At 53.5% G+C, this 69,606-nt stretch overlaps 4 protein-coding genes, 1 long non-coding RNA gene and 1 pseudogene across 6 annotated transcripts; 2 read left to right on the top strand and 4 right to left on the bottom strand.

The window, feature by feature from the left end:
- Positions 1-29,358: 29,358 nt before the first annotated feature.
- LOC118473407 (uncharacterized) lies at positions 29,359-31,244 on the bottom strand. Its single transcript, XR_004852797.1, has 2 exons — positions 30,447-31,244; positions 29,359-30,366 (listed from the first exon to the last, which is right to left on the bottom strand). It is a non-coding gene; the product is annotated as an uncharacterized lncRNA (long non-coding RNA).
- LOC103639253 (CASP-like protein 4B1) lies at positions 29,414-32,200 on the top strand. Its single transcript, XM_008662014.4, has 3 exons — positions 29,414-30,020; positions 30,122-30,257; positions 31,519-32,200. The coding sequence occupies exons 1-3, from the start codon at positions 29,623-29,625 to the stop codon at positions 31,708-31,710; spliced, it is 726 nt and encodes a 241-aa protein (XP_008660236.1). The 5' UTR covers positions 29,414-29,622; the 3' UTR covers positions 31,711-32,200.
- A 2,481-nt stretch (positions 32,201-34,681) lies between these two features.
- Positions 34,682-40,755, bottom strand: LOC103639252 (protein SCAR2). Of its 2 annotated transcripts, none has more exons than XM_008662013.3 (9): positions 40,276-40,755; positions 39,472-39,632; positions 39,190-39,313; positions 38,968-39,100; positions 38,775-38,842; positions 35,694-38,685; positions 35,533-35,616; positions 35,306-35,413; positions 34,682-35,212 (listed from the first exon to the last, which is right to left on the bottom strand). In XM_008662013.3, the coding sequence occupies exons 1-9, from the start codon at positions 40,428-40,430 to the stop codon at positions 35,171-35,173; spliced, it is 3,867 nt and encodes a 1,288-aa protein (XP_008660235.1). In that variant the 5' UTR covers positions 40,431-40,755; the 3' UTR covers positions 34,682-35,170. The 2 variants fall into 2 exon arrangements, with proteins under 2 accessions (XP_008660235.1, XP_020399639.1); XM_020544050.3 differs by lacking the exon at positions 40,276-40,755 and adding an exon at positions 39,763-39,922.
- Positions 40,756-43,104: 2,349 nt separating this feature from the next.
- Positions 43,105-51,022, bottom strand: LOC100283511 (spliceosomal protein). Its single transcript, NM_001156411.2, has 5 exons — positions 50,828-51,022; positions 50,044-50,216; positions 49,252-49,345; positions 48,776-48,852; positions 43,105-43,530 (listed from the first exon to the last, which is right to left on the bottom strand). Exons 1-5 carry the CDS (start codon positions 50,898-50,900, stop codon positions 43,246-43,248), a joined length of 702 nt encoding a protein of 233 aa, NP_001149883.1. The 5' UTR covers positions 50,901-51,022; the 3' UTR covers positions 43,105-43,245.
- Positions 43,537-48,769, bottom strand: LOC103639251 (uncharacterized; annotated as a pseudogene).
- Positions 51,023-66,753: 15,731 nt separating the features above from the next.
- LOC103639250 (sex determination protein tasselseed-2-like) lies at positions 66,754-68,174 on the top strand. The gene is made up of 2 exons (XM_008662011.4): positions 66,754-66,974; positions 67,107-68,174. The coding sequence occupies exons 1-2, from the start codon at positions 66,820-66,822 to the stop codon at positions 67,945-67,947; spliced, it is 996 nt and encodes a 331-aa protein (XP_008660233.1). The 5' UTR covers positions 66,754-66,819; the 3' UTR covers positions 67,948-68,174.
- The last annotated feature ends 1,432 nt before the right edge of the window (positions 68,175-69,606 follow it).

The following is a 69,606-nucleotide window of genomic DNA, read 5'->3' as shown; positions in this document are numbered from 1 at the left end:
CTCGGTATGCCGGGCATGTCCGAGGGACTCCACGCGAAAACGTCGACGTTTGCGCGGAGAAAGTCGACGAGCACTGCTTCCTATTTGGGATCGAGCTCGGAGCCGATCCGGATCTGCTTGGAGGCGTCGCTGCTGGGGTCGAGGGGGACGGACTTAACCGTCTCCGCTAGCTCGAAGTTGCCGACGTGACGCTTCACGTCTGGCACCTCCTTAGAGAGGCTTTCCAGGTCGGCGATGAGGGCCTCGGACTCGGCGAGGGCCTCGGCGTACTCCACGCACTCCATGTCGCATTCGAACGCGTGTTTGTACGTGGGGCCGACGGTGATGACCCCGTTGGTGCCCGGCATCTTGAGCTTGAGGTAGGTGTAGTTGGGGACGGCCATGAACTTCGCGTAGCATGGCCTCCCCAGTACCACGTGGTAGGTTCCTCGGAACCCGACCACCTCGAACGTAAGGGTCTCCCTTCGGAAGTTGGAGGGCGTTCCGAAGCAGACAGGAAGGTCGAGTTGTCCGAGGGGCTGGACGCGCTTCCCGGGGATGATCCCGTGGAAAGGCACAGCGCCTGCCCGGACCGAGGACAGATCGACACGCAGGAGCCCGAGGGTCTCGGCGTAGATGATGTTGAGGCTGCTGCCTCCGTCCATGAGGACCTTGGTGAGCCTGACGTCGCCGATGACGGGGTCGACAAAGAGCGGGTATTTCCCCAGGCTCGGCACGTGATCGGGGTGGTCGGCTTGGTCGAAGGTGATGGGCTTGTCGGACCAGTCTAGGTAGACTGGCGCCGCCACCTTCACCGAACAGACCTCCCGACGCTCTGGCTTGCGGTGCCGGGCCGAGGCGTTCGCCGCTTGCCCACTGTATATCATGAAGCAGTCGCGGACCTCGGGGAACTCTCCTGCCTGGTGATCTTCCTTCTTGTCGTCGTCGCGAGCCCTACCACCCTCCGCGGGTGGCCCGGCCCTATGGAAGTGGCGCCGAAGCATAGCACACTCCTCAAGGGTGTGCTTGACGGGCCCCTGATGATAGGGGCATGACTCCTTGAGCATCTTGTCGAAGAGGTTGGCTCCTTCGGGGGGTTTCCGAGGGTTCTTGTACTCGACGGCGGCGACAAGGTCCGCGTCGGCGGCGTCGCGTTTCGCTTGCGACTTCTTCCTGCCCTTCTTCTTGGCGCCGCGCTGAGTTGACGCCTCGGGGGCATCTTTCGGTGGGCGGCCCTGGGGCTGCTTGTCCTTCCGGAAGATGGCCTCAACCGCCTCCTGGCCAGAGGCGAACTTGGTGGCGATGTCCATCAGCTCGCTCGCCCTGGTGGGGGTCTTGCGACCCAGCTTGCTCACCAGGTCGCGACAGGTGGTGCCGGCGAGGAACGCGCCGATGACATCTGAATCGGTGATGTTGGGCAGCTCGGTGCGCTGCTTCGAGAATCGCCGGATGTAGTCCCGGAGAGACTCTCCCGGCTGCTGTCGGCAGCTTCGGAGGTCCCAGGAATTTCCGAGGCGCACGTACGTGCCCTGGAAATTGCCGGCGAAGGCTTGGACTAGGTCGTCCCAGTTGGAGATCTGCCCCGGAGGCAGGTGCTCCAACTAGGCGCGAGCGGCGTCGGAGAGGAACAGGGGAGGTTGCGGATGATGAGGTTGTCATCGTCCGTTCCACCCAGTTGGCAGGCCAGCCGGTAGTCCGCGAGTCACAGTTCCGGTCTCGTCTCCCCCGAGTACTTTGTGATAGTAGTCGGGGGTCAGAACCGAGTCGGGAACGGCGCCCGTCGTATGGCACGGCTGAAGGCCTGCGGACCGGGTGGTTCGGGCGAGGGACTCCGATCCTCCCCGCTATCGTAGCGTCCTCCACGCCTGGGGTGGTAGCCTCGGCGCACCCTCTCATCGAGGTGGTCCCGACGGTTGCGGTGATGGTGCTCGTTGCCGAGGCGACCTGGGGCCGCAGGCGCTGTGTTGCGCGTGCGCCCGGTGTGGATCGAGGCTTCCCGCATGAATCGGGAAGTCGCGACACGATGTTCCGAGGGGTACCCCTGCCTCCGGGAGGCGGAGCTCTCGGCCCGTCGGACCGCGGCGCCCTCCAGGAGATTCTTGAGCTCTCCCTGGATTCACCGCCGCTCGGTGGTTGATGGCTCTGGCATCGCGCGGAGAAGCATTGCCGCTGCAGCCAGGTTCTGGCCGACCCCACTGGAAGCGGGTGGCGGCCTTACCCTGACATCGTCGGCGATGCGGTGCTGGATACCCTGGGGTAGATGACGCATTTCTTCGGCCGGAGGTTGGCCCGCCCATTCCTGCCCGACGTCCCGGCGGATCGGCTCAAGTGCTCCTGCTCCCTCGTCGAGCCTGGCCTGCACCCCGCGGATTTGCTAGAGCTATGGGTCATGACCCCCCGCCGGAACGGGGACCACAGCTAGCTCCCGTAGGATGTCAACGCGTGGCACAGGCCTAGGGAGATCACCATTCTCCGGCATACCGAGATGGTTGCCCTCGGAGGGACCCCCTAGATCGACGTGGAAACATTCACGGCTTGGGCCGCAGTCCTCGTCGCCGAGGCTGCGGCTACCGTCGGAACAGTCGGAAAGGCAGTAGTCGCATGCGGTCATGAAGTCCCGCATGGCACTGGGGTTGCCAAGTCTAGAGAAATCCCAACAGAAGTCGGGCTCGTCATCTTCCTCGGACCCCGAGGGCCCGTAGGTCGAGACGTCCGTCAGCCGGTCCCAGGGTGACCGCATACGATACCCCAGAGGGTTTGGACTCGCCTCTACGAGAGCGTCCGCCAAAGCGAAGCCGCTTGGCGGGTCGAGGCTGAATCCAAGGGGCGTGAGATGGGAATCGATCGGTACCTCTTGGTCGACGGGCGGTGATGAAGTCACGTCAGGGACTGACTGCACCGTCGTCTCAGGTACGAGGGTGACGTCCAACAAGCCTTTCGCGAGCGTGCTGGCGTCGTCCGTTTGCTCGGAATTGGCGTGTCGCGGGGAGACGACGCTCGTCTTCGTCTCAAACGCGAGGTCGATGCCTGACGCGCCCCCTGTTGGGGCGCCGGCGTCGTCGACTTGCTCGACAGCCGACGAGGGGCCGCCTCCTGCTTGGCCTTGGTTGCCCCGCCTCCTCCTCCGTCGGCGGGGGAGAGGGCGGGGTGAGCTCGAATGTTGTTCTTCCACAACGCGGGGAAGACGTCGTCGATTCCGCCGCTGTCGGGCGGGCTGTCGGTCGCCATTGTCGCTGTCGCACGGCGGGGGAAGGAGTATCATGTCGTAGCTGCCATCGAGGGACATGAACTCAAGACTCCCGAAACGGAGCACCGTCCCGGGCTGGAGAGGTTGCTGGAGACTGCCCATCTGGAGCTTGACGGGAAGTTGTTCGTCAACACGCAGCAGGCCCCTACCTGGTGCGCCAACTGTCGGCGTTTCGAGACTGGGGGATTCCCTGGGCCGACGAGTGAAATGTCGTCGCGTGCCCTAGCCCAGATGGGTCGGCACGAGGCCGAGCGTGAAGGGGGGGAGAAAGGCAGCCGTAGACGGGCGTGAGAGAGGTGGAAATCCCGCGGCCTTCGTGTTCGTCCCGCGCCCAGGTCGGGTGCGCTTGCAGTAGGGGGTTACAAGCGTCCACGCGGGAGGGGGAGCGAGCGGCCTCACGCGAGTGCCTGTCCCGTCCTCTTCCCCGCGCGGCCAACCCTCTGTAAGAGGGCCCTGGTCCTTCCTTTTATAGGCGTAAGGAGAGGATCCAGGTGTACAATGGGGGGTGTAGCAGAGTGCTACGTGTCTAGCGGAGGAGAGCTAGCGCCCTAAGTACATGCCGTCGTGGCAGCCGGAGAGGTTTTGGCACCCGGTTCGTGTGGTGTCGTGGCCGTCGGAGGAGCGCTGGAGCCTGGCGGAAGGACAGCTGTCAGGGCTGTCGAGTCCTTGCTGACGTCCTCTTGCTTCCGTAAGGGGGCTGAGAGCCACCGTCGTCACAGAGCGTGCGGGGCGCCATCATTGCCTATCTGGCGGAGCGAGCCAGATGGGACGCCGGTCTTGTTCCCCGTAGCCTGAGTCAGCTTGGGGTAGGGTAATGATGGCACCTCCTGTCGACGTGGTCGGTCCGCGCCCTAGGTTGGGCGATGTGGAGGCTCCTCCGAGGTCGAGGTCGAGTCTGTCTTCCGTGGCCGTGGTCGAGTCTGAGCCCCTGGGTCGGGCGAGGCGGAGACCGTCGGCTGAGGCCAGGGCTGAGTCCGAGCCCTGGGGTCGGGCGAAGCGGAGTTCGTCGTCTTCTAGGGCTGAGCCCAAGTCCGAGCCCTGGGTCGGGCGGAGCGGAGTTCGTCGTCTTCTGGGGCTGAGCCCAAGTCCGAGCCCTGGGTCGGGCGGAGCGGAGTTCGCCGTCTTCCGGGGCTGAGCCCGAGTCCGAGCCCTGGGTCGGGCGGAGCGGAGTTCACCGTCTTCCGGGGCTGAGCCCGAGTCCGAGCCCTGGGTCGGGCGGAGCGGAGTTCGCCGTCTTCCGGGGCTGAGCCCGAGTCCGAGCCCTGGGTCGGGCAAAGCGGAGCTTCCTATGGTGCCTGAGGTCGGGCCTGACTGCCTGTCAGCCTCACTCTGTCGAGCAGCACATCAGTCGGAGCGGCGCAGGCGGCGCTGTCCTTCTATCAGGCCAGTCAGTGGAGCGGCGAAGTGACTGCGGTCACTTCGGCTCTGTCGACTGGAGGACGCGTGTCAGGATAAAGGTGTCAGGCCACCTTTGCATTAAATGCTCCTGCGATTTGGTCGGTTGGCGCGGCGATTTGGTCAGGGTTGCTTCTTGGCGAAGACAGGGCCTCGGGCGAGCCGTAAGTGTGTTCGTCGCTGGAGGGGGGCCTCGGGCGAGACGGAGATCCTCCGGGGTCGGCTGCCCTTGTCCGAGGCTAGGCTCGGGCGAGGCGTGATCGAGTCCCTCGAATGGACCGATCCCTGACTTAATCGCACCCATCAGGCCTTTGCAGCTTTATGCTGATGGGGGTTACCAGCTGAGAATTAGGAGACTTGAGGGTACCCCTAATTATGGTCCCCGACAAAAATACTTGGAGATATATCGGTGGAATATTTGGGTAGTATTTCTGAAAGAGTTTGAGGGTGATCACTGGGGAAATATTTGTAGGATATTTTGAGGACGATTTTTGTCGGGGACCATAATTAGGGGTACCCTCAAGACGCCTAATTCTCAGCTGGTAACCCCCATCAGCATAAAGCTGCAAAGGCCTGATGGGCACGATTAAGTCAGGGATCAGTCCACACGAGTGACTCGATCACGCTTCACCCGAGCCTAGCCTCGGCCGAAGGCAGCCGACCTCGAGAGACTTCCGTCTCGCCCGAGGCCCCCTTTTTATGGCGGACACATCACCGGCTTGCCCAAGGCCTTGGCTTCGCTCAGAAGCAACCTTGAGTAAATCACCACACCGACTGACCAAATTGCAGGGGCATTTAACGCAAAGGTGGCCTGACACCTCTATCCTGACACGCGCCCCCGGCAGAGCCGAGGTGACCGCCGTCACTCCACCGCTCCACTGGCCAGTCTGACAGAAGGACAGCGCCGCCTGCGCCACTCCGACTGCAGTGCCACTCGACAGAGTGAGTCTGACAAGCAATTAGGCCTTGCCAAAGGCGCCACGGCGAACTCCGCTCCGCCCGACCCCAGGGCTCGGACTCGGGCTAAGACCCGGAAGACGGCGAACTCCGCTCCGCCCGACCCCAGGGCTCGGACTCGGGCTAAGACCCGGAAGACGGCGAACTCCGCTCCGCCCGACCCCAGGGCTCGGACTCGGGCTAAGACCCGGAAGACGGCGAACTCCGCTCCGCCCGACCCCAGGGCTCGGACTCGGGCTAAGACCCGGAAGACGGCGAACTCCGCTCCGCCCGACCCCAGGGCTCGGACTCGGGCTAAGACCCGGAAGACGGCGAACTCCGCTCCGCCCGACCCCAGGGCTCGGACTCGGGCTAAGACCCGGAAGACGGCGAACTCCGCTCCGCCCGACCCCAGGGCTCGGACTCAGGCTAAGACCCGGAAGACGACGAAACTCCGCCTCGCCCGACCCCAGGGCTCGGACTCCGCCCTGGCCTCGGCCGGACGACTTCCGCCTCGCCCGACCCCCTGGCTCGGGCTCGGCCACGGCAACTGAAGGCAAGACTCAACCTCGGCTTCGGAGGAAACCCCACGTCGCCCTGCCTAGAGCACAGACCGCCACGTCAACAGGAAACGTCATCATCACCCTACCCCGAATCGACTCGGGTCACGGAGAACAAGACCGGCGTCTCGTCCGGCCAGCTCCGCCAAGAGGGGCAATGATGGCGCTCCACGAGCTCTATGACGACGGCGGCCCCCAGCTCTCTTACGGCAGCAGGACAACGTCAGCAGGGACTCGACCGCTCCAACAGCTGTCCCTCCATCAGGCTCCGCCGCACCACCGATAGCCACGACATCACGCCAGCAGGATGCCCAGATCTCTCCGGCTGCCACATCGGCATGTACCTAGGGCACTAGCTCTCCCTCCGCTAGACACGTAGCACTCTGCTACATCCCCATTGTACACCTGGGTCCTCTCCTTACGACTATAAAAGGAAGGACCAGGGCCTTCTCAGAGAAGGTTGGCCGCGCGGGACCAAGGACGGGACAGGCGCTCTCTTGGGGCCGCTCGCTTCCCTCACCCGCGTGGACGCTTGTAACCCCCCTACTGCAAGCGCACCTGACCTGGGCGCGGGACGAACACGAAGGCCGCGGGACTTCCACCTCTCTTACGCTCGGCTCCGGCCGCCTCGCCTCTCCCCCCTCCGCGCTCGCCCACGCGCTCGACCCATCTGGGCTGGGGCACGCAGCACACTCACTCGTCGGCTTAGGGACCCCCCTGTCTCGAAACGCCGACAGTTGGCGCGCCAGGTAGGGGCCTGCTGCGTGCTGACGAATAGCTCCCCGTCAAGCTCCAGATGGGCAGTCTCCAGCAACCTCTCCGGCCCGGGACGGTGCTTCGTTTCGGGGCTCTCGAGTTCATGTCCTTCGACGGCAGCTATGACATGATACTTCTTCCACCGCCGTGCGACCACGACAATGGTGGCCGACAACCCGCCCGCCGGCGGCGGAATCGACGACGTCTTCCCCGCATGGTGGAAGAGCTATATTCGGGCTCGCTCCGTTCTCTCCCCCGCCAACGGAGGAGGAGGCGGGGCCGTCAAGGCCAGACGGGAGGCCGCGCTTCGCCGGCCGTCGAGCGAATCGACGCCCCCGACGTCCCGACGGAAGGCACGCCGGACATCGACCTCGCGTTCAAGACGGAGGCAAGCGCCGTCCCCCCGCGGCACGATGACCCCGAGCAAGAAGACGACGCCGGCGCGCTCGCGGAAAGCCTGCAAGACGTCGCCCTCGAACCAGAGATGACGGCGCAACCAGTCCCCGATGTGACTACGTCGCTCCTCGTCGACCAAAAGGTAACGACTAACTCCCCTCTTGCGTCATTTCGACTCGGCCTCAACCCGCCAAACGACCTCGTTTTGGCGGGCGCCCTCATTGAGGCGAGTGCAACCCCACTGAGGTTCTGTATGCGATCGCCTTGGGACCGACTGACGGACGTCTCGACCTACGGGCCCTCTGGGTCCGAGGAAGATGACGATCCCAGCATCGGTTGGGATTTCTCCGGACTTGGCAACCCCAGTGCCGTGCGGGACTTCATGGCCGCATGTGACTACTGTCTGTCCGACTGTTCCGATGCAAGCCGCAGCCTTGGCGACGAGAGCTGCGGCCCAAGCCGCGAATGTTTCCACATCGAGCTAGGGAATCCCACCGAAAGCAACCATCTTGGCATGCCGGAGGATGGTGATCTCCCTAGGCCGGTGCCTCGCGCCGACATCCCACGGGAGCTAGCTGTGGTCCCCGCTCCGGCGGGGGGTTACGACCCACAACTCGAGCAAGTCCGCGAGGCGCAGGCCAGGCTCAACGAGGGAACGGGAGCGCTTGAGCCGATCCGTCGGGACGTCGGACAGGCATGGGTGGGCCAACCCCTGGCCGGAGAAATACGTCATCTGCCCCAAGGTCTCCAGCACCGCGTCGCCAACGACGTCAGGATCAGGCCGCCGCCCGCATCCAGCGGGGTCGGTCAGAACCTGGCAACCGCAGCAATGCTCATCCGCGCGATGCCGGAGCCGTCAACCACTGAGGGTCGGCGGATCCAGGGAGAACTCAAGAATCTCCTGGAAGGCGCCGCGGCCCGGCGGGCCGAGAGCACTGCATCCCGAAGGCAAGGATATCCCTCGGAACCTCATGCCGCGACTTCCCGATTCATGCGGGAAGCCTCGGTCTACACCGGGCGCACGCGCAACACCGCGCCTGCGGCCCCGGGCCACCTCGGCAACGAGCACCATCGACGCGACCGTCGGGCTCACCTCGACGAAAGGGTGCGCCGAGGCTATCACCCTAGGCGTGGGGGACGTTACGACAGCGGGGAGGATCGGAGTCCTTCGCCCGAACCACCCGGTCCGCAGGCTTTCAGTCGGGCCATCCGACGGGCGCCATTCCCGACCCGGTTCCGACCCCCGACTACTATCGTAAAGTACTCGGGGGAAACGAGACTGGAGCTGTGGCTCGCGGACTACCGCCTTGCCTGCCAACTGGGTGGAACGGACGACGACAACCTCATCATCCGCAACCTCCCCCTGTTCCTCTCCGACACTGCTCGTGCCTGGTTGGAGCACCTGCCTCCGGGGCAGATTTCCAACTGGGACGACTTGGTCCAAGCCTTCGCTGGCAATTTCCAGGGCGCATACGTGCGCCCCGGGAATTCCTGGGACCTTCGAAGCTGCCGGCAACAGCCGGGGGAGTCGCTCCGGGACTACATCCGGCGATTCTCGAAGCAGCGCACCGAGCTGCCCAACATCACCGACTCGGATGTCATCGGCGCGTTCCTCGCCGGCACCACTTGCCGCGACCTGGTGAGCAAGCTGGGTCGCAAAACCCCCACCAGGGCGAGCGAGCTGATGGACATCGCCACCAAGTTCGCCTCTGGCCAGGAGGCGGTCGAGGCTATCTTCCGAAAGGACAAGCAGCCCCAGGGCCGCCCGTCGGAAGAAGCTCCCGAGACGTCTGCTCCGCGCGGCACCAAGAAGAAAGGCAAGAAGAAGTCGCAATCGAAACGCGACGCCGCAGACGCGGACCTTGTCGCCGCCGCCGAGTATAAGAACCCTCGGAAGCCCCCCGGAGGTGCAAACCTCTTCGACAAGATGCTCAAGGAGCCGTGCCCCTACCATCAGGGGCCCGTCAAGCACACCCTCGAGGAGTGTGTTATGCTTCGGCGTCATTTCCACAGGGCCGGGCCACCCGCCGAGGGTGGCAGGGCCCGCGACGACGACAAGAACGAAGATCACCAAGCAGGAGAATTCCCCGAGGTCCGCGACTGCTTCATGATCTACGGAGGGCATGCGGCGAATGCCTCGGCTCGGCACCGCAAGCAAGAGCGCCGGGAGGTCTGCTCGGTGAAGGTGGCGGCGCCAGTCTACCTAGACTGGTCCGACAAGCCCATCACTTTCGACCGAGCCGACCACCCCGACCATGTGCCGAGCCCGGGGAAATACCCGCTCGTCGTCGACCCCGTTGTCGGCGATGTCAGGCTCACCAAGGTCCTGATGGACGGGGGCAGCTGCCTCAACATCATCTACGCCGAGACCCTCAAGCTCCTGCGCGTCGATCCGTCCACCGTCCGAGCAGGCGCTGCGCCCTTCCACGGGATCATCCCTGGGAAGCGCGTCCAGCCCCTCGGGCGACTCGACCTCCCAGTCTGCTTCGGGACACCCTCCAACTTCCGAAGGGAGACCCTGACGTTCGAAGTGGTCGGGTTCCGAGGAACCTACCACGCCGTGTTAGGGAGGCCATGCTATGCGAAGTTCATGGCCGTCCCCAACTACACCTACCTGAAGCTCAAGATGCCGGGCCCCAACGGGGTCATCACCGTCGGCCCCACGTACAAACACGCGTTCGAATGCGACGTGGAGTGCGTGGAGTACGCCGAGGCCCTCGCCGAGTCCGAGGCCCTCATCGCCGACCTGGAGAACCTCTCCAAGGAGGTCCCAGACGTGAAGCGCCATGCCGGCAACTTCGAGCCAGCGGAGACGGTCAAGGCCGTCCCCCTCGACCCCAGCGGCGACACCACCAAGCAGATCCGGATCGGTTCCGGGCTCGACCCCAAATAGGAAGCAGTGCTCGTCGACTTTCTCCGCGCAAACGCCGACGTCTTTGCGTGGAGTCCCTCGGACATGCCCGGCATACCGAGGGATGTCGCCGAGCACTCGCTGGATATTCGGGCCGGAGCCCGACCCGTCAGACAGCCTCTGCGCCGATTCGACGAGGAGAAGCGCAGAGCGATTGGCGAAGAGATCCACAAGCTAATGGCGGCAGGGTTCATCAAAGAGGTATTCCATCCCGAATGGCTTGCCAACCCTGTGCTTGTGAGGAAGAAAGGGGGGAAATGGCGGATGTGTGTAGACTACACTGGTCTCAACAAAGCATGTCCGAAGGTTCCCTACCCTCTGCCTCGCATCGACCAAATCGTGGATTCCACTGCTGGGTGCGAAACCCTGTCCTTCCTCGATGCCTACTCGGGGTATCACCAGATCCGGATGAAAGAGTCCGACCAGCTCGCGACTTCTTTCATCACGCCGTTCGGCATGTACTGCTACGTCACCATGCCGTTCGGCCTGAGGAATGCAGGCGCGACGTACCAGCGGTGCATGAACCATGTGTTCGGCGAACACATCGGTCGCACAGTCGAGGCCTACGTCGATGACATCGTAGTCAAGACACGGAAGGCTCCCAACCTCCTCTCCGACCTTGAAGTGACATTCCGGTGTCTCAAGGCGAAAGGAGTCAAGCTTAATCCTGAGAAGTGTGTCTTCGGGGTGCCCCGAGGCATGCTCCTAGGGTTCATCGTCTCTGAGCGAGGCATCGAGGCCAACCCGGAGAAGATCGCGGCCATCACCAGCATGGGGCCCATCAAGGACTTAAAAGGGGTACAGAGGGTCATGGGATGCCTCGCGGCCCTGAGCCGCTTCATCTCACGCCTCGGCGAAAGAGGTCTGCCCCTGTACCGCCTTTTAAGGAAAGCCGAGTGTTTCGTTTGGACCCCTGAGGCCGAGGAAGCCCTCGGCAACCTAAAGGCGCTCCTTACAAAGGCGCCAGTCTTGGTGCCGCCGGCGGACGGAGAAACCCTCTTGGTCTACGTCGCCGCGACCACTCAGGTGGTTAGCGCCGCGATTGTGGTCGAAAGGCAGGAGGAAGGGCATACATTGCCCGTTCAGAGGCCGGTTTACTTCATCAGCGAAGTGCTGTCCGAGACTAAGATCCGCTACCCACAAGTTCAAAAGTTGCTGTATGCTGTGATCCTGACGAGGCGGAAGCTACGACACTACTTCGAGTCCCATCCGGTGACTGTGGTGTCATCCTCCCCCCTGGGGGAGATCATCCAGTGCCGAGAGGCCTCGGGCAGGATCGCAAAGTGGGCAGTGGAGATCATGGGCGAAACGATCTCGTTCGCCCCTCGGAAGGCCATCAAGTCCCAAGTGTTGGCGGATTTCGTGGCTGAATGGGTCGACACCCAACTACCAAAGCCTCCGATCCAACCGGAGCTCTGGACCATGTTTTTCGACGGGTCGCTGATGAAGACGGGGGCCGGTGCGGGCCTGCTCTTCATCTCGCCCCTCGGAAAGCACTTGCGCTACGTGCTGCGCCTCCACTTCCCGGCGTCCAACAATGTGGCCGAGTACGAAGCTCTGGTCAACGGATTGCGGATCGCCATCGAGCTAGGGGTCAGACGCCTCGACGCCCGCGGTGATTCGCAGCTCGTCATCGACCAAGTCATGAAGAACTCCCACTGCCGCGACCCGAAGATGGAGGCCTACTGCGACGAGGTTCGGCGCCTGGAAGACAAGTTCTTTGGGCTCGAGCTCAACCATATCGCTCGGCGCTACAACGAAATCGCAGACGAGCTGGCGAAGATAGCCTCGGGGCGAACGACAGTCCCCCCGGACGTCTTCTCCCGGGATCTGCGTCAACCCTCCGTCAAGCTCGACGACGCGCCCGAGCCCGAGGTATCCTCGGCTCAGCCCGAGGTACCCTCGGATCAGCCCGAGGTACCCTCGGTTCAGCCCGAGGCACCCTCGGCCCAGCCCGAGGTACTCTCGGCCCCCGAGGGCGGGGCATTGAACGTCGAGGAAGGGCAGAGCGGGGCCACGCCAGACCAGGATTGGCAGGCCCCGTACCTGCAATATCTCCGTCGAGGAGAGCTACCCCTCGACCAAGTCGAGGCTCGGCGGGTAGCGCGACGCGCCAAGTCATTCGTCTTGCTGGGCGACGAAGAGGAGCTCTACCTTCGCAGCCCCTCGGGCATCCTCCAGCGATGCATCTCCATCGCCGAAGGTCGGGAACTGCTGCAAGAAGTACACTCGGGGGCTTGCGGCCACCACGCAGCACCCCGAGCCCTTGTTGGAAATGCTTTCCGGCAAGGCTTCTACTGGCCAACGGCGGTGGCTGACGCCACTAGAATTGTCCGCACCTGCGAAGGGTGCCAATTCTATGCGAAGCGGACACACCTGCCCGCTCAGGCTCTGCAGACAATACCCATCACCTGGCCCTTCGCTGTATGGGGTCTGGACCTCGTCGGTCCCTTGCAAAAGGCGCCCGGGGGCTACACGCACCTGCTGGTCGCCATCGACAAATTCTCCAAGTGGATCGAGGTCCGACCTCCGAACAGCATCAGGTCCGAGCAGGCGGTGGCATTCTTCACCAACATCATCCATCGCTTCGGGGTCCCGAACTCCATCATCACCGACAATGGCACCCAGTTCACCGGCAGAAAATTCTTGGATTTTTGCGAGGATCACCATATCCGGGTGGACTGGGCCGCCGTGGCTCATCCCATGTCGAATGGGCAAGTAGAGCGTGCCAACGGCATGATTCTACAAGGGCTCAAGCCTCGGATCTACAACGACCTCAACAAGTTCGGCAGGCGATGGATGAAGGAACTCCCCTCGGTGGTCTGGAGCCTAAGGACGACGCCGAGTCGTGCCACGGGCTTCACACCGTTTTTCCTGGTCTACGGGGCTGAAGCTATCCTGCCCACTGACCTGGAATACGGCTCCCCAAGGGCGAGGGCCTACACCGAGCAAAGCAACCAAGCCAACCGAGAGGAATCGCTGGACCAGTTGGAGGAAGCTCGGGACAGGGCCTTACTACACTCGGCGCGGTACCAACAGTCCCTGCGACGTTACCACGCCCGAGGGGTCCGGTCCCGAGAACTCCAGGTGGGCGACCTGGTGCTTCGGCTGCGACAAGACGCCCGAGGGAGGCACAAGCTCACGCCCCCCTGGGAAGGGCCGTTCGTCATCGCCAAAGTTCTGAAGCCCGGAACATACAAGCTGGCCAACAGTCAAGGCGAGATCTACGGCAACGCTTGGAACATCAAACAGCTACGTCGCTTCTACCCTTAAGATGTTTTCAAGTTGTTCACATACCTCGCACCTACGCAAAGTTTAGTTGTCAAGGAAGGGTCGGCCTAGCCTCGGCAAAGCCCGACCCTCCCTCGGGGGCTAAAAGGGGGGAGACCCCCTCTGCGTCGAATTTTTTCCTCGAAAAAGGACCTCTTTTTAGCAGGATTTCTTCCGTGCTTCTTGACTACTTTGGAAAGCGGATCCTGGAAACGACGAGGTACACGTAAGCAGCCAAGGCTGACCGAGCCGAGGGACTCCTACGCCTCCGGGATACGGATACCTCACTCGTCCCCTTCTGCGATAAGTAACTTGCGCTCGGATAAAGCGACTCCGTGGACCGAACGAGTCATCACGTTCGGAAGCTCTCCTGCCGAAGCAGTCCTTCAAGCTTTCTCGACTAAATCGGGGACAGGGCCTCATGGACGGGTGAAAGTACGCGTAAGCGGCAAGGCCGACCGAGCCGAGGGATTCCCACGCCTCTGGGATACGGATACCTCACTCGTCCCTTCCGCGAAAAGCAACTCTCGCTCACACAAACATCCCTGTTACCGACAGAGTCCAGATGCTCGAAACAAGAGGAAAAAAGGACGCAGCTCCGCAAGCGCGGCGAGGGCGTGTTCTTCTGGCCTCGGCGGCCGCAGAAAACACACGCTACAAGACGATCTGATCCTGCAGGCTCGGGTTTTCACGCCGAGGGGAGCCGTAGCACCCTCGGCATCGACGACGTCTACAACAAAGCCCGACCCAGCCTCGGGCGGCGCCGAGGTCCAGGGGCACCCCCGGGAATCCGGCCCGAGCAGGCGGCTCAACCGGTTACCCCTGGGGCCTCGGGCAACCGGCTTCCAAGGGCGCTAGCCCGATCCGAGGCCTCGACTGACCAACTTGGGCGTCGGCACCGCTGACGGGCGACACGGCTAGGCTCCGGCCAACCAGGTTCCCCATTCTCGAGCCAACTCCGCCTCTGTTCATACTGATATCGCTACCCCCGGCCTCGATCCACCAAAGGGCGGCCGAGGGGTCCTTTCAACTAAGCTAGAAGAGCCTCACGTAACAAGGCCGAACGGGCCGAGGGATTCCTACGCCTCCGGGATACGGATACCTCACCCGTCACCCTGACACGGGGCAACTCATGCTTGGTAAAGCGGCTCAGATAATAAAACAGGCGAGACTTAGTGCTCGGAAATGAGGAAAAAACACGGCTCCGTGCCAAAATTACATACACGTTCAGGCCTCGACAGCCACAATGAACGAACTCACTGGCATTCGAAGTGCCATTACAAACGGAACTCCGGTTCCCCCTCCGCAGGTACAGACAACCCCACTCCGAGGGGGAAGGCCTGCGGAGCAACGGAAGGCCGACGAGTGGTGCGCCGTCGCCCGCTCCAGCAGCAGCGACGACAACGCCTTCTGCTCCGAGGGACCAAGCAGCGGCAGCGCCAGCCTCGGGCTCGATGCCGCTGCCAGGAAGCCCCCGCCCATGCCAAAACTTGTGAGGCAAGGACGGGCAGAAGGCCATAGAGTCGGAGGTCAGCCCGCGGTCGGCCCCGGCCATCTCGCCGGCGGGAGAACTTCTTCAAGCTGCCGCGGCGGATGCCGGCGCCGCGAGTGGCTCCGAAGCCACTCACGCCTGAAGGCCAGGCACGCTGCAGCTGCCAGCGCCACGGGCGACGGCCGCCTTCCCCTCCGATCACTGAGTGAAGGAGCGGGCTGCCGCCCACGCGGGGGCCGACCTCAACTCGGCGCACTCCCCTCCCCAGCCCTGGCGATGAAAATCCTTGAGGCTGAGGGAGAGGAAGAGGCCGCGGCCCGGCTCGCTTTCCCTCACCATCAAGCCGGAGGTCGCCATCTCAGGTGACCGCCGGCGGAGGGGAGCAGCCGGGCAGCATGATGAAAATCCTTGAAGCCGAACGATGGCTGAGAGGTACCAACTCCCGTGGAGTTGTGTTCCTCCAACGAGGAGGCGGAAAGGCGGCGGATGTCCCCCATCCGGGGGCTTGAAAGACGGGAAGACCCGGCGCTTAAGGAAGGAAGAAGACATGGTTGCCTTACGAAGGGAGCCTCCCTCCTTTTAAAGGCAACTCCCCCTACGTGCGCCCCCAGGCGCCGCGGGCCGAGTCTTCTCCAACACGCTCCAAGGCCCTCCCCTGCGACTCGGGGGCTGGGTCCCGCATGTCATGCAAGCCGGCTCAGGGCAGAAGAAGCCAAACCGCCGCGCATGGTGCGCACGACCGTCCAGCGGTTACAGGCGACCCCCCATTTCCGCCCAGACCAACGGGCAGAAGGGGCGAGCAGCCATGCAGGCGGCATGCAACCGCGCCAGATGGACGCGCTTCTCCAACTTCTGGCACGCCAGCCTGGGGCCCAGGCCCACGCGTCGAGCAACTGGCACGCCAGTTGCTGCATGCAAGCAACCGCACCGCCACTTGTGCCACCGTCGCGCCTCTTCGGTTGCGAAGCCTATGCCACGACTCGAGGCGACCCAACAGCGCCAGACTGGCGCGTCGGTCAAAGCGACCGAAAGTGGGCCGATAGTAATAGCGGTGGCAGGCGGGCGGGCGCAGCGGTCACGTCGTCAGCCAGGCTCACGTCCCATCCTGAGACAGCAAGAGAGCCTCCTCTCACGGCGTGAAGACGGTGCACCCGTGACCCGTTCCTCGAACGGATCACCCGCGCGCAACGGCCGCCCCGCCAACCACTCGCCCCGTCGCATTAACTCCGCGGCGGGACACGCGGCGCTTCTGGCGGGAGGAGCGCGCGACGCTTCACCTTCGCCTTAATAACCGCGTCAGAAAAGGTACGCCACGTCGTCTGATTTCGTATCCTTTTCCGTTTTCCTCTTTCTCTATCTCTTGCAACAGGGACCGGGGAAGGGGGATACCCCGAGAGGGATCCTTCTCCGCGAAGGAACCGGGCTCCGCGCCCCCCATTACTGATCAGGGGTTCGAAGGCTGGCCCCCCGAGGGTTCAACAGCCGCCTCAGATCGCGTGGGCCCGACACCCACTACTGGTCAGGGGTTCGAAGGCCAGCCCCCCGAAGGGCTCCATGGCCGCCTCAGGCTACTCGGGCTCCGCGCCCATTACTGATCAGGGGTTCGAAGGCTGGCCCCCGAAGGGTTCACAGTCGCCTCAGACACCGAGCAAGGGATGACCAGGGGTACGTTCGATACATAACCAAGGCTCGGGCTGCGCTCCCGAGGTACCCTAGGACATATCCGAGACCAGTGGGAACGATCTTGTAACGGAATCCCATCGGAGGGAGGCATCGAGCCCTCGGACCCCGTCGCCAGGGGACCGGGTCCGGCAAGTCACCCGCAGGTACTTTTGGGCGTGCCTCTGGGCCCCTAGCCGACCCCCAACGAACGGGGCACGGACGTCCACTCGGATTACCCGCTTGCAGCTCACCGGAGACACCATGTTCGGTGCCCATCGAGGGTAACATGGCGCACTCCCCCCCTCCTCCTTGCGGAAAGGCGACGTAGGGGCGTATGTAAAAAGCCGAGTCTGTCCCTGATCGTCCTCTCGCCCTGTGCAGAGGCTCGGGGGCTGCTCTCGCAAAAACCGGCTCCGGCCAAATCGTTGACAGCGTCAACATACCAGCCCGAGAGCTTGGGCCCCGACCGTGCACCCGGGCTACGGCCAGTTCGCATGAGGGAACGACCAGACCAGCCGAAGCGTTAAGCGAAGTATTAAGACCTCGAAGGAGTGTAACCACTCCTCCGAGGCCTCGGGGGCTACACCCGGCGGGTGCGCTCGCGCGCACCCACCGGAACGAAATGCAACCGAGAAAGGCTGGTCCCCTTGCAAAAAAGTGCGACGAAAGCCTCCAAGCGAGTGCTAACACTCCCTTCGAGGCTCGGGGGCTACTGTCGGGGACCATAATTAGGGGTACCCTCAAGACGCCTAATTCTCAGCTGGTAACCCCCATCAGCATAAAGCTGCAAAGGCCTGATGGGCACGATTAAGTCAGGGATCAGTCCACACGAGTGACTCGATCACGCTTCACCCGAGCCTAGCCTCGGCCGAAGGCAGCCGACCTCGAGAGACTTCCGTCTCGCCCGAGGCCCCCTTTTTATGGCGGACACATCACCGGCTTGCCCAAGGCCTTGGCTTCGCTCAGAAGCAACCTTGACTAAATCACCACACCGACTGACCAAATTGCAGGGGCATTTAACGCAAAGGTGGCCTGACACCTCTATCCTGACACGCGCCCCCGGCAGAGCCGAGGTGACCGCCGTCACTCCACCGCTCCACTGGCCAGTCTGACAGAAGGACAGCGCCGCCTGCGCCACTCCGACTGCAGTGCCACTCGACAGAGTGAGTCTGACAAGCAATTAGGCCTTGCCAAAGGCGCCACGGCGAACTCCGCTCCGCCCGACCCCAGGGCTCGGACTCGGGCTAAGACCCGGAAGACGGCGAACTCCGCTCCGCCCGACCCCAGGGCTCGGACTCGGGCTAAGACCCGGAAGACGGCGAACTCCGCTCCGCCCGACCCCAGGGCTCGGACTCGGGCTAAGACCCGGAAGACGGCGAACTCCGCTCCGCCCGACCCCAGGGCTCGGACTCGGGCTAAGACCCGGAAGACGGCGAACTCCGCTCCGCCCGACCCCAGGGCTCGGACTCGGGCTAAGACCCGGAAGACGGCGAACTCCGCTCCGCCCGACCCCAGGGCTCGGACTCGGGCTAAGACCCGGAAGACGGCGAACTCCGCTCCGCCCGACCCCAGGGCTCGGACTCAGGCTAAGACCCGGAAGACGACGAAACTCCGCCTCGCCCGACCCCAGGGCTCGGACTCCGCCCTGGCCTCGGCCGGACGACTTCCGCCTCGCCCGACCCCCTGGCTCGGGCTCGGCCACGGCAACTGAAGGCAAGACTCAACCTCGGCTTCGGAGGAAACCCCACGTCGCCCTGCCTAGAGCACAGACCGCCACGTCAACAGGAAACGTCATCATCACCCTACCCTGAATCGACTCGGGTCACGGAGAACAAGACCGGCGTCTCGTCCGGCCAGCTCCGCCAAGAGGGGCAATGATGGCGCTCCACGAGCTCTATGACGACGGCGGCCCCCAGCTCTCTTACGGCAGCAGGACAACGTCAGCAGGGACTCGACCGCTCCAACAGCTGTCCCTCCATCAGGCTCCGCCGCACCACCGATAGCCACGACATCACGCCAGCAGGATGCCCAGATCTCTCCGGCTGCCACATCGGCATGTACCTAGGGCACTAGCTCTCCCTCCGCTAGACACGTAGCACTCTGCTACATCCCCATTGTACACCTGGGTCCTCTCCTTACGACTATAAAAGGAAGGACCAGGGCCTTCTCAGAGAAGGTTGGCCGCGCGGGACCAAGGACGGGACAGGCGCTCTCTTGGGGCCGCTCGCTTCCCTCACCCGCGTGGACGCTTGTAACCCCCCTACTGCAAGCGCACCTGACCTGGGCGCGGGACGAACACGAAGGCCGCGGGACTTCCACCTCTCTTACGCTCGGCTCCGGCCGCCTCGCCTCTCCCCCCTCCGCGCTCGCCCACGCGCTCGACCCATCTGGGCTGGGGCACGCAGCACACTCACTCGTCGGCTTAGGGACCCCCCTGTCTCGAAACACCGACAATTTTAGAGAGAATATGGACCACTATATTTTACTTGCTGATATCAACTTGCAAACAAACATCTTGAAACAAAATTTGAAATTCATTTTGAATTTAGAGCAAGTTTGAGAATATTTCAGAATTTGAATTTTTGGGATGCTACACTAATCCTCCCTTCACCGACCACCAAAATCAGAATGAAGTCACTTGCTCAATTTGCTCAACGAGCGGGTGATACAAACTTCTTGAGGTCTTTTACAAGTTTGGAGACTCTCAAGCAACGTCTAACCGTCTAGGAGCTAGAAGCTCCAAGAGTAACAAATCTACACGAATCGATGTTTGCTCAAGGCTCGAGCGAGAGGTAGAGAAGAATGCTCAAGAATGGAAATCCCAACTTCACACCAAGATTTTTCCGGAGAGCTTTGGAGAGGAAGAGATTTGTGGTGTGAGAGAGATTGGGAGGAGTAAATGCTCTCAAAACACTTTTGTCACAAGTTAGGTCAGAGTTGAATGTGTGTAGAGTAAATGAATATATATATATATATAGAGAGAGAGAGTAGGAGTTATTTATATGAAGACATCTAGATCTAACTGTTACAATAAAGTCTGCGATTTTTGCCGCATAAAAAGGCCATTTGAATCGGTTCTAAATAGAGAGAAACTGATTCAAGTGGGCGATTCAACCACCCTGTTGGCCCGGTTCAACTGCCCTTCACCGGAGACTTATGTGGGTAAAATCAGTTGTTCAACCGCATTCTAGCAAAGAAGATCTCGATTCAGGTTAGCTCTGGAGAAGTTGAACTGCACACTTCCTCACAGTTGACTATAGACAAAATATAAGTTTTGAAACATAAATTTTGAGCATTTTAGCAAACACCATTATTTTTTATGGATTCATCTTAATAGTACGACGATTCCTAATACTCAATGATATAAAATTTAAAATCATGATCGCCTAGAATCACGAGAAATGTATATAAACCTATTGAAGTTTTGTGTGATTCCACCAAGTCACGTGCTTCTTTTTCGATCGACATAATTTACATCATTTACTGTACTCCTTATGATACTGCAATAACTGAGTACACAATTGAAACAAACTTTGTTAGAACTTTTATTTGTTTTGTTATTCGATCACTAAAACTCTAAAACTCTCAAGAGGTTGATTGCATTTACACCATAACACATACCTCTTGCAACAAAACTAAATATTATAGCAACACAAAATATTCATGGTAACAAAGTCTATATATCGTACCAATTTTTAAAGTTTTGGCAATAACACATAGTTATTCCAGCGAAATTTATGTTCTTGCAGTATAATCTGCGTCAATAGACAAATTTTCTAGCAGTATCTCCTTTGGTGTTATGTGCTAGGTAATTATGTTGCTTCACTCAAAAAAATAGCGAAACGCCACGCACGAGTCCCAGCACGTCATCTCTACTACTTATTAAGTTAGCAATAGTAGCCTGCCACTTTTGGTTCTGCCACCCGAACTCCCGCCCAACGCGCCTGCGAAAATCTCCAAAATTCTCGCCCAACGCGCCTGCGAATTCCCGCCCAGCAAAAATAAGCGGGGCCACGAGGATCAAACCCTGGCCATTTCAGCCACCACGCGCAACACAATGCAACAACCAATCTCTTGCTCATATGGCAAGGGCCAACGCTTATAAGCCACACTATGCCTACTTTACTAGCCGGTATGGTACTAACCATATCTATAAAGAAAACAACACAACAGTACTGGTGTCCTGGGCTGAATGTTTGGTGCGGCCCATACTCCAGCTATGTTTGGAGCAGCCCATACTCCAGCGACGGACGCCAGCTGTCTCCCTTCATTCTTCGGTAACCTCCGCCTTCCGCGACGTCGCGCCCAACCGCTCGCACAGCTCCACTCCCGCAGCGCGTTGGGCGTCCCGCTCCCCCTTTCCTTGCGCGACGCGAGCTGCTCCTCCACCCGCGCGCCTCCGCCTCCTCGTCCTCGCTCGAGGTCGTCGCGCTGCCCCTGCCCACGCGCTGCGGCGGCGCCGTGTTCGCGCACGCGCGTGCCGTGGAGGTGGGGCGGCACGTGTGCCTGGTCGGAGATGGCAGCTGCGGCTTTGGCGGCGTGCAAGGGGAAACGAAAGCGGCACCTCTCTGAGGACGACGTCTGACTCCTCCTCCATAGGTGCCCCCGTCCTCCCCTAGCCCGTCCTCTTGTTCTCTCCCCAGGCGGCTGGCTTTCATCTAGGGTTTTACTTCACTGTGTCGCTTGCAACCTTCCCCCCCCCCCCCCCCCCCCGCAGGTACCATCCAGGGACGATCCTGACGGCGCTGCAGGAGGTGGCGCAGCACGTGGATGGCCGGCGCATCGACTGGAGGGCGGTGGTGGTGAAGTCGGCCATGGGGATCACCTCCGCCCGCGAGTACCAGATGCTCTGGCGCCACTTCGCCTACCAACCCTACCTCTCGCTCTTCCCTCCACAGCCATTGTCACCCCGCCTCCCGCCTCCCCATCCACTGCTCCTCCGTCCCCCTGCATCCACACGGGTCTGCACGCCACCGCCGTCAGTGGCTTCAAGCTGTAATCAGCTCTCAAGGATCCAAGATGTGAGGCACCACATCGGCGGAGAGGTCAGTGGCATAGGATCTTACTGCTTCCAGTCCCCCCTCTCGCGCCGGATCCATAGCTCTTCTCCCTCCCTTCTCTCTCTCGAGCTGCCTTCAGGGTGCAGGATTCTTTCATGATCTGGAACCTCCACTATTTTGCCTCTCCGATCTTAGATTCGTCTCGAAGGGAGGCGGCAGATTCCGGGGTAGCTACAGGGTTCAGGTTGTGCTGCTTTTCTCCATCTAGCACACGAGCACCTTACAAACATATGCAAATCTCAGCATGGCCGTAGTGAGATTAGTCGTGGCCATGGTTTGGATTTAGCCCGTTTCTCTACTTCAGCCTTTGTGGTCATGGTTTGGATTTCTGCAGAGATTATCCTTATTAGTTATGTAAGGTTGGATGATGTGTATAGTGTATTATCCTTATTAGTTCTTGCTTTTTTAAATTCCTTGATGTGGCATCATAATTAAGTATTCTGCAATTTATAGTTATGTACTGCTCCTGTTGAAATATTATTCAGTTCACCAATGTGTGGTCACATTTTTCAGGGATTTGGACACCTTTCATTAATTACATACCCTTGCTGCTAATATGCTTGTTGGTGAGTTTTATCTATTGTTGCATTCTTTCTTATAAGTGGTAAAGGACATGAAAATTGCTTGCTACTGAGTTTTATCTGTTGTTGTATTCTTTTTGTTAAGTGGTGAAGGGCATGAAAATTGCTTGCTGGTGAGTTTTATCTGCTATTGCATTTTCTGTTGGGTGATATATATCATGAAAATTGTGGATCAAACACAAACTAATTTGTGAGGTCGTACATAGTTTACCATGTTGTGTCTGTGGCAGTTTTGTCTTTCTTTGCCTGCGAACTAAATAGTTCCTCCTCTAACTTCGTTAGCAGTTGCCTACTTGCTGGTATGGTTACTGGAATAGAGAAATCCAAGGAAAAGTTATGTCTTCTGTAGTCACATTAAAATGCACCTCATACTGTAGATAAACTTTATAATTTAATCATACAGTTTAAGCTAACATACTGAGTTCTGCATTGCAGTCTTTCAGGTATATTTGTACAATATGGCTGAAAGGAAGTAAAAGTAACAGCATTGTTCTGTTGATGAAAAAATAGCTAGCTACATGGTCTTTCAGAATGTCGTTGCCATGAGTTAGTTGGATTGTCGGATCTTCTTGTTGATAATGTTTGACACCAAAGACGACCGTGTCCTGTGAAGTCAGCTAGCTACATTGGCAAACTGCTCTTTCTCCATGGTAACATGGACTGAACACTCGGCAGGCCACATGTGCAAATTTGGAGACCATTAACATGTGCAAATTTGGAGACCATTATGCAAGTTTGGCAATTTATTTTTAGGAATAACATTATGGCAATTTTATCGAGCCCTCAAGCATGTTTACTTCTTTAGGTCGTACCTAGCCTACCAGTACCAGCGTATTAGAATTTTGCTAGCACAGTTTGAAAACCATGTGTGTGCAGGTTTGCCAAATCAAGATTGCAAAGGCTGCTGCTTACATATATGGTCTGGAGCGGTAGAGCAGCCTGAGCTATGCATGGGTTGTATGGTGGCATGCTGCTACTTATTTCTTGCAAGAATCTGTAGGTTGAACTATTCGTCTGAACTAACCAAGGGTTTTGTTTAAACTATAAGTATGGTTTTATGGTTCTATTTTTATATCTTACCTATATTGTTTCCCTGGTTATTGGACCATGAATTCTCTTTCATTTGAAATCCATGAAATCTAATTAGTTTTACTATGGTATTCTATACTAATACAGTACAGATCAGCTCCATGTAGACTGTTGTCCTTTTCATGTCCTATGTTTTAAATAGTGTTTGTAGTGGCACAGGAATATATCCTGCAATAGGCTCTTGATGCTAATCAACTGATAGTTATCGAGTACCTGCTCACTACTCTGGCATTTGTGAGGTTACAAATGACTTTCCATCGGTATCCTGCAATAGAAAGCTTGTGGGGGCTCACCATTTTGTAGCATCTGCAATAACTAGAGGAGTCTTCAATGTGTCTCAAGATCTTTCTTCACCATCTGATAGTGATGGCCATGGGCTGCTATGATGACCAGTTATTCGGACGTCGCTCTGCCTGGCACGGTCTCTTGGCCTCTTGTGTTCTTACCACAATGATGGACTGTTGGTGACTGGTCATGGTAACTGATAAAGAGCGCCCTTTCGTAGTATGTTCTTTCTGGTGGTGCTACCCCTGGTACTGGGGGACTGGGGAGGGCCTTTTGCAGTATATTCTTTCTGATAAAGAGCGCTCTCTCCTGAGAAGTCTGTTTTGTCGCTGGAGTGCAAACCAGCAGGTGCTTCCATGTTTGCTTCTTTGCAAATCAAAATAAGTCGCCCTTGTATTTTACTTCTAAAATCTTAACCTAGAATAATTTTGACTTCTTTTTTACTTCTGAAATCTGCACTATACTTGTTTTACTTCTTTTTTGGTTCATCATTTTTTTGTTTTGCTCATGAGGCTTGTTCATTAGGTGTTAATTATACTATTCTGTTTCAGATATGAACATATTGTTTTTGACTTAGAATCACGCAGAGAACTCATTACACCCATCTATTCTCTGAAAACAAATATCATTTCTAAGTATCCAAATACAGAAAATAGGAGATGCAGAAATCACATTTAGCATACCATTTTTTCTGTTGCTTAACCAAAATTTTCCTATATGGTAAGGGAAGCCCAGATTTGAGCTGTCGTCACACACTCAAAGATCATTACTATTGGTTTTTCAGTAGCCTTATGTTTGCACTTTGAATTTCAGTTTTCTAGATTCTTTTTAATGGTTACCGTGTCTTTTAACATGCCAAAACCAATATGAACTGCACTAGATTGCATGATAGACACAGGAAAAAATATCAATATAAAAAAGATATTTTTTGCGCCTTCTGTAAGTTACATTTTACTAGATGGTAGTATAATTAAAATTTGAATACTATACATCAATCTAAAGTTTGTACATGATGTTCAGTTCTAACGTTTGTTTTGTGGATCACATAGTTAAATTATTGTATTCTTTTTTTGCTTTACTGTGATTTAGAGTTGAAGTGACATACTATGATTCAAATACACGCCAACTTTTTGTGATTCAGAAGAAGACATATTGCGATTCAGAAGAAGAAAACGCTAGGGAATTTTTTCATTGTTACTGGCCTTTTTGTAGAGGTTTTATCTCACTGTCCCGCATGGTGGTTTATTTTCTTTGCTTCTCATCAACTGCAGTATGGAATTAAATAACCACATGAAGATAGCAAAGAAGGCTTGCAGAGTAGTATTTTCTTTTGCACTTTTGGATCTTCTTTTTACAAAAAGTTGGGTGCACTCTTGTAATAGGCAAACAGTGCACAGTTTAGTCATTCAGTTTTTGAGAATCATAAATTTATTGCATTTTGGATAACTAGATACGTTTAACTTGGTAAGCAATGTTAGTACATGCATGCATGGTACCTTGTGTCATGAAAACATAGTATCTATAGTACCATACCATTACTTTCTCTAGAAGTTTGTTTCCAAAACCACAACCAATTTCAGTCTCTAAGCAGCCAAGTCTTAGTTTGCATGTGAAGTGAATCTTCTGTGCCATGGGAGCATAATCAGAAACTCCACTGCTTGTAACCTGAAATAGTTTAATCTTTTTCTGCTTTGTACATTTTTTAAAGTTGATCTGACAGTGTCAATAACTGAATATTGTGTTCCTTGGAGCAGTACATAAATATGAAGACTCAGAAGATCTCCAAACTTCTTAGTAAGCGATTTACAACACCGGTTTGGATTAAGGTTAGCCTTTGTATTCAACAGGATATTTGTAACCAGTGATTTTGCTTTTTCAGGTTTTGTTGCTCAAATTTGCATTTCCTTTTTCTTTGTATGTTCAACTAAAACAGCACAAGGAACCGAGGGAAGTGAACATGTTTGTTGATCTACTACTTCTTGAGGTTTGTTCAGTTCCTTTTTCTATTGCATTATGTCTACTTCTAATGCTACTATGGATACAAATTCATAATTGAGCATGCAGTTCCATGCCAATTTAGGTATTGGAGTCTACTTTCAGAAACATGAGTTCTTTTAGGCTATCTTCGCGGCGTGCGTGGGAGCGGCAAGTCCGACCGCGAGGGCTTCTACGCCTCCGCACTCTGGCTCCACGTGCGGCACCCACGCACGCTGGCCCTCAACGCTGCACCCTCGCCGACTTTGGCTACCTCAAGGACCTCCCCGAGCTGCTCCACCGAATCGTGCACGGCGGTGTGTCCACCAGGACCCCAGGCAAGAAGGCACGCCTAACCACCAAGTGCAGCTGGGGCCGGAGCCGCGTCTGCTTTGGCAACCGTACGCGTCGCAGCCGCGCGGAACGGGCCACGCACGTCGGCTCAACGGAGGAGCGTGTCGCGGCTAGCCTGGAGCGCGACTGGGGACTTGCGGCCGCGGCCGTGGTGGCGCGCCGGACTAGGAGAGCAGAGGCCGCTGCGAGGGCGGTCGAGATGTACAGTAAGTCAGTAACGACCCCGCCTACTGGGACAGTTAAATCAGTAACACCCATACATTCCTTATCCTATGCAAACGGGACAGTTCAAACTCCAGTAAGTTAATGGGCGCCTTTTATTTGATCTATTGATTGTTGCAGAATGGATGCATTATTTCACTGTTTCCTTTCTAAAGCTTTCCATCTCATCTGTTATCTGTCATTTATATTTATTACATAGGAAATTATTTGTTTGAGTTATGTTTATGCCATCTGTCTCCTCAAAGCAGATAAGATTTTCTTTTTGATTGGGTTATGTTGTGAGACATCAGGTGCTGGTGGTACAGCGACAGATAAATCAAATAAAAATAAGCGGAAGGCTCCCCTCAAGAGATCAAAAGGAAGCTTAGGTAGTCTGGATGTTGTTGCAGTAAAAAATAACAAGTCACCGGCAAAGCCTTCAACTTCTTCCTCCAATTAAGGTTCTTCACAAAGGTAATTTCTTTAATTTTTTTGTTATACTAACAGATAAATTATTGAATCCACTATCTCTAATATAGTGAGAGTGGAAGCGGGAGTTCTGAAAGAAGTAGTACAAATTCAAAAAGTGTATGCCATTCCATTATATTACTTAACATTTTACTTCATAATGCTATTTGTACAAATTCCAAAGCAGTATGTTACTGTCTCTCTCCTCAGTATTGCCTTGATTTGGATCGCACACATTTTGGTCAAAGTAAAGAAACTAGAACTGTTGGCTCTGATATGTGACAGATATACCACATTCTAGAAAGCATAGAGAAGAAGCAATCCTATTTGTAGGAAGGTTTTAGAGATGAATTTAGATGTAATTGCAGATCGTGCCTTGCATATTACTTGCACATTTGTTGTCTTAAGTAACCAATGCACGATGTACTTTTAATTCATTTTCCTGCTCCCTGAACTTAATTTGGCCGGTGAGTTAATATATAGATGCTGAAATGACGACTGAGAAGCTTCAAGGGGATATGAAGTGAGTCGTTGAAAAGATCTTGCACAAGGGCTCAGGCCTCCTTGAGAAAGCGAAAGAAGAATTCGGAAGTCACTTCGACGACTGCTTCCATTCTTCAAAGGAACTAGGTAAACTTCACTAATTTAGAGTGGCTACAAATTGCAACATTCCATCAATGTGGTCTGGGTAGTTGTTTGTACGGTTGTTTTGTGTTTGGTATGGATTTTGATCTGTGTTGTGGCGTGTAACTAATGCGAGCTGAGCTGTATACAATGCACCTGCACAACAAATGTAGTCTTCATAATTGTAGCATCCCTTGCATTGACAAACAAGGAAAATTGCTACTCTATCCAACCTAGCCTAAGAGATGGATTGGTATTAAGAGGGTTCAATTCGAATCACACAGATATTAGATGAACACATCACAATAAAAATATATTAGAGAATTTTAGCTACAGCACCAGTAGTAGTGGTTGCGAGGGGCTCTATAGAAGTAGAGGTTTTTTTTTCTGAAATTGCAACTCTGGTTCATCAGTCCTCCAGTGTTCCTCACCAGAAACCAGAAATTTTCTTCATTACCTGCAACAGTATGGCTAGCCTCTCTTTGTAAACCAATGGTCAAAAATATCATGATCTAGAACTCGACAAGGAAGCAGAGAATCCATGGGTAGATTGCTACATAGAGTAGTGGTTTGGGTGGAGGATTTATTTTAGGAAGCGCACCTGTATCGATCGTCAGTACCCTATTTTAAATTATGAGACGTTTTTTGTTTTACTTGATTACTTGATACATTGTTTTTATTACATTTCTTGACATAGCATATATCTAAGTGTGTATCTAAAACATAAAATATAGTCAATTTGTATTTGTTTGTCTCTAAACAATTAACAGCATGCCAAGAACTGTTGCTATTGGTTTTTCTGTGTCTGCTATAGGCTATAGTGTTGTTACCTCTTCTCTTATGCTGCTATGTTCCGTGCAAAACAGGTCTCTTCATCTAATGTAATGGATGATAAGTTGCCACTGAATCTGAACCTGAGTAATTTGTCTGGTATGAAATACACCCACCCACCTTTCTCCAGTGTACTCCTATTTGAAATTATGATGCTCATTTTGTTTCATTAGAACAATTCTTTGGTCAGCAACGAATCTGATGATGTTAGTTTTAAATTTGTAAGGTTAAAATTTGCTTCTGACTGGGCAGCACTACTGAAATATTGCAAAACGTGATAGCAAGATCAAGGGACACTACATTGAGCGAGCCAGCTAAGGTTAAAGTCTCGAAAGTTTTTTAGGTGGGTTTCTGTTTTGGTTTTCTTCTATTATTATACGGTTATACTTTCTACATTTAACAATGCAAAGGGGGAACAGGCAAATACAGTAGAGGAATCTATTGAAAATGTTTTTTGGTTGATTGTTGCTACATAAGTAGTGTATTTGTTTCCTGCATCATCCCTTGTCAGTTTTTTATTAACCAATTGTACCGGGCATCCTTTATATTGCAGGTTGGTGATAAGCCATCTACTTCATTCCAAGTTGTAAGTCGTTCTGACTTTTATGTGCATATAGGTTTTGCTATGCACCTAGATATACATCATGTCTAAGTACATAGTAAAATATATGTATCTAGAATTTCATCTACATACAAGTAGGCAACATAATACATTGATCCTGATGTCACAATGTTTAATGCAGTCCACCACTGCCGCGCCTGCTCGCGGTTCCTAGGCCTCTGGTGCCCCCTCCCCGTTGTTTATAGTAACAGATATTGATTCTTGACAAAGGAATTGTAGGATATTGAGATTGATGATAGTATATATGTTTAGTTTCTATGTAACCATTATATATTAATATTTTGTATGTTGTTGCAACCCATCCCCACTCTTAGACCCTTATTAATGTGAACAACATCGAGGAATAGATGCGTAGGAATCAGGCTCATGTTGTTCAGGAGGTGTATGGGAGGATAACGAGATGTGTAGTGCTCTTTAAGTGTGCAAGTGCATCTATGGATTGTATGGTTCTTTGGTTTTTGTTGTTCGCTGAGGTGCAAAGTAGGAAGAAAATGCGGCCCTAACCTTGCAAGCGGGGAATGTATCGTTTTTTGTTGTAACTGAAATATGTGGTGTTATTTTTTGTGCATTAACAATTTGTTGAATATTTTGTATATCGTTGCAACGCACGGGCATCTACCTAGTATACTCATATGTCGCCTGTAGGACAAGGTGGCCGCTCGATCCAAATCAAATTTCAAGTTTATTGACAAGTGGGCCCGAGCTCACTCAGGGATGATTCTTTCATTATTTGTTTCGTTTGGGTAATTATTTCCACTCTAGTGCAAGTGAGCAACCGCTGATCTGTCTGTAAATGCACAAGTGCCTTGCCGGGCTCACACACAAAAGCACTTTTGTTTTTTTTAACCCCCCGCTAGCAAAAATTGTTCCCCTTCCTTCCTCACTCCTTCTCTCTCATCCACCACCTCGACGCTTTGCGCCGCTAAGCGATGGCGATGGTCATGACTGACGCCGACGCCGCCACCGCCACTGCCACCGCCGACGCCGCCACCGCCACCGCCACCGCCACCGCCGACGCCGCCACCGCCACCGTCGACGCCGACTCCGTCACCGCCACCGCCGCAGAGAAGCCGAAGCACGCCGAGAAGCCGGACTACGCCCCCTACAACGGCGCTTCCACCGCAGATGGCGGCACGGGCGCCCGCGTCCGCCGCGGCGGCGGCGTGGTGGATTCGGTGGTGGCGCGGTGGCGGCGGGAGGACATGCTCGACAAGAGCCCCCTCGCGCTGCATGCCGCGGCCGCGGTCTTCGCCTTCGTCGCTCTCGTGCTTGTCGCGTCCAACCAGCACGGCGACTGGATGCAGTTCGACCGGTACCAGGAGTACAAGTGCGTGAGCGGACGACGGTTGTTGGGGGTTCGACCTTGGCGTGCACTTCGACTCGTGTTTATTTGTTTATGGATTATTGCTGCATCTTCTCTCTCCCTAGGTACCTGCTTTCCATCGCGTCGCTGGCGCTACTCTACTCGCTGGCGCAGGCGGCGCGGCACGCGCACCGGATGCGCGGCGGCGTCGACCCCATCTCCTCAGCATCTGGGAGGCTTCTTGATTTCGTTGGTGATCAGGCGAGTCATTGCTTCCAACTTTTAGTCTGCAGCTATAAATGTTGTGCCGACACAGGTATTTCGCTCAGTCAGCAAAAGTCCGACGTGTTTTTCGATTTGGTCGAGATTCCTGCTCAGTGACGAGAACGAGAGAACAATATGAGTGCAATTTATAAACTGATGAGCAAGAGTAAAGGTTCCAGTACAGACATTCTACTTCCGTGGTGAAGAAACACATCAATTCAGTAGTACTGTGTAGGAGAATTCTCTCCCGTAGCTTTTCCCCCATCTGATTAGCAGCATAACAATGGTGCGAGTAACTTTGTGACTTGTGAGAAGAGGCACAACACCTTTTACTGTTGGATCAGTCGGATTGGTCTGTGATGCTCCTTTTCCAGGCACACCTTCAACTCAACAACCTAATACCCCTTCAGTTTCTTTTTGGAAGAAACTAGGCAAAAGGATAGTGGGCTAGAAGCTCTCAAAAATGGTCTAATAATGTGGGCAATCTATATGCTAGTACCAGCACATGACAGGCCACCAGCAGCAATCATGGTAATGTGGTCCCAGTATTGGGAGATTGGAGTGGTTGGACCAAACTTCCAAATGAGCTCGAAGTTGGGAGTATGTTTTGAATCTTCAGTTCTTCAGTTGGTTGGAGATAAGTACTGCATGTCAACAAAAATGTTCATGATGCCCATTAGATTATGCTTGAATGCATTGAAATGCTCTCGTGTGAAACAATGAAGTTTGAAACGTCTGAGGGACTATGTACCCTTAGGGTTTGTTTGGTTGATTGGGAATACATCTAATATTTGAATCAGCGGCCTCACTTATTCTAAGGACACATAAAAGTTAGAATTAGATTTTCTGCAACTTGAATTTACTTTCTAGTGCATACCTAGATTTTGTTAGTCAAATGGAGTCAAAATAATAAAGTTCAAACAACGTATGTGGCATTACATGAAGTAACCTTTCATGCCATGTGGTGTATTCTTATAACAGTTAAACTGGCTAAGAGGGTTTTGTATCGAAGTTCATGCTTATCCCTCCTTAGATTCTTTGATCAGGACTCAAGAGGTTATTTATTTCATGTCATGATACCATTTCTAGTGCAGCAAGGTAACAAGATTTTTTTGGTTGGCTGCAACTTAGTTCTTTCAAGGCATTCTTTGTACTGAAACTGATAGTTATCAGAATCTTCTTTAGACGATTTCTATTGCAACTTTTAAATGATACAACTTAGCTGACAGACATCTGTGACATCGTTTGCAACTTGCAGGTAGTTGCGTACTTGCTGATGTCTGCGCTGTCGGCTGCTGCCCCGATCACGAACCGCATGAGATCTGCAGTTGTCAATAACTTCACAGATGCAACCGCTGCAGCAATCAGCATGACCTTCTTTGCATTTGCAGCTCTTGCCTTGTCGGCAGTGGTTTCTGGTTACAAGCTCTCCAAACAAACATACATGTGAATCATCGTCGTAGAAGTAAAACCCATTAGGCCTTGTTTGGTTGCACAAGGATCGAATGGGATTGAGGGGAATTAAATCCATTCTTGTTTAATTTTGACTAGAAAGAGATTTAATCTGCTCCGATCCCCTTCAATCCCTTACAAACCGAAGAAGCCCTTAGGTGGAATATTCATTATGGATTGCTTAGCCAAAGAAGAGAAACCTCTGATGCTTCTCTTCAACTTGAAGGTCATCTGTTATGTGTTACGGTGATTGTTGTTGCTTGCAGTAGCTTCCATGTGTGTACATAGAATTATAGGATTCCTGAATATTATTGTTTTCCTTTCTAAGATATTCCTGTTATAATCAGAAGTAGAGCTGTATGCTTATTTCAGGGCTCATGATTTTCCTTTACCTCTGAAAAGCGAAATGTTTGCTGCCCTAATTGTAACATGCAACTTTGCGCTGCGTTCATTACTGTCGGAAATTTTCTGGTTAAATTTCTAATTGACATGGTTGTTATATTCATTTTATACAAGGTTAACTGGTATTAGTGGCGTAAGCTCTGTTTCTGATTAGCTCCAACTTTTGATTTGATATCTGAAGTCTGAACAAGGTGCAGGTGGTCTGGTCTGATGGTTTGATATGCGTTGCAAAATTACTGTAAAAAAATCATATCTAGTTTTAGTATAATTTACCGCTGTTAATAAAAATACATATAACATTCATTAAATGTAAACTGTCTGCGACTTCATTGATTTATATCATTATTACTGATTGATTGAAAACTTACTGTTCCGACAAAATTGCTAAAAATGATGTCAAAACGTATAGACTTTTGATAATCAAATCAAATAACACTCAAAAATATTACTGGTCTTAATAAATATATCACATTACACAGTATGCATTGCACACATAACTATCAAAATAATAATATTTGATATCAAATGAATTACCACTGTTAATAAAAAGTATTAATACTTTCATTTAAATGCAAAATGTCTATAACTTCATTGATTTATATCATTATTACTGACTCATAGACAAATCACTAAGAGAACATAATTGCAAAATAATGCTGCCAAGAAAAATGTCTAAAGTTTTATAATAATAGAAAAACAAGTAACCCACTAACATAAAAAAAACATTAGGTATGATTGACGTGCATGGACCCAATAAGCGGGTTAATCGGATCCATTCTATGCTCCGCTGGACTGGTTTCACCGTCCGATCGACTGGCTAGTTAATTAGTCCGATGGGGCCACCAGCCGCTAGGTCAGTGTCTCCAGATGTCTCGTCGGTTGAATTGCTTGACAATTTCAATCATAGGTCTGGACCCCTACGGGTGGGTCTCAGACCTCCGCAAGGGCTCACCGGATCCCCGACACAGAGTAAAAACACTATATAGCTACAGCAAGGGCTGAAGACCCGTGGGATGCAGGTGGCATGCGCAGTTCGCAAGACATGGGTCATGCCAGTAACACATGCGTTACCGAGGCGAGACCATTGACTCTCTGCGCCGCGCATGGACAACTCTCATCATGATTCCTATTGTTCCCGCTCGGTGGTAGGCGAAGGAGATAGACGGAGGGGACAAGATGATACCGTCCATGTACCCCCTAAGCATGTCGATGTGCTAGTCTACGCCGCAGCCTAGACCAAAGCCTTCATACACACGCCGACAAGACTTGGCGGAGGTGAATCTGGTCAAAAAATCCGCACGGAGACCAAAAGAAGATATTTGCCCACCACAGGAGAAGACTTCGGTCCACCAGCTCTATTCGTTGCTCTATGCTTCATATTATTATATTTCTGGACCCACTTGTCGGTCCAGTGCTCATGTATGTGCCCCCTTGGATTATAAAAGTGAAGACACATACGCTACAACAAGAAAAAGGCTCTCTCGAGCCCACCCGTGGGAATCCTCACTTGAACTCCCTAGAGACATCTCCATCCAGATCCAGGCTTTCTCAAGCTCCCAGCAATACAACTCACAGTGTAGTAGGGTATTACACTCCGACGATCCGAACCACTCTGAATCTTTGTGTGTTCTTATGTTCGTCCATCTCATCAAGCAAATCCTAGGCTGCCCCCTGTCCTTAAGATTAGGCGGGTGCATTCCACCATCCGGCTGGAGTTCGCTCTCCAGCAACGACCTTGTTTTAATTTCTAGAAACAACATATTTTATAATATTTTTGTTATTTGTGCATGTGGTCCAACACAAGGATGAACCTAGGATAAAATAGGAGTGGAGGCACACTTGTATTGTAAGGAGAGCACCAAAATGTCATAGTAGAAGCATCTAAATTGGGCTAAGCAGAATACTTTATGGTAAAAATATGGGCTCTAGTACTTTGCAATAGAGAAATGTGCAGGAGACTGGGCCCTCACTCGGGTCTATGTAGTGCGTCCTTGGTCCAACATGCCATCCAATGCTTTGGGTCGGCCGGGTGGCCCATCCTGCCATGCTCGGACAATCAATATGGTCCGTGACCCAGCATGGCATGCCCGTTTTACTCACTGGGCCTTGAGGGGTTGTGCTTAACCAGACCGTGCCTAATTCAGGTCTGCGCCAACCCATCTAGATATCCATAGATAAGTCAATTTTTTGTCAATCATTTGATTTGCTACCAAAATGGCTAGCATCTCACAATTAGTATGCCAAATCTATGGCAATTGGCATTTTTTTTATTCTAGTTTTGGTATTTTTTCTTGTCAAATTTTGGCATGGAAACTTTTGGTAGCCAACCAAATAGACCCAGCATCTTCATGTACAATTCAGATTTGGTGCGTAGGAGTGGTGATAGATCACGATTTAAATGTTTATTCACAACAAAGTTTGAGCCTTTAAATAATTTTAGTTTAAAATTAAATAGAAATAGAGCCTAATTCTAATCCAATTTGATTCTTAAATTTTGCAGTATAAAATTTAGAGTCTATTACCACCCCTACCTGCACTGCTGCACCATCTGTTTCCTGAAACTCAGCTTAGGCGGCCAACTGTCGGATTCAGAGATCTGTACAGTCATATACAACCTAGGAGGCATATACAATTCAGTTGCTTGCTCTATCTGCTTCAGATGTCCAGAACAACTCAAAAATCATGCTTCTTTCTGTACACTCACCAAGTTACAAAAATGACACTAGTCCTAGGAGGCATATACAACCTAACAATCCTCACCAAGCACATGAAACTTTCAAGAGGCGCATCGAAAGGTAATAAACATTGACGCACTTCGAAACTTCACAGATAGTACAAGTAGAGACACACTACGTTTGCAGTTGCAACGTTGCTTCTACCGTTCCTGCCCATCCATGGGCATCACCTGGTCCATGCCAATTGTCTTGGCATGAAAACCTGTGGTAACTTGGCTCTATTTCATCTTTTGCTCCATGCAAGAACAGGGACACAAAGGTCTGATCGATGCAATCACTTCTGAAACATCAGGAGCCGAAATCGCTTTGGGGAAGAGCCAGCTACTCACTCCAGCTATCGTCGTCATCGTCATCAGCAACAGCCTGTTTTAAAAGAAATAATCATCATTTAATCATAGATGATACAGCTACGATTGACTGAAATTGTAGCTAGGAAGCAATGGAATGACTTGTAACCTGGCGAATCGCATGGGCTCTCTCTAGAATGGCCACCACTTGTAAGTTAGTTTTTGGACCACCCATTACATTTGGTCTCTTTGCAAGAACAGGCTTCAAGTTGAAAGACTGAAACAATTCAAATTGGTTCCAGGCACTTTTAGCTTAATTTGACTGCATTTGCTTTCATTAGGGAAACAAACATGATAATGATGGTGATGTGGCTTAAAGCACCCTACAAGGATTACCTTGTTCTTTATCTGTTCCAATAGTGTGTTCTTCTCATCTGCAAGCTTACTCGAAGGCTGAACCAAAGTTGGTACCTTTCTTAGCTAAAAGGGTAAAAGAGAAATGATTAGGTGAGGATCTTAAAATCATTTTAAACCAAATATGAAAGAGTCCTACACACCATGCTTCTGTCATGAGAAGTAACAGGAAGTAGAGGGTATCTAGGTGGTTTTGGCACTGTATGAGTTGGTGATTTTGATGATTCATCCTCTAATGCAGAGGAAAACTCCTCTGCCTTGCGATCACAATCATTTTTGTCGTTTTTCTGTTGTGCTGGCAAGTCCAGATTTTGCATATGTTTAACAGCACCATTTGGTTTGTTTTCTTCTGAATTTGCAACTTTGTCACTACCTGCAAATGATAATTCCTTTTCCTTATAATATGCAAACAAATCAGGCTTCCCGCTGGTCTTTTGTGCTGCCAAACCAGAAAGTCCGTTGTTTAGTTGGAGTTTTCCTTCTTGTTCTGGCATGAATTTTATATTACCAAACTCTGACCATGCCTCTTCCGGAACAACTATAAGCTCAGGTAGCTGCAATGGGTGCAGATTTTCACTTTTTACTGAATCAATTTCTGCCAAACATTCAGCTTCTGACGAGGGAAATGGATTGGAATCCTGGGCATGATATTCATCTCCTTCCTGGTGATGGTTTTCATGAAAATCCATGTTAAGGAGTTGATTTGTCTCATGATCACTAGAAATAGTTGCCTGCGCTACTTCATTCTGCAAACTCAAGCCTTTGTGGAGATTGTTCTCCTGAAGAATATGAGCAGCTTCACTTTCTTGTTGTTTTGCTGGAGGTTTTGGCCTTGGTGGTCTCCCGATCTTTGCAGATAACGGTGATGAGCATGTCTGTATCTTGTTTGTTCTCCACTGCATCGGTGGAAGAGGAGGAAGTGGTGGCGCATCTTCAGAAGAACCATTTTCTTGTTCATTTCCATTAGTTGGATGAGAAGGAAAGACATTGAATGACTGCTGCATTGCACCATTAAGCATCCAATCAAAGCTCGAGATGACTGACGGTGCAACATCTCTGGAGTCAGAAGCTAGTGGATCTCCAAAAACTTTACTGCTATTGAATGAATTCGATGGTTCCTGATACACAGCTTGATGAAACTCATGTTCTATCTCTCTGTTTACAGTTGGTTCAGGAGTTATAGCCACAGTGGTTGAGCTGCATAGTGGAACTTCCCCATTTTCCCCTACAATTTCATTGTTGTCGAGACACAGATCTTGTCCAAAAGTAGTTTCTGGATGGAAATAGTACTGTTCATTTTCTGGCATGGCATGTTCGCTGCTGATTACTGACTCATTTACCACATTAGGTAGATCAATGTCCGTGAATGTTTCTGATAATGTAATATGATCCACTTCAGGGCTATCGATGACCTTACATGCCACTGTATCATCTTCATCTGCGAGGGCGAGTGGAGTTATCCGGCAGGGATCATCTGATTGCTTGGATGAAACCGGTGAAGAGTTCATACCATCTGAAACTACTTGCTCTTCTATGTACTCGGCTGTTTCATCATCCAACACATATACATCAGATTTATTGCTTTCCTCCATATCTTCCACATTCACCTGCTCTGAGTAAATGCTGACTTCTTTCAAGTCTTCACACTTGCCAGATGAATTTTCAGAAATGACTTCTGTATGAATGTCCTCATTCACATCCTTGTCAAGATGTTCCTCAAACTTCTCTTGAGCATGCTCCAAAATATGGTTGAGCACTGCCATAGATGAATTCTCATGCAGTGAAGTACTTGCACATCCTTCTTCCTCTTGGGAACTGGAAGATGTGATGATGCTTGCCAAGTAGATCATGTTGGGGTCCTGAAATCCGTTTCCTTCATCAGGGACTGAATCATGTGGACTGTCAGTAGGTGGAGCATCATGCTCCTGCCCATGGTTCATTTCTTCCTGCGGGCATTTTCTTGAACCCACATCATCATAGGATGAATCTGGCAGAAATTTGTGCACGTCACTCTCCTTAATTTCAACAGGAGGGTCAGAAATTCCCTGATACTTGACATCACATCCCACACTGTTTGCTTCAAAGTCATATAAGTCGCTATCTTTAGTGCCATCGTACTTCAGTTCAAGGAGTTGCTTCGCCATGCACCGGAGGGAATCAGAGAAAGGGTCATGCTTCTTGGAGAGTTTCCTTGGCAGAATGCCAACTTTTGCAGCCATGCTGCCGACATATCTGGACCTCTTGCTTGCTATTTTCTTGAAGGAAATAGTTGCAATGTTAGAGTTCTCCTTGACTTCCTTGGTCTTCTTAGTAATATCTTGTGTGCCATTTGATACAGCACCGGTGGCACTGCCATTGCAGCTCTGCTCTTCAGTAGCCTGCTCTCTTGCTCCAGATTCTGGAGCATTGAAATCTTCGGTGAGCAATTCCTCCAAGGAGCTAGTCCTCTCATGATCCCAAGAAGCAGGTTTTTCTTGGCCAAGCAGTTCCTCTAACGAGCTGGTCCTCTCATGTTCGCCAACAACCACTGGTTTGGTGTTTTGTGTGGAGACCGTGGCTTCTTCATGCTGGTTACTCATATCTCTATTTGCTGAGGGAACATCTGGCCTATCTTTCTTGTCGAAGTTGCTGTTCCTCGATGTCATGGCGTTTTGAGCATTGGAGAATCTATTGTCTGAATCCATCCGATCAAAGGTACATTGTCCATGGCCCCTGTGTTCCGAGTCTGTCTCCGCTTCAGAGTCCACCGTGGTTAATGCGTCCACGTAGACATCCAATTCGGAGTTGTAGCCCTTGCTGCTTCCAGCTGACCGAGCATCTGAAGAACGTGACAGTGCTTCTTCAGAAACTGGTCTGTTCTTGCGAACAGCGACCTTGCCTTTGCCCATGTTGACGGACGTGTCTACCATGGTATCTCTCTCTTCAGTATCCGATTCAGGTGAACCATTCACAGATATACGCACTTTTGAGTGGCCACCTGTGACGAGTTTCTCCTCTGACGAAGGCTTTTCATACAGATTCAGCATAAGTGGTCTGAAGCTTTGGAATACAGATCCATTTAGTTGGCGGTACTTCAGCCGTCTGCGGTTTGTGGGCACTTCATCCATAGCTTCAGCAGATGGATCAGTCTCCAGCCTACAGAGATGGACAGAATAACGCTTTTAGAATAAGCAAGCAGAACGACAGCATACTGGTACAGGCAAAGAGTGTGGGAGGACAGGTACTTGGAGACATTGTCGGCTGCGTTAGGGGGCTGGAAAATCTGGGCATTCTCAAGGTTAGGCCTGATCTCCTGCAAGAGTGGGACAAAATGAGTTTCATACACTGGGTCCATCAAATTTCCTGAAGGATAGTTTACAAAGCTGACTTCAGCCAGCGAATATACTCCATACTGGAGAACTTGGTGGTGTTTATTACCATGGCTTTGGGAGGTCTTCTTTCATCTCGAATTCCTTCCTCATGCGGCAAGGTGGAACATGCGGAATCCGTCCTGAAGAAAGACGGGTCGGTGTATCTCTTCAAGCACGCCCCCTCGCCGCCGATATCATACCTGCGCATTGAACGATGCTGCAACCGTCATGGTTCAGATCTTCTCAGTTGCCCCACACACACACACACTAGAGATAGGTCACACCATACTTGTCGAGCATGAAGAGCTTGGGTGGTCCGCGACACTGCTTGATTGACTCCATGATGAAGCGAGGCGTGTCGCCTCTCGTGACAACCCCTTGGTCGACCCTCGGATTCGAACGCCAATCGACACCTGCAGAAGGGATTAAATAATTTAAATTACGGCTTTCACAAATGAGGAGAAAAAAAGCAGACTGGTCTTGTTTCTTTGTTTACTAAAAATTGAGAAGTAGAGAAGGGTAAGCAGCAGAAGAAGAGAAATCTGCACTTGTTGGTGCTGAATGAACCCACCCCTGTTAGAAGCGACATGCAGGTAGTCTCTCTGGCAGGAGTCTCTCTCCAGCAGCGGCAGCTCTGCCTCCAGCTGCTGCACCCGGAGCATGAGGCCGTGCCCTCGCGCGGACGTGCTCATCACCTCGTCGTACAGGCCGTGGAACACCTGTGCAGCAAACCTGCAAGCCGTGCAACAATGAGGTGAGTTTTCAGTTGTCTTCCTGTTGCGATTTCTGTTCCGTTTCCTACTCCAGTTTTCTTTGCTCCAATCTCCGGGTATCAGAAACTAATTAATCGGAGCGTTCTTACATAGATGAAGATAAGAAAGGCTTTTGGAATTTGGTCTTTTTTTTTCTTCTCTCCCCCTAGAAAGGGCAGCAGCTATTTCGATTCACAATTACGCACTTATTATGATCGGAAAAATATTATGACGGCACATTTATCTCCCCGCTGCTGAGCTAGGAGTCCTAGCACAAGGCCGTCACAGAGTTAACGACCTGGAAAGTCAAATGTCTAATGCATCAATCGCCTACCTTTTCTAAAAAAAAAGGGAGGAAGGGTTCCAAAACATAGCATATAGCAAAAAAAAAAGCATTAGGTGATCCACTACGACCGAAATCCAAATTAAACGCGATCGGTCCAGGAACCATGACGCACGCAGCGATTCGAAATGCGTGGCATCAACAGCTGGTCCAGGAAAAATGGAGACGCTCGAATGCACCCACGGAATTCAGACGAGGACAGCAAAATCCTTATTCATGGCTGGGCGGACAAAGGAGAGAAGAGCAAGGCTGGAGAACGGGAATGGTGCGGCGCACGTACTCGGCGAGGTCGCCGAGCTGGCGGAGGACGCCGACGAGTCCGGCCATGGCGACGCCATCGAGGACGTCCTCCGGGTCGTGCTGGTCGGCCGCGCGGTAGAGGTCGCGGCCACCCAGCGCGTACTCGTTCCCGACCGTGTGCCGCGACAGGGGCATTGCGCGCAGTCCTCGAGACGACGCCTCCTCCTGCCGCTGCCCGTTGTAGCTTTTATCCCCCCGAGCAGGCGGCCGCTTTACACTTAGCTTCCACCGCCGGCCGCCGCTACGCTAACGAAGCCGCCTCAATGGATTGGCGTGGTGGTAGTGCTCTTGCGGCGAGCTAGCATCGGGGGCCGGCCTTTTTGTTTCTTCTTCCTCCCGCTCGCTGTCTCGTACTTGCAGGCGCGTCAACACGAGCAATGCAAGCAGGGACAGAGAGATAGGGAGGGGGAGAAACTGGGAGAGGGAGGCTAGTAGTTTCGTTTCGTTTCGTCCCTTGATACGTTCGTGCGTGACTGCGTGCCCCCCGCCTCCCTGGACTGCGAGGTCAAGCGGGACCCACTAGCGGCGGGGTGGGGACTAGGGATGGCAACGGGGAATTTCCCATCGGGTTTTAGCTCCCAAACCCGTCCCTGCGACAAAAAAATTTCCCCGCGAGGATCCCCGCGAACGCTTACGGGGGACATTTCTTCCCTATCCCTGTTCCCCGCGGGGATAAATCCCCGTCGGGGATTCCTATCCTCGCTTAAATTATAATTAAATTATACTTCATTTGTTATTAATGTGAAACATTGTCACTCATACACATTATTAGATGTAAAAAATCATTATGTGCGCATTAAAATCAATGTATTTGTACAACGGGTGATCTCTTGACAAGGTAATTTTTTATTCTTATCATTAACTATTACATAAAAATATTGTCACATGTAAGTTTAACGGGTCCCCGCGGGGAACGGGGATGAGGAATGCTTCTCCATTTCTGTCCCCGTTTACCCATCGGGGGAGAATTTTCTCCCATTTACATCTCCGTGGGCGAAGAAACTTCCCTATCCCTATCCCCTAATAGAGAAATTCCCTACGGGGAATCGGGAATCGGGTCTCCATTGCCATCTTTAGTGGGGACTGGGGCGCTTCTTCATGCTCTGGCGCGGTGCATGTGAACTGGCTAACGAAGCCTGTGATCGCGCGCGTACCCATTTACTGCCGTGCCCGTGCATCAAGTCGAAAGGTAATTCTCGTGAGTGATTACTGATTAGGACTTCTGGTAGCACGAATACTGGATGGAATTGAAGGGGTCAAAATTGAATAGCAAGAAGATTTTAGTTGGAAGGTGATTTTAGTCCTGCATTCCTTTCCGGTGTCTTTGCTCCTAACCAGGCTTTTAAAATAGCTGGGGTGCCGTATCCTTGGCACCAGTCATTATCTACCGCTGCGTCGTTTCGCAGCGACATCATCGCGCTGATTTTTATATTCTTTCCACCACCTTCCTTTCCAATGTCACGGATGGGAATAGAGACAATTAAACTGCTTATTTTTATTCCTTCTCTCATGGACTGGGGCGCTTCTTCATGCTCTGTATGTTCTCGCTGTTTTTTCACTAGCTAACGCTAATATCCGGAAAGGGAAGAGGAGAAGGGTTGATAGCGACTGCATGAGTGCGGGCCTGAAGAGGGAGGGGACGACGGAGATAAGACATGATCCAAATAATGGAAATAAAAGTTATATCTGAACCATTAGTTTTTATGATATATTAAGTATGGGTCCAACTTATTTAATGGATTTAATAGAAGTTATAAATGTAGAATGATTTGGTTGGATGATTTTTACAAAATTTTAACTGGTGGATTATATGCTACTATATATAGATAGATAAGGAACTTCCCCACGATCCTCATCCTCCCGAGAGAGCAGTTATAGCTACCGATGCCCGACCTTTCCATGCACATCTTCGCCATGACGTAGTACTGGGCGGCATTATTTTCTCGAAACTTTCATTTACTACCGCGCTACCGTCAGTATGAACAGCAAATGGAGAGATAAATCCTCCGGGGGGGGGGGGCAAAAGATGCGTCACATGATCGCTCCCTCCCGCGCATTACACGACAAGGATCACTATTCACAAGGCTACAAGATTTTGATGCCTGATTCGCCACAACAGAACGGCGGCAGGACCAGCGACGACAAGCCCCAACAAAACTCAAGCCAACCCAACCGCCCACCTATTCCAACCAGATAAGACCAGCACAGTAGCCTCGCTTACACGGGTGTGAGCACCACCAACAGAGACGCACGCCCACAAAAAGTGGCCGCCGTGCCGGCCGAAGCCAGAACGTACGAATCTACGGCGAACAGTCGAACACGCAGTATGCATGGGCGCACACGCACATTCATTCATTCATCTACTTCAAAGCTACTCATGCACAAACCTAATTGAGGGCCACGAAGACCCAACAGCAATCCCATAATGGCCAAATAGTGGGAAAGGAAGGTTGCACGCCTCCCATTCCATTAGACAAAAAAAAAAGGTCGCCACGAAGCCAACCATCCCACTACTGATCGAAATACTTGTTCAACAATCATGCCTGCGACTACTGGGTCGACACCTCTGATTCCGGCAATATACTATCGGCATATGTACACCTTGACCAGGTGGAAGGATATGTGGCCATGATTTTCGCCTCGCCTTCAAGCGAGAGATACGACCATGACCCGCCCAGCCCAACTTCTACCACTGTAGACTGTAGGCAGCAGATAATCGAGACAGCCCTATATATAGGCACAATACCAGACTTGACAAGAGCAAAAGCAGGCTCAACATAAAGACTGAGCACCAAACACGGTTTAAAAGTGGCAAGAGTCTAACTTCTAAATTAAGCAAGTGCTTTCCAAAAATACATGGCCGGAAAGTAGACTAGATACTGTGGCTCGATTCCGGAAGGCGGAACGGAAAATATTATGGGTATTGGGTACAGGGATTCCGCGAGGGTTCTCATTTTTTGGCATAGGATATAGCCATGGGGTTCTCCGGGGTGATCTTGAAGCCCTGGAGAGCCTGCATCGCCACCATGGACTGGCCGTCGTCCTCGAACTCCACAAAGGCAATGCCTGGTTTGGCTTCGATCATCCGGACTTCCCGGAAGCCGGGATACTGCTGGAACAGGATCTGGAGCATCATGCTCGTGGTCTGGTCTGGCAAGTTCTGGATGAAGAGGATGTTGTTCGGAGGAGCAGGTGGCTCCTGCGAAGCCTTGCCCAGACGAGACGCTTGATAGCCCTGTGTACAAGTCGTCAAAGAAGCTCAACAGTTAATGAAGAAACTAGCACTCAAGGTAAGGTAGAGGTACAGATTACAGATTATAGAACTTCAGTGAGAGACGTTTCGTTAGTTCGAGTCTTTGACATATGAAACTACATGAAAGCGAGGTGATAATCTGAAGTTATTAAGTACATTAAGCCTGTTTCAATTCAGGTACATTATTCTACATAAGGATGACGATCCATTCAGTAAGGCTATTGGACCAACGGAAGGATATGATATCTTACTAACTAATCTCCCATTAAATCCACATCATGTAAGGTGAAGAGTCATTAACTTGAGCTTAACGGTTGGGAGAAATCATATGACAGCAGACTTTATCAGCACATGGGTGAGCTAATATACCTAAACCAGAATTAAATATGGGAACACAAGAGGTTTTCTTAGACTACTCTCACTCTCAGATTACTTAACAAACACCTTAGTAAGCAGATAACACTTTCATTTCCACCATCCGTTCCTCAAACTGACCACATAGAACAATAAAACTCAAAGAGAACTTTACTATTGTAGACAAAATGCATAAGCAGCCAATGATGCCTTGAATCTTTCAACGATACCACTGAGATTCGCGTCACCACTGCTACAACTAAACGTTGGTGGTTGAACTGAGTGACCTGTAGATGGGCAGGTGCATTCTACTCCATTTTTTTCCCTAGGAACCCCGTCTAACATCACCTACATGTTGATGTTTAACAACTTTATGCCCAGCTCTGAACCCAACAGGTATTGTTTATCTAAATCTTTTAACATATAACCTAATTCTACCAAATCAGTGGCAGGCCTGTCCTTACCTTCCAGGTGGCAGGAGTTAGAGCAAAAAGAATTCTGGAAGTACAAAAGCAAAAGTACTATCTGCTAACTTTATTAAAAAAAAAAGGATGGCGTTCCACTTTGATTTCTTATTTTAAAAGAGTAAATTTTACTGCCGTGCCGAATTTTCATCTAGGTCCTGGTAATATCAAATTGCACATTTCCCTAAACTTGTCCCGAGTTCTCATCTAGGTCCTGGTCCTTTTAAATTACGCATTTAGCTCCCTAAACTTGCCCCACATTCTAATTCCAGTCCTGGTACTTGCAAATTGAACACTTTGATCCCCAAAGTTGTATTATTTTACCATTATAGTCCATCCACCCCCACAGCACCATCCTCACATCCACCACACCGAACATGCCCACCTTAATCCTTACTCACGTAGCCATGTAGCATTGCACCATGCCACCATGCTCGCCCTACTACCTCATACCTGCCCATGTTGCATCGTCAGTGTGGTGCTGCAGCCACGTTGCCATGCTAGGCTATATCATGCCTGCCACGGCACCCCGCAATGTCATGTGCTACACTCGCCCTACTACGCTACAGCGATGGCCTTGCTGTTGTCGAGGGAGAGTGAGCAATAGAGTATGGGGAGATAGTGAGAATGAGCATGAGCTCCTACTCAGTGGGGGAGATGAAGGGGGTGCGGTGTTGGTGTTGAATGTGACTGCTGCGAGGCGGGGGCTGGTGTCACAATGGGATGGAGCAGGAGCGAGTCAAGCAGAATCGAGGGGGGCCACATTGGCGAAGACTCAGCTGGGACGTGCGGTAGGGCAAGAATGACAAGGGCAGCCAAGCAGCGTAGCAGGTCCCATGGTTATTAAAACGTCGTTTAAACGACGATTAAGCGTCGTTTAAACGCTAAAACGCGATTAGTAGATAAAACATCCGCACGTTTACCAAAACTGCGTAGAACGTCCGTTCTGGACGTTCTATGCTATATGGACGTTCTATGCTCATAGCGTTCGTGGGCCTTAATGGCCTAATGGGCCTTTACCTAGCCGCTAATCCAACGCGCGCAGCCGCTGATCCATCGCCGCCAGACGCCATCGCGCCCAGCCACCCAGACGCTTGTGCTCCAGCCGCCGTCGCGCGCGCCCAGGAGCCGCCAAAGCCAGACGCCGTCGGCCGTCCTCCACCGCCCTCCAGGTACGCCGCCGGCCCCCTCCTCCCTCCTCCCTCCGCCGCCACCCCCAAAGCCGCTGCCGCCGCCAGCTACTGCCTCTCCCGTACCGCCGCCGCCATCGTACGAGCAGGCCGTAGGGGTGGGTGGTGGCCGAAGGGAGGAGGATGACGACGAGGGCGCCGGGGCGGTGATACGGGCACACCTGCTCTCCGACTTCAAGGCCGCGGTGCGTGCAGGAAAAGTACTGGTGTCCGACCCGTCGTCTGGAAGGTCCCCACTCGCATCCTCTTCTGATTCTATAGCGAATTTTGGTTGAGAGTTCGGAGTTCTGCACTTCCTACTTGCCCTGCAAGGGTTTAGTGTTGATATTTCATTGGGATAGTTGGTCATTTTTCCATTCTTTCTAGCTGACTTATGTCTGTCCTCATTATTTTTCTGGTTGTATACTTGTATTGACTATTGAGACATGGAGATAAAAGTTACGTAGTGTATAATTTTTTATATCTGCAGCGCTGGTGGTTTGTTTGGTAAATGGGGAATGGACAATACTCTGTTGGTTCCCTGTTAAGTGTTACATTTTCAATGCAGTCATGGAAATGGAATTAGATGTTGCTGTTGTGAAGAGAGATGACCTTGGAAATGCTCATGGTCTTAATCTTGATGAGTTCGATGATGGTTACTAATCATACATGAAAGTTGTAACTTGTGTTGTGTGGTTGAACTTATGCTAATGTTGTTTGGTTTGTGAACTCAACTTATGTATGAACTTATTCTATATTTGAAATTCTATGTCAAGTCTGAAAAGACGTTTCAACGTTCGTTTAAACGTTTAAACGTTGAAAAGTTGGTTCATAACGTTTTACCGTTTTAACAACCATGGCAGGTCCTAGGAAGCTAAGTCTGCACATCCCTCCATGCGCTACACCATTGTGGGTGGATGAACACGGTACAGCATGATGTGGCCACACAAATGTGGTGAGCACATGTGATGCAGTGTGGGGAATGGGGATGAACTGAGATGGTACAGTAATACAAGTTGAAGGAGTTAAGTGTGTATTTTGGAAGTACTAGAACTAGTATGAGAAGATGAAACAAGTTTAGGGAGCTAAATGCACAATTTAAAAGTACCAGGACCTAGATGAGAATTCAAGACAACTTTAGGGAGTTGAATGTGCAATTTGAATGTGCCAGGATCTAGATGAGAACTCGACAAAAGTTTGAGGACCACCGGTGAAATTTACTCTTAAAAATAAATAGAATGGCCAAAAGAAAAAGAAACTACTACAAATAAAATGACAACCATGACAGTAATTAGCAATTTAGGTAAACTACTTATTTAGAGGAGTTCCAAGTGAGACTGTCAGGGCAAACACTATTAAATTCACCAGAAACTTGCAGCTCAAAAAAAGAACAGGATGACTGAGCTATATCTTGTCAAATAACCTTTCTATATTGTAGAAGGGAAGAATCTTAGACAAGGAAGCAATAGTAAACAACCACAAGGTAAAATTCAACAAAAGTTGACACAAGACTACTGCAGTGACAATAAAATGACAACCATGACAGTAATTAGCAATTTAGTTAAACTACTTATTTAGAGGAGTTCCAAGTGAGACTGTCAGGGCAAACACTATTAAATTCACCAGAAACTTGCAGCTCAAAGAAAGAACAGGATGACTGAGCTATATCTTGTCAAATAACCTTTCTATATTGTAGAAGGGAAGAATCTTAGACAAGGAAGCAATAGTAAACAACCACAAGGTCAAATTCAACAAAAGTTGACACAAGACTACTGCAGTGACAAGATAGTATTATCAAAGTATTGGAGAAATTCAATGAAGGACAGACCTGGTGCAGTGGTGAGAGCTGTCACACTGCACCAGGTTGCGGGTTTGAAGCATCCTCTCCGTATTTGCAGGGGAAGGCTTGTCTTGGTTTATCCCTTCTCCTGACCACGCTCATGTGGTAGCCTCTGGCACTGGATCTACCCTTTTTGGAGAAATACTATATTTTTTAAGACTATGGTACTGTCAGAACCAGTATTTTTTGTAGTTTTGGAGACAGGAATATTGATGAAGATGTTAGCCATACAATCAAAGCGGGGTGGATAAAGTTGCGTCAAGCATCTGGCCTTTTTTATGACAAGAGGGTACCACAGAAGCTAAAAGGCAAGTTGTATAGGACATTACATCTCATATGTTGTATGGTGCAGAATGCTGGCCTAAAAAAGACGTCATGTTTAGCAAAAGTCTTGTGAAAATGTGTACGTTGTGTTGGATTTATGGGCATACAAAAAGGGATCGGGTCCAGAATGATGATATACGTGATAGTGGTAGCACCAATTGAAGAAAAGCTTGTCCAACATCAGTTGAGATGGTTCAGACATGCACAACGACAACCTTCAAAGGCACCGGTGCGTAGTGAGATCATAATGCGCTATAGCAATAGGAAGAGAAAGACCGAAGTTGACATAGGAAGAGACAACAAAAGGAGACATGAAAGGATGAAACATATCCAAAGATTTAGTCTTGAATAGGAGTGCAAGGAAAACAGTTATGACCAAACCTTAACTTTTGTGTTTTATTGGGTTTTAACTCTAGCCTACCCCCAACTAGTTTGGGACTTTGTTGATGTTGTTGTTGGAAATTCTATTGAGACCTCTTTTTTCTAAAACGTGGTTTTGCATGTCTTTGGCTTATAACTATAGCTTCATGATACCAAAGTTTTCTACATTATCCAAATAGGCCATAAGAAATGCTTGAACACAGTCAGATCATGACATTGTGAGCCTTTATACTTACAGTTGGTCTCTAAAAGCAAAGCATAAAATCTAGTGTAAACCCATTCAGGTAGGTTGGAAAGACATTTATTATCACTGTCAGAACAATTGTAATCCTAACCCGTGTCACTAGGTCATTCAGATATTTTTAAAAAACTACTGAGCAATAGAAGACTTACGTGAAATGCATATGCAGTTTTTTTATATTATGAACATAAAACTAAACTAATCACATAATGATAGGCCATATCCACCTTCGTATGTACATGGGCATATAAACTTTATTATAGCAAATGCAGCACTAAAATACATGAGACCTCACAAAGGACAGATAAGTGGCCTAGTATAATAGGCAAATTTCGGTAATGCAATGAAACAACTGTTGTACTAGCACTGTGAGTCTGTGACAGCCTTATTAAATAATAATGCATGAAAACAGCAGTTAAAAGGAAATAGGGTTCTAAAGCAGAAGCAAACTTACAGTTCCATTGCTTTGAGCAGCAGCAGCATTGGGGCCAGCTTGCTGTGCCTCTTCTGCTCGTCGTTTTTTCTCAGCAGCTAAAATAGAAACAAGTGGTAAGTTGAAAAACTAGCAAGTGCAAATTTCTCAACATTCCAAACGTAAAAAATAGAGGATAACAAAATCAAGTCCTGAACCCATAACTCAAATAGAGCCATGGGCAAAGAGATAAATAAGTTCAATATATGAACTATGGCAGAAATAGAATGTAACACAGGACTGCTTGCTTTTGCCCAACTACTAGCTAGCTGTCCAACCACATGTCCATGGAATAATAACAGATTCCCACATACGAAACAACAGAAGTCATCCTTGAATTAAGAATTTAGGTCCCTAAAATTGCATATGGTACTGAAGGCTATTTAGCATCAGAACGCCAGACCTTGTTACAAACCAGAATCTGGCATACAGTTGCTGAACCATGTAATTAGAATTACCTTTCTCCTCTTGCTTCTTCCTTTTCTCCTTAGGTGCATAAGTACCATCTTCTTTTGCAATACAGTCTGATTTTGTTTTTGCATATTGTACTCGCTGTACATGGAAGAAAAAACAAAAAGTTAGTTCTGAACCTCATACATGACAGCACATATTATTAAGCCTCCATTCCTGAATTCATAAAATAATGTGATCAGAGGGTAAGAAAAATATGTGTTTGACCTTATTTAAAGGTAAAGAAACAAGACGCTGCACCAAGAGCACTAGACAAGGATGTCTTTTGGTTGTTTAGCATTTAGATATAAGATGTGCGGGGTCCGAGGAAGGGTATCTTTCAGCGCCAAACCTTACCCGCATAATATGCAGAGGCCGGGGCTCAAACCCGGGACCTTCCGGTTACAGACGGTAGGCTCTACCGCTGCACCAGGCCCGCCCTTCATTTAGATATAAGAAGAAACGAGTGAAAATATCCTATAAAATATGAAGAATGTGCGCCTATACCATCAATCTATGGAATTCATTAGAAGAATTGAGAAAGGTAATCCTTCTCTGTTTCAGCACTGGCCAGTTATTATGTGTCACTGGATGTCTCGAGTCTCGACAACATATGGATGCTCAACTGAGCAACAAATTGCGGAGCAAATTGCAGAACATAAACTTTTGCAGGCCTACCATACAATAATGTCTGGCTCGGTACTCAAAGTAGGATATTGCTATACTCAAACATCCAAACCAAATGACCAGGTACAAATCAAAGTCTTGCAATACACGGAAATAATATAAGGATGCATTACCATTTTTTTGCCGTAGAAATCAAAGTCTTGCAATCCACGGAAAGCATTGGTAGCAGCTGTAATCTCGCTAAACACCACCCATGCCTGCCCTCTCAGTTTCTGTGTTTTCAGAGCCACCACATCCAGTATCCTTCCATACTGCGAGCACAGGGCATAAAGCGATCTCTTCAACTCTGCGCGGAAGAGAATCACACGTTTCGGCAATGAACAAAACGATGGTTGATGCTGATTAAACAAAATCAAGACATCGTATTCATGAACACATTTAGGAGGCTTTGGTCACTGGGCAGGGATATTACTCGGCCACACATATGACTCCCCAGTACAACCGACACTACACCCCAGACCTTTTGAGCTGGGTCGTCGGTACGCCATCACGGCAAACGCGCTATGTTCTTGTTCTGTGGAAGAAGGCAAGGATTTAACGAATTTCTACCGAGCCAGTGGATCAAAACGCGCTTAAATATGCCACTGGATTTCTGGCATACAGATAGCAAGAGTTCTCCCTAGACCCTAATGTCGAAAGCAGACATGGCCCAGTGAGAGAGAGACATATAGTTATTAAAGCATAATCAAAACCTATCAATCTCGAACTGTGCCTGCAGCCAAAATCTCAGAACACTGAATCATTTATCTATCTGTTCCGAACCTATCGATTCTGAACTGCACACACGACGGAGCTAACCGAATCCTAGAGCGACGCGACGCCGAGCAAATTCCCAGATCGAGAACCTAGGGTTTTAGGAGGAATTTTTAGGCGTGTGCAGGCGGATGAGAGCGGTACCTTCTTTCTTGACCTTCTCGTTGAGGTTGTTGAGGTAGATGGTCTGGTTTGGGGGGATGTCGGCGGACAGCATCTCGTCTACCTCCTCCGCTGCTGCCGCCGCCGCCGCAGACGAAAAACGCAGAGATTGGTGGTGGTGGTGGTGGTGCTTTCGGTTTCGGGCCGGGAAGCTCTTGCCGCGCGAGAGAGCGTGTTGGGTTCTTTTCCTCTCTCTCTCTCTTTTCTGGTGTGTCCGAATAGGTGGGCCTAGGCTGTGTATTTGGGGCTGGGACACTACGGCTGGCCTGTTTGTGGGTTGTGGGCGGAATAGTTCTGGGCCGAATAGCGTCCTGGCTTCGGAAACGGTTTCTGGACCAACCAGATTGCTGCGGAGAAGGATGGGTTACGGAACTGAAGCATCTGTCTATTTGACATCAGCAATATGACCATGATCAGACATTCAGACTTAGGTGTTGCTCAAACAATTGCAAGAGACCAGTTGCCAAAGCAGCCTAGTAAGAGGCCATGCAGCGTTCCTGGAAGCTGGCTGTTCGCTTCGTCGATCCATGCATCACTCCGTCGATATAACTCGGTCACCGTTGCAACAGACCAGTCGATATAACTCGCCTCGCCGGACAGCAGCATCTCCTCAACCTCATGCATCTGGAAGGATGCCCGGAATTGGATTCATCCGCATGCATGCTTGCTCGTTCGTTCAAACTTTGCAGGCTCCTGGTGCTGGTAAAAAAAAAGGAAGGTTTATTTTTGACTCGAACCAACAACCAAAGCGAAGAATGAACGTGCGCCTAGAAAGAATTTTATGCCTCGTATCGAACCAAATCAAAGAATGGATATGGATGTGCATGTTCAAATCCAAGACCAAGAGCGACTGAGCGAGTTCATTATTATTCTACGAACCTTATGCCGGATGCTCGCACTTCGCACCGCCCGACAGGAGCAGGGTACAGTGTGTTGATACTTGCTGCTCATGATTATGTTCACTGCGACTTTAAACTAGTTGTTTAAACTGATGCAGCTATAAATACTATTTATGATTCTAGCTTCGTCCTAGGCGCTGCGCATCAGCAGTTAGGCATGCCGTGCACGTGCAGTCGCCAGCAAGTTACAGCATGACAAGGCATACGTGACCTTATTAGAATGTACTGATTGAGTGATTGACGTGATATATGATCATAATTCAAACTTAAGTTTTCGTTTTCAAATCTGTCCATTTTAACCCTAATCCACCAGACTACAAGTTACACTCAATTTTGATATTAAGTAAGTAGTATACATGGTTTCTTATTCAGACGCCATGAATAATATAGTAGTGTAGTATGTGGTTTCTTATTCAGATGGTACCCTGCCATCACGAATTTCATGTTCGCCCAGATGCGAAAATGTCGTCTGGATATTGCATAGAATAAATATAGCATCGTTCCATTTTAGCCCTTGTTCGGTTATTCCCATTATACATGGATTGAATGGGATTGGAATTTTTTTTGAAGAACTTTGACTTGCTTGGGATTTAAACCCACCCAATCCCACTCAATCCACATGGATTGAGAGCTAACCGAACAAGCCCTTAGCAATTCAGGATCCCGTGGCTTTGATGCTGTCGGGGACCATAATTAGGGGTACCCTCAAGACGCCTAATTCTCAGCTGGTAACCCCCATCAGCATAAAGCTGCAAAGGCCTGATGGGTACGATTAAGTCAGGAATCAGTCCACATGAGTGACTCGATCACGCTTCACCCGAGCCTAGCCTCGGCCAAGGGCAGCCGACCTCGAGAGACTTCCGTCTCGCCCGAGGCCCCCCTTTTTACGGCGGACACATCACCGGCTCGCCCAAGGCCTTGACTTCGCTCAGAAGCAACCTTGACTAAATCGCCACACCGACTGACCAAATTGCAGGAGCATTTAACGCAAAGGTGGCCTGACACCTTTATCCTGACACGCGCCCCCGGCAGAGCCGAAGTGACCGCCGTCACTCCACCGCTCCACTGGCCAGTCTGACAGAAGGACAGCGCCGCCTGCGCCACTCCGACTGCGCTGCCGCTCGACAGAGTGAGTCTAACAGGCAGTCAGGCCTTGCCAAAGGCGCCACGGCGAACTCCGCTCCGCCCGACCCCAGGGCTCGGACTCGGGCTAAGACCCGGAAGACGGCGAACTCCGCTCCGCCCGACCCCAGGGCTCGGACTCGGGCTAAGACCCGGAAGACGGCGAACTCCGCTCCGCCCGACCCCAGGGCTCGGACTCGGGCTAACACCCTGAAGACGACGAAACTCCGCCTCGCCCGACCCCAGGGCTCGGACTCCGCCCTGGCCTCGGCCGAACGACTTCCGCCTCGCCCGACCCCATGGCTCGGGCTCGGCCTCGGCAACAGAAGACAGACTCGGCTTCGGAGGAGCCCCCACGTCACCCTGCCTAGGGCACAGACCCACCACGTCAACAGGAAGCGCCATCATCATCCTACCCCGAATCGACTCGGGTCACGGAGAACAAGACCGGCGTCCCATCCGGCCAGCTCCGCCGGATGGGCAATGATGGCGCTCCACAAACTCTATGACGACGGTGGCCCCCAGCTCTCTTACGGAAGCAGGACGACGTCAGCAGGGACTCGACCGCTCCAACAGCTGTCCCTCCGCCAGGCTCCGACGCACCTCCGACAGCCACGACATCACGCCAGCAAGGTGCCAAGATCTCTCCGGCTGCCACATTGGCATGTACCTAGGGCACTAGCTCTCCCTCCGCTAGACACGTAGCACTCTGCTACACCCCCCATTGTACACCTGGATCCTCTCCTTACGACTATAAAAGGGAGGACCAGGGCCTTCTTAGAGAAGGTTGGCCGCGCGGGACCGAGGACGGGACAAGCGCTCTCTTGGGGCCGCTCGCTTCCCTCACCCGCGTGGACGCTTGTAACCCCCCTACTGCAAGCGCACCTGACCTGGGCGCGGGACGAACACGAAGGCCGCGGGACTTCCACCTCTCTCACGCTCGACTCCGGCCACCTCGCCTCTCCCCCCTTCGCGCTCGCCCACGCGCTCGACCCATCTGGGCTGGGGCACGCAGCAAACTCACTCGTCGGCTTAGGGACCCCCCTGTCTCGAAACGCCGACAATTGGCGCGCCAGGTAGGGGCCTGCTGCGTGCTGACGAACAGCTCCCCGTCAAGCTCCAGATGGGCAGTTTTCAGCCACCTCTCCGGCCCGGGACGGTGCTTCGTTTCGGGACTCTGGAGTTCATGTCCTTCGACGGCAGCTACGACATGATACTTCTTCCACCGCCGCGCGACAACGACAATGGCGGCCGACAACCCGCCCGCCGGCGGCGGAATCGACGACATCTTCCCCGCGTGGTGGAAGAGCAACATTCGGGCTCGCTCTGTTCTCTCCCCCGCCAACGGAGGAGGAGGCGGGGCCGTCAAGGCCAGGCGGGAGGCCGCGCTTCGTCGGCCGTCGAGCGAATCGACGCCCCCGACGCCCCGACGGAAGGCACGCCGGACGTCGACCTCGCGTTCAAGACGGAGGCAGGCGCCGTCCCCCCGCGACACGCTGACTCCGAGCAAGAAGACGACGCCGGCGCGCTCGCGGAAAGCCTGCAGGACGTCGCCCTCGTACCTGAGATGACGGTGCAACCAGTCCCCGATGTGACTACGTCGCTCCTCGTCGACCAAAAGGTACCGACTAACTCCCATCTTGCGTCATTTCGACTCGACCTCAACCCGCCAAACGACCTCGTTTTGGCGGGCGCTCTCATTGAGGCGAGTGCAACCCCACTGGGGTTTCGTATGCGGTCGCCTTGGGACCGACTGACGGACGTCTCAACCTACGGGCCCTCTGGGTCTGAGGAAGATGACGATCCCAGCATCTGTTGGGATTTCTCCGAACTTGGCAACCCCAGTGCCATGTGGGACTTCATGACCGCATGTGACTACTGCCTATCCGACTGTTCCGACGGAAGCCGCAGCCTTGGCGACGAGAGCTGCGGCCCAAGCCGCGAATGTTTCCACATCGAGCTAGGGGATCCCTCCGAAGGCAACCATCTTGGCATGCCGGAGGACGGTGATCTCCCTAGGCCGGTGCCTCGCGCCGACATCCCACGGGAGCTAGCTGTGGTCCCCGCTCCGGCGGGGGGTTACGACCCACAACTCGAGCAAGTCCGCGAGGCGCAGGCCAGGCTCAACGAGGGAATAGGAGCGCTTGAGCCGATCCGTCGGGACGTCGGACAGGCATGGGTGGGCCAACCCCTGGCCGGAGAAATACGTCACCTGCCCCAAGGTCTCCAGCACCGCGTCGCCAACGATGTCAGGGTCAGGCCGCCGCCCGCATCCAGCGGGGTTGGTCAGAACCTGGCAGCCGCAGCGATGCTCATCCGCGCGATGCCGGAGCCATCAACCACCGAGGGTCGGCAAATCCAGGGAGAGCTCAAGAATCTCCTGGAAGGCGCTGCGGCCCAACGGGCCGAGAGCACTGCCTCCCGAAGGCAAGGATATCCCTCGGAGCCTCACGCCGCGACTTCCCGATTCATGCGGGAAGCCTCGGTCCACACCGGGCGCACGCGCAACACCGCGCCTGCGGCCCCGGGCCACCTCGGCAACGAGCACCATCGGCGCGACAGTCGGGCTCACCTCGACGAAAGGGTGCGCCGAGGCTACCACCCCAGGCGTGGAGGGCGCTACGACAGCGGGGAGGATCGGAGTCCCTCGCCCGAACCACCCGGTCCACAGGCCTTCAGTCGGGCCATCCGACGGGCGCCATTCCCGACCCGGTTCCGACCCCCGACTACTATCACGAAGTACTCGGGGGAAACGAGACCGGAACTGTGGCTCGCGGACTACCGCCTTGCCTGCCAACTGGGTGGGACGGACGACGACAACCTCATCATCCGTAACCTCCCCCTGTTCCTCTCCGACACTGCTCGCGCCTGGTTGGAGCACCTGCCTCCGGGGCAGATCTCCAACTGGGACGACTTGGTCCAAGCCTTCGCTGGCAATTTCCAGGGCACATACGTGCGCCCCGGGAATTCCTGGGACCTTCGAAGCTGCCGGCAACAGCCGGGGGAGTCGCTCCGGGACTATATCCGACGATTCTCGAGGCAGCGCACCGAGCTGCCCAACATCACCGACTCGGATGTCATCGGCGCGTTCCTCGCCGGCACCACTTGTCGCGACCTGGTGAGCAAGCTGGGTCGCAAGACCCCCACCAGGGCGAGCGAGCTGATGGACATCGCCACCAAGTTCGCCTCTGGCCAGGAGGCGGTCGAGGTTATCTTCCGAAAGGACAAGCAGCCCCAGGGCCGCCCATCGCAAGAGGCCCCCGAGGCGTCTGCTCCGCGCGGTGCCAAGAAGAAAGGCAAGAAGAAGTCGCAATCGAAACGCGACGCCGCTGACGCGGACCTTGTCGCCGCCGCCGAGTACAAGAACCCTCGGAAGCCCCCCGGAGGTGCAAACCTCTTCGACAAGATGCTCAAGGAGCCGTGCCCCTACCATTAGGGGCCCGTCAAGCACACCCTCGAGCAGTGCGTTATGCTTCGGCGTCACTTCCACAGGGCCGGGCCACCCGCCGAGGGTGGCAGGGCCCGCGACGACGACAAGAACGAAGATCACCAAGCAGGAGAGTTCCCCGAGGTCCGCGACTGCTTCATGATCTATGGAGGGCATACGGCGAATGCCTCGGCTCGGCATCGCAAGCAAGAGCGCCGGGAGGTCTGCTCGGTGAAGGTGGCGGCGCCAGTCTACCTAGACTGGTCCGACAAGCCCATCACCTTCGACCAGGCCGACCACCCCGACCATGTGCCGAGCCCGGGGAAATACCCGCTCGTCGTCGACCCCGTTGTCGGCAATGTCAGGCTCACCAAGGTCCTGATGGATGGGGGCAGCTGCCTCAACATCATCTACGCCGAGACCCTCAAGCTCCTGCGCGTCGATCTGTCCTCCGTCCGAGCAGGCGCTGCGCCCTTCCACGGGATCATCCCTGGGAAGCGCGTCCAGCCCCTCGGGCGACTCGACCTCCCCGTCTGCTTCGGGACGCCCTCCAACTTCCGAAGGGAGACCCTGACGTTCGAGGTGGTCGGGTTCCGAGGAACCTACCACGCCGTACTAGGGAGGCCATGCTACGCGAAGTTCATGGCCGTCCCCAACTACACCTACCTGAAGCTCAAGATGCCGGGCCCCAACGGGGTCATCACCGTCGGCCCCACGTACAAACACGCATTCGAATGCGACGTGGAGTGCGTGGAGTACGCCGAGGCCCTCGCCGAGTCCGAGGCCCTCATCGCCGACCTGGAGAACCTCTCCAAGGAGGTGCCAGACGTGAAGCGCCATGCCGGCAACTTCGAGCCAGCGGAGACGGTCAAGGCCGTCCCTCTCGACCCCAGCGGCGACACCACCAAGCAGGTCCGGATCGGTTCCGGGCTCGACCCCAAATAGGAAGCAGTGCTCGACGACTTTCTCCGCGCAAACGCCGACGTCTTTGCATGGAGTCCCTCGGACATGCCCGGCATACCGAGGGATGTCGCCGAGCACTCGCTGGATATTCGGGCCGGAGCCCGACCCGTCAGGCAGCCTCTGCGCCGATTCGACAAGGAGAAGCGCAGAGTGATTGGCGAAGAGATCCACAAGCTAATGGCAGCAGGGTTCATCAAAGAGGTATTCCATCCCGAATGGCTTGCCAACCCTGTGCTTGTGAGGAAGAAAGGGGGGAAATGGCGGATGTGCGTAGACTACACTGGTCTCAACAAAGCATGTCCGAAGGTTCCCTACCCTCTGCCTCGCATCTACCAAATCGTGGATTCCACCGCTGGGTGCGAAACCCTGTCCTTCCTCGATGCCTACTCAGGGTATCACCAGATCCGGATGAAAGAGTCCGACCAGCTCGCGACTTCTTTCATCACGCCGTTCGGCATGTACTGCTTGTCACCATGCCGTTCGGTTTGAGGAATGCGGGCGCGACATACCAGCGGTGCATGAACCATGTGTTCGGCGAACACATCGGTCGCACAGTCGAGGCCTACGTCGATGACATCGTAGTCAAGACAAGGAAGGCTCCCGACCTCCTCACCGACCTTGAAGTGACATTCCGATGTCTCAAGGCGAAAGGAGTCAAGCTCAATCCTGAGAAGTGTGTCTTCGGGGTGCCCCGAGGCATGCTCCTAGGATTCATCGTCTCCGAGCGAGGCATCGAAGCCAACCCGGAGAAGATCGCGGCCATCACCAGCATGGGGCCCATCAAGGACTTAAAAGGTGTACAGAAAGTCATGGGATGCCTCGCGGCCCTGAGCCGCTTCATCTCACGCCTCGGCGAAAGAGGTCTGCCTCTGTACCGCCTCTTAAGGAAGGCCGAGTGTTTCGCTTGGACCCCTGAGGCCGAGGAAGCCCTCGGCAACCTGAAGGCGCTCCTTACAAAGGCGCCTGTCTTGGTGCCCCCGGCGGATGGAGAAGCCCTCTTGATCTACGTCGCCGCGACCACTCAGGTGGTTAGCGCCGCGATTGTGGTCGAGAGGCAAGAGGAAGGGCATGCATTGCCCGTTCAGAGGCCGGTCTACTTCATCAGCGAAGTGCTGTCCGAGACCAAGATCCGCTACCCACAAGTTCAAAAGCTGCTGTATGCTGTGATCCTGACAAGGCGGAAGCTGCGACACTACTTCGAGTCTCATCCGGTAACTGTGGTGTCATCCTTCCCCCTGGGGGAGATCATCCAGTGCCGAGAGGCCTCGGGCAGGATCGCAAAGTGGGCGGTGGAAATCATGGGCGAAACAATCTCGTTCGCCCCTCGGAAGGCCATCAAGTCCCAGGTGTTGGCGGATTTCGTGGCCGAATGGGTCGACACCCAGCTGCCAACGGCTCCGATCCAACCGGAGCTCTGGACCATGTTTTTCGACGGGTCGCTGATGAAGACGGGAGCCGGCGCGGGCCTGCTCTTCATCTCACCCCTCGGGAAGCACCTGCGCTACGTGCTGCGCCTCCACTTCCCGGCGTCCAACAATGTGGCCGAGTACGAAGCTCTGGTCAACGGATTGCGGATCGCCATCGAGCTAGGGGTCAGACGCCTCGACGCCCGCGGTGATTCGCAGCTCGTCATCGACCAAGTCATGAAGAACTCCCACTGCCGCGACCCGAAGATGGAGGCCTACTGCGACGAGGTTCGGCGCCTGGAAGACAAGTTCTTCGGGCTCGAGCTCAACCACATCGCTCGGCGCTACAACGAAACTGCAGACGAGCTGGCTAAAATAGCCTCGGGGCGAACGACGGTCCCCCCGGACGTCTTCTCCCGGGATCTGCATCAACCCTCCGTCAAGCTCGACGACGCGCCCGAACCCGAGCTACCCTCGGCTCAGCCCGAGGTACCCTCGGCACAGCCCGAGGTACCCTCGGCCCCCGAGGGCGAGGCACTGGACGTCGAGGAAGAGCAGAGCGGGGCCACGCCAGATCAAGATTGGCAGGCCCCGTACCTGCAATATCTCCGTCGAGGAGAGCTACCCCTCGACCAAGTCGAGGCTCGGCGGGTAGCACGACGCGCCAAGTCATTCGTCTTGCTGGGCGACGAAGAGGAGCTCTACCATCGCAGCCCCTCGGGCATCCTCCAGCGATGCATCTCCATCGCCGAAGGTCGGGAACTGCTGCAAGAAATGCACTCGGGGGCTTGCGGCCACCACACAGCGCCCCGAGCCCTTGTCGGGAATGCTTTCCGACAAGGTTTCTACTGGCCAACGGCGGTGGCTGACGCCACTAGAATTGTCCGCACCTGCGAAGGGTGCCAATTCTATGCGAAGCAGACTCACCTGCCCGCTCAGGCTCTGCAGACGATACCCATCACCTGGCCCTTCGCTGTATGGGGTCTGGACCTCGTCGGTCCCTTGCAGAAGGCGCCCGGGGGCTACACGCACCTGCTGGTCGCCATCGACAAATTCTCCAAGTGGATCGAGGTCCGACCTCTGAACAGCATCAGGTCCGAGCAGGCGGTGGCGTTCTTCACCAACATCATCCATCGCTTCGGGGTCCCGAACTCCATCATCACCGACAACGGTACCCAGTTCACCGGCAAAAAAATTCTTGGATTTTTGCGAGGATCACCATATCCGGGTGGACTGGGCCGCCGTGGCTCATCCCATGTCGAATGGGCAAGTAGAGCGTGCCAACGGCATGATTCTACAAGGGCTCAAGCCTCGGATCTACAACGGCCTCAACAAGTTCGGCAAGCGATGGATGAAGGAACTCCCCTCGGTGGTCTGGAGCCTAAGGACGACGCCGAGTCGTGCCACGGGTTTCACGCCGTTTTTCCTGGTCTACGGGGCTGAAGCTATCTTGCCCACTGACCTGGAATACGGCTCCCCGAGGACGAGGGCCTACACCGATCAAAGCAACCAAGCTAGCCGAGAGGAATCGCTGGACCAGCTGGAGGAGGCTCGGGACAGGGCCTTACTACACTCGGCGCGGTACCAGCAGTCCCTTCGACGCTACCACGTCCGAGGGGTCCGGTCCCGAGACCTCCAGGTGGGCGATCTGGTGCTTCGGCTGCGGCAAGACGCCCGAGGGAGGCACAAGCTCACGCCCCCCTGGGAAGGGCCATTCGTCATCGCCAAAGTCCTGAAGCCCGGAACATACAAGCTGGCCAACAATCAAGGCGAGATCTACGACAACGCTTGGAACATCAAACAACTACGTCGCTTCTACCCTTAAGATGTTTTCAAGTTGTTCATATACCTCGCACCCACGCAAAGTTTAGTCGTCAAGGAAGGGTCGGCCTAGCCTCGGCAAAGCCCGACCCTCCCTCAGGGGCTAAAAGGGGGAGACCCCCACTGCGTCAAATTTTTCCTCGAAAAAGGATCTCTTTTTAGCAGGATTTCTTTCGTGATTCTTGACTACTTCGGAAAGCGGATCCTGGAAACGACGGAGTACACGTAAGCAGCCAAGGCTGACCGAGCCGAGGGACTCTCACGCCTCCGGGATACGGATACCTCACTCATCACCTTCTGCGAGAAGTAACTCGCGCTCGGATAAAGCGACTCCGTGGACCGAACAAGTCTTCACGTTCGGAAGCTCTCCTGCCAAAGCAGTCCTTCAAGCTTTCTCGACTAAGTCGGGGACAGGGCCTCATGGACGGGTGAAAGTACGCGTAAGCGGCAAGGCCAACCGAGCCGAGGGATTCCCACGCCTCTGGGATACGGATACCTCACTCGTCCCTTCCGCGAGAAGCAACTCTCGCTCACACAAACATCCCTGTTACCGACAGAGTCCAGATGCTCGAAACAAGAGGAAAAAAGACGCAGCTTCGCAAGCGCGGCGAGGGTGTGTTTTTCTGGCCTCGGCGGCCGCAGAAAGCACACGCTACAAGATGATCTGATCCTGCAGGCTCGGGTCTTCACGCTGAAGGGAGCCGTAGCACCCTCGGCATCGACGACGTCTTCAGCAAAGTCCGACCCAGCCTCGGACGGCGACGCGGTCCAGGGACTCCTCCGGGAATCCGGCCCGAGCAGGCGGCTCGACCGGTTACCCCTGGGGCCTCGGTCAATCGGCTTCCAAGGGCGCCAGCCCGACCCGAGGCCTCGGCTGATCGACTTTGGCGTCGGCTCCACTGACGGACAACACAACTAGGCTCCGGCCAACCAGGTTCCCATTCTTGAGCCAACTCCGCCTCTGTTCATACTGATATCGCTACCCCTGGCCTCGGTCCATCGAAGGGCGGCCGAGGGGTCTCTTCAACTAAGCTAGAGGAGCCCCAGACAACAAGGCCGAACGGGCCGAGGGATTCCTACGCCTCCGGGATACGGATACCTCACCCGTCACCTTGACACGGGGCGACTCATGCTTGGTAAAGCGGTTCAGATAATCAACAGGCGAGACTTAGTGCTCGAAAATGAGGAAAAAACACGGCTCCGTGCCGAAATTACATACATGTTCAGGCCCCGACAGCCGCAATGAACAAAAAACACCGGCATTCGAGATGCCATTACAAACGGAACTCCGGTTCCCCCTCCGCAGGTACGAACGACCCCACTCCGAGGGGGAAGGCCTGCGGAGCAACGGAAGGCCGACGGATGGCGCGCCGTCACCTGCTCCAGCAGCGGCGACTACGACGACTTCTGCTCCGAGGGGCCAAGCAGCGGCAACGCTGACCTCAGGCTAGATGCCGCTGCCAGGAGGCCCCCGCCCATGCCAAAACTCGTAAGGCAAGGACGGGCAGAAGGCCGTAGAGTTGGAGGTCAGTCCGCGGCTGGCCCCGGCTATCTCGCCGGCAGCAGAACCTCTTCAAGCTGCCGTGGCGGATGCCGGCACCGCGAGCGGCTCCGAAGCCACTCGCGCCCGAAAGCCAGGCACGCTACAGCTGCCAGCGCCACGGACGACGGCCGCCCTTCCCTTCGATCACTGAGTGAAGGAGCGGGCCGCCGCCCACGCGGGGGCCGACCTCAACTCGGCGCACCCCCCTCCCCAGCCCCGGTGATGAAAATCCTTGAGGCTGAGGGAGGGGCAGAGGCCGCAGCCCGGCTCGCTTTCCCCCACCATCAAGCCGGAGGTCGCCATCTCGGGTGACCGCCGGTGGAGGGGTGCGACCGGGCTGTGTGATGAAAATCCTTGAAGCCGAACGATGGCTGAGAGGTACCAACCCCCATGGGGTTGCGTTCCTCCCACGAGGAGGCGGAAAGGCGGCGGATACCCCCCATCCGGGGGCTTGGAAGATGGAAAGACACGACGCATAAGGGAGGAAGAAGACATGGTTGCCTTCTGAAAGGAGTCCCCCTCCTTTTAAAGGCAACTCTCCCTACGTGCGCCCCCAGACGCCGCAGGCTGAGTCTTCTCCAACACGCTCCAAGGCCCTCCCCTGCGACTCGGGGGCTGGGTCCCGCATGTCATGCAAACCGGCTCAGAGCAGAAGAAGCCAAACCGCCGCGCGTGGTGCGCACGACCGTCCAGCGGTTACAAGCGACCCCCCACTTTGGCCCAGACCAACGGGCGGAAGGGGCGGGCAGCCATGCAGGCGGCATGCAACCGCGCCAGGTGGACGCGCTTCTCCGACTTCTGACACGCCAGCTTGGAAGCCCAGGCCCACGCGTCAAGCAACCGGCGCGCCAGTTGCTGCATGCAAGCAACCGCACCGCCACTTGTGCCACCATGACGCCTCTTCGGTTGCGGAACCTATGCCGCGACTTGAGGCGACCCAGCAGCGCCAGCCTGGCGCGTCGGTCAAAGCGACCGAAAGTGGGCCGGCAGTAATGGCGGTGGCAGGCGGGCGGGCGCAGCAGTCACGTCGTCAGCCAGGCTCACGTCCCATCCTGAGATAGCAAGAGAGCCTCCTCTCACGGCGTGAAGACGGTGCACCCGTGACCCGTTCCTCGAACGGATCGCGCACGCGCAACGGCCGCCCCGCCAACCACTCGCCCCGTCGCATTAACTCCGCGGCGGGACACGCGGCGCCTCTGGCGGGAGAAGCGCGCGACGCTTCGCCTTCGCCGTAATAACCGCGTCAAAAAGAGGTACGCCACGTCGTTCGATTTCGTATCCTTTTCCTTTTTCCTCTTTCTCTATCTCTTGCAACAGGGACCGGGAAAGGGGGATACCCCGAAAAGGATCCTTCTCTGCGAAGGAACCGGGCTCCGAGCCCCCCCTACTGATCAGGGGTTCGAAGACTGGCCCTCCGAAGGGTTCAACAGTCGCCTCAGATCGCGTGGGCCCGACACCCACTACTGGTCAGGGGTTCGAAGGCCAGCCCCCCGAAGGGTTCCATGGCCGCCTCAGGCTACTCGGGCTCCGCGCCCATTACTGATCAGGGGTTCGAAGGCTGGCCCCCGAAGGGTTCACAGTCGCCTCAGACACCGAGCGAGGGATGACTAGGGGTACGTTCGATACATAACCGAGGCTCGGGCTGCGCTCCCGAGGTACCCTAGGACATTTCCGAGACCAGCGGGAACGATCTTGTAACGGAATCCCATCGGAGGGAGGCATCGAGACCTCGGACCCCGTCGCCAGGGGACCAGGTCGGCAAATCACCCGCAGGTACTTTTGGGCGTGCCTCTGGGCCCCTAGCCGACCCCCAACGAACGGGGCATGGACGTCCACTCAGATTACCCGCTTGCAGCTCACCGGAGACACCATGTTCGGTGCCCATCGAGGGTAACATGGCGCACTCCCCCCCTCCTCCTTGCGGAAAGGCGACGTAGGGGCGTATGTAAAAAGTCGAGTCTGTCCCTGATCGTCCTCTCGCCCTGTGCAGAGGCTCGGGGGCTGCTCTCGCAAAAACCGGCTCCGGCCAAACCGTTGACAGCGTCAACATACCAGCCCGAGAGCTTGGGCCCCGACCGTGCACCCGGGCTACGGCCAGTTCGCATGAGGGAACGACCAGACCAGCCGAAGCGTTACGCGAGGTATTAAGACCTCGAAGGAGTGTAACCACTCCTCCGAGGCCTCGGGGGCTACACCCGGCGGGTGCGCTCGCGCGCACCCACCGGAACAAAATGCAACCGAGAAAGGCTGGTCCCCTTGCAAAAAAGTGCGACGAAAACCTCCAAGCGAGTGCTAACACTCCCTTCGAGGCTCGGGGGCTACTGTCGGGGACCATAATTAGGGGTACCCTCAAGACGCCTAATTCTCAGCTGGTAACCCCCATCAGCATAAAGCTGCAAAGGCCTGATGGGTACGATTAAGTCAGGGATCAGTCCACACGAGTGACTCGATCACGCTTCACCCGAGCCTAGCCTCGGCCAAGGGCAGCCGACCTCGAGAGACTTCCGTCTCGCCCGAGGCCCCCCTTTTTACGGCGGACACATCACCGGCTCGCCCAAGGCCTTGGCTTCGCTCAGAAGCAACCTTGACTAAATCGCCACACCGACTGACCAAATTGCAGGATCATTTAACGCAAAGGTGGCCTGACACCTTTATCCTGACACGCGCCCCCGGCAGAGCCGAAGTGACCGCCGTCACTCCACCGCTCCACTGGCCAGTCTGACAGAAGGACAGCGCCGCTTGCGCCACTCCGACTGCGCTGCCGCTCGACAGAGTGAGTCTAACAGGCAGTCAGGCCTTGCCAAAGGCGCCACGGCGAACTCCGCTCCGCCCGACCCCAGGGCTCGGACTCGGGCTAAGACCCGGAAGACGGCGAACTCCGCTCCGCCCGACCCCAGGGCTCGGACTCGGGCTAAGACCCGGAAGACGGCGAACTCCGCTCCGCCCGACCCCAGGGCTCGGACTCGGGCTAAGACCCGGAAGACGGCGAACTCCGCTCCGTCCGACCCCAGGGCTCGGACTCGGACTAACACCCTGAAGACGACGAAACTCCGCCTCGCCCGACCCCAGGGCTCGGACTCCGCCCTGGCCTCGGCCGAACGACTTCCGCCTCGCCCGACCCCATGGCTCGGGCTCGGCCTCGGCAACAGAAGACAGACTCAGCTTCGGAGGAGCCCCCACGTCACCCTGCCTAGGGCACAGACCCACCACGTCAACAGGAAGCGCCATCATCATCCTACCCCGAATCGACTCGGGTCACGGAGAACAAGACCGGCGTCCCATCCGGCCAGCTCCGCCGGATGGGCAATGATGGCGCTCCACAAACTCTATGACGACGGTGGCCCCCAGCTCTCTTACGGAAGCAGGACGACGTCAGCAGGGACTCGACCGCTCCAACAGCTGTCCCTCCGCCAGGCTCCGACGCACCTCCGACAGCCACGACATCACGCCAGCAAGGTGCCAAGATCTCTCCGGCTGCCACATTGGCATGTACCTAGGGCACTAGCTCTCCCTCCGCTAGACACGTAGCACTCTGCTACACCCCCCATTGTACACCTGGATCCTCTCCTTACGACTATAAAAGGGAGGACCAGGGCCTTCTTAGAGAAGGTTGGCCGCGCGGGGCCGAGGACGGGACAGGCGCTCTCTTGGGGCCGCTCGCTTCCCTCACCCGCGTGGACGCTTGTAACCCCCCTACTGCAAGCGCACCTGACCTGGGCGCGGGACGAACACGAAGGCCGCGGGACTTCCACCTCTCTCACGCTCGACTCCGGCCACCTCGCCTCTCCCCCCTTCGCGCTCGCCCACGCGCTCGACCCATCTGGGCTGGGGCATGCAGCACACTCACTCGTCGGCTTAGGGACCCACTGTCTCGAAACGCCGACAGATGCATTCCCGGAACATTGCTAGCTCCTGATCGGGGCTACTGATTACTTTAAGCAAAACCCCGTCGAGAGAATAAAACAGAGTAACAGACCCGCCTAACACGCCATGCATGCAACTAACCTAATGCAAGTGTACAAAACACAGCTGTATGTACGAATGTACGTGTACCTGACAGTGGAATCCTTGCTTGCTTTCAGGCGGCTACGGCACGACCAGGGTATGTATACCTCAATGTATCGAACAGCTTGTTCAATCGAAGGGGTTTAGGCGAGGCCAAGATTTGGTCGATTGCTCAAGTCGTCTGCAAGGTGGACCCGAAAGCGCGCAGAACAAACCAGATCGTTATTTTCCCTCCTTCAGTAGGGCTGGCTGGGCTGCTGCGACGAGAGCTGCCTCGTCGTCGGCGCTTTTGACTTTTTTTTTTTTTTTGAGTTGGCATCGTTCGCTGTGGGCTTTGTTTGTTCCACGACAAGTCTAATCCTGTGTGTATGATGGGACAGTTAGGTTTCGGCTTTGAATTAAGCACTACTAGTACTAGCGTCCATTACCGTCAATGTACAGTGCCACTTGGATATATGATGTGCCGCCCCACGGAGATTGCGGAGTGGGGCTGTCTCACCCACGGACCCACCGGTCACCGCTCGCGGCCACGGGACGGCCGGACGGGGACAGAGGCCGCGCGTTCCACACTTCCACGAACGTGCGGGGTGCTGCTGCGACGGGCGCACGAGCACGACAGAGGGACGGACAACTGTGCTGCTTTGTCCAGTCGACCAGTCCACACGAGCGAGCCCCCGCCCTCGGCGCTATAAGTAGCGGCCGGCCGGGTCCGCCGAGCTGGGCAGTTCACAGCAGAGGATCACACGCACTCGCCTCCTGTGTCTGCGTGGGTTGTGGTCGAGACATACATGCACGCTAGCCTCGCCTCCTACGCCGCGGCAGCTATGCCGGCGCTGGACCTCCGCCCCGAGATAGCGCACGCGCACCAGCCCGTCATGTCGCCCTCGCGCCACGGCTGGGACGGCAATGGCGCCGCAGCAGTGTCCAGCCCTATGCCCAAGAGGTACTCACTACTCTGTCTCCATGGCGTCTTGAAATGCCTTGTTACCTAGTAGCTCCCACTGCCCCCCTGGTTTCTTGGAATTCGCTGTGGCTAATGCTGGTGACCCCGTTCTGTCAATCTGTTGTCGTGCAGGCTGGACGGCAAGGTGGCCATTGTGACGGGCGGCGCGCGCGGGATCGGCGAGGCCATCGTGAGGCTGTTCGTCAAGCACGGGGCGCGGGTGGTGATCGCGGACATCGACGAGGCCGCGGGGGACGCGCTGGCGTCGGCGCTGGGCGCGCGGGCCAGCTTCGTGCGCTGCGACGTGTCCGTGGAGGAGGACGTCCGGCGCGCCGTGGACTTTGCCCTGTCGCGCCACGGCGGACGGCTCGACGCCTACTGCAGCAACGCCGGGGTGCTGGGCCGGCAGACGCGCGCCGCCAGGAGCGTCCTCTCCCTGGACGCCGGCGAGTTCGACCGCGTGCTCCGCGTCAACGCGCTGGGCGCCGCGCTCGGGATGAAGCACGCGGCGCTGGCCATGGCGCCGCGCCGCGCCGGGAGCATCGTCTCCGTCGCCAGCGTCGCCGGCGTGCTCGGCGGCCTCGGCCCGCACGCCTACACCGCCTCCAAGCACGCCGTCGTCGGCCTCACCAAGAACGCGGCCTGCGAGCTCGGCGCGCACGGCGTCCGGGTCAACTGCGTGTCGCCCTTCGGCGTCGCCACGCCCATGCTCATCAACGCCTGGCGCCAGGGCCACCACGGCGCCGGCGCCGGCCTCGACGACCTCGACGTCACCGTGCCCAGCGACGAGGAGGTGGGGAAGATGGAGGAGGTGGTCAGGGAGCTGGCCACGCTCAAGGGCCCCACTCTCAGACCCATGGACATCGCCGAGGCCGTGCTCTTCCTGGCCAGCGACGAGTCCAGATATATCTCCGGCCACAACCTCGTCGTCGACGGCGGCGTCACCACTTCCAGGAACCTGATCGGCTTATGAATGTGATCCGTTCCATGGCTACGCTAAATAGAGAAGGAACAATTAAATTGGTAACTTAGTTGTACTAGCTTGGAGTGATCGATTTCATTTGGTTGATTCATGAACGGAAGTGTTTGGCTTGATCATCTGATGAGCATTGCTGTTGCGTTTCAGCAATTGCATTTCATGGGCACTGAATTGTCTGGTTTCTCCTGGTGGTCCTGCCACGTGAACGAGGAACCGTTTGTCGGATGACTGAATAGTACCGAGGCCAAAATTAGTGCAGAGCAAACACTCGAATCTACACCACTACTTCAGAAATTTAGAACTAACCATCACACAACACATATCTTAATTTTTAGAAATAAACAATAATTATATTTGAATAAACATCCTAATATATATAATAACTGTAGTAAAGTACGGTTAAGTGACTAGTATATATATTTTAGGATGACAGATCGGAGCAACATGATATAAAGAATTGTTGTCCTAAAAAATCAGCAGTTAGTGTTTGGATGGATGGATGAGGAAGGATGAAGAGAGATAGAGTAGGACCATTTTAACTTGACCCATGTTTGGTTTAGAGGTCAATAGTCCGGGTCAAAGAATATTCTTTAAAAATAATGGATGAGGTCATCCCTCCAAAAATAAGGGACGGATCAATCCAGAATTGATTCTGTCTCATCCCTCGTTGACACCGAACCAAACGCATCCAGCGCGATTCCATCCTAAAAAAAACCCAGTGAAATCTACGCTGGAATATGAGTGAAGCAGGACAAGTGCAGGCTGCGAAGCGGAGTGCAGCAGCAGGACTCCTGCTCCCACAGGTGATGACCGTGAGCGCCTCTTCCAGTTCAAGAATCGCGCTGGAGACTCGGAGAAATTCGATTCGTTGCCGTCACCGCCCCCAAACAAATAGAGCGCCGGAGGCTGTTGCGCTTGTCCGCTTGCCTAATCAGCTTAGAGCTCATGTGGGATTAAATCTAGATCGGCCTCGGCGGAGAGGAGAATCGGAGATCATGCGCGAGGCGGCATTTCGGCGCTAAATATTTGCCAGTTGGAGTGGACCTTCGGGGAACGGTGACTATAACGCTGGGATGTGTTGGTTCTGGACCTGCGGTGTGATTTGGCCGGCTGGCACGACGCGCGGAGTTCAGTTAAGTTGCTGGAGGACTCGTGTTTTGTTGTTGGCTCCGTTTCGGCAGATGGGCGCACCTGTCACCGTTTGTCTGGGCTTGATTTCTCCCAGACTATTGCTACCGCGCTGTGACCTGTTGTTACTGACGAGTTTGCTTCATCTGGCTTCTGAATTCTGATCACGCTGATGGTTCACGAGGAATCTATGAAGACGAAACCAAGAGTTGCCGAACAAGAACCACCCGAATTCGCAGTATGGGTCTTCCGTTGATTGCTCAATTAGCCACCCGTATTCGTCGGATCAGCCACTAGTCCAGTAACAATCCTGGGGTAGTGTCAGTGGTGTAACAGCCAGCAACTGACGTTGACGTTTTCTTTAAAAATGACCTAAAGGCCAACGGCATGTAGTCGTATCCCATAGTTTCTTTTTCTTTTTTAATTCGCTACCGATGGTGACGGGCGACTAGGCGTGGTAATAACTATAAATTTTATACTATAAAATTTAATTAAAGATTTAAATAAACTGTGAAAAAACTTGTA

This window comes from Zea mays, chromosome 9 (genome assembly GCF_902167145.1).
Source record: "Zea mays cultivar B73 chromosome 9, Zm-B73-REFERENCE-NAM-5.0, whole genome shotgun sequence".
NCBI lineage: Eukaryota > Viridiplantae > Streptophyta > Magnoliopsida > Poales > Poaceae > Zea > Zea mays.
This window is presented reverse-complemented; position numbering and strand designations above follow the sequence as displayed.

Excerpts from the sequence above, each read along its gene's own strand:
- LOC103639253 (XM_008662014.4), top strand. The coding sequence starts at position 29,623 with ATGGCGATGGTCATGACTGACGCCGACGCCGCCACCGCCACTGCCACC. Across the intron at positions 30,021-30,121 it reads GACCGGTACCAGGAGTACAA|GTACCTGCTTTCCATCGCGT; the intron begins GTGCGTGAGCGG and ends CTCTCTCCCTAG. Across the intron at positions 30,258-31,518 it reads TTGATTTCGTTGGTGATCAG|GTAGTTGCGTACTTGCTGAT; the intron begins GCGAGTCATTGC and ends TGCAACTTGCAG.
- LOC103639252 (XM_008662013.3), bottom strand. The coding sequence starts at position 40,430 with ATGCCCCTGTCGCGGCACACGGTCGGGAACGAGTACGCGCTGGGTGGC. Across the intron at positions 39,633-40,275 it reads CAGCTCGGCGACCTCGCCGA|GTTTGCTGCACAGGTGTTCC; the intron begins GTACGTGCGCCG and ends CACGGCTTGCAG. Across the intron at positions 39,101-39,189 it reads AAGCTCTTCATGCTCGACAA|GTATGATATCGGCGGCGAGG; the intron begins GTATGGTGTGAC and ends TTCAATGCGCAG.
- LOC100283511 (NM_001156411.2), bottom strand. The coding sequence starts at position 50,900 with ATGCTGTCCGCCGACATCCCCCCAAACCAGACCATCTACCTCAACAAC. Across the intron at positions 48,853-49,251 it reads GAAGAAGCAAGAGGAGAAAG|CTGCTGAGAAAAAACGACGA; the intron begins GTAATTCTAATT and ends TTTCTATTTTAG. Across the intron at positions 43,531-48,775 it reads CTGCTCAAAGCAATGGAACT|GGCTATCAAGCGTCTCGTCT; the intron begins GTAAGTTTGCTT and ends ACTTGTACACAG.
- LOC103639250 (XM_008662011.4), top strand. The coding sequence starts at position 66,820 with ATGCACGCTAGCCTCGCCTCCTACGCCGCGGCAGCTATGCCGGCGCTG. Across the intron at positions 66,975-67,106 it reads TCCAGCCCTATGCCCAAGAG|GCTGGACGGCAAGGTGGCCA; the intron begins GTACTCACTACT and ends GTTGTCGTGCAG.